A 56,711-nucleotide genomic window follows, 5' to 3' on the forward strand; every position below is an offset into this window, starting at 1 on the left:
TCCTTCCCACCTCTTAAAAGGAAAAAAAGGCGAATTCATCTGAGCTTTGATGTTGATGGATTGGACCCATCTTTCACACCAGCTACGGGCACACCAGTTGTGGGAGGTCTGTCTTACAGAGAAGGTCTCTACATTACAGAAGAAATTTACAAAACAGGTTGGTAAAAATTGGGATGAATAAAGAAGCAAGTGTACACATGGCCAGTATATATTTATACCCTCCGATCTGAAAATCAAGCCCCATCGGACACTTCTAGAATGCCCATCACATGATGCAATCACCACCTGTTCACATTCCCAGATAATATTTCAAGGCAGGGTATTGGATTAAAAACTATTTAACAAATTACATTATTTTCCATTGTTGTTACAGGGCTACTCTCAGGATTAGATATAATGGAAGTGAACCCCTCTCTGGGGAAGACACCAGAAGAAGTAACTCGAACAGTGAACACAGCAGTAGCAATAACCTTGTCTTGCTTTGGAGTTGCACGGGAGGGTAATCATAAGCCAATTGACTACCTTAACCCACCTAAGTAAATGTGGAAACATCACGTAAGAATCTCACAGCTAATGTCATAATTAGCCAATCTAATAATTTACTTAAGCTTAGAGTTATTCTCCCAAATATTTGGTATTTCTGAAAAATGTTCTGCCTTGGTAAATATTGGTATAATTAATATAAACTATCAATTCCCTCTGGGTGTGAAATTCAAGATTTGGAAATTCTAAGTTTTGTGTAATTAAAAACACACATAGAGTGGGACTCCTGATATCAGGAGATAAAGCTATCCCACCTGAAAAGGGACCATATTCCCATGTTGTTCAAAAGATGTGATTTTTATAATAAACTCTTTATATTAAGGTTCTATTATGTCTGCATGTTTCTAAACACATGGATTTACTGAGGATTTAAAAAGCCCACAGTGAAATCATCATCCCCCAAACACTGTAAAACTGGTGAGACAAAACTCTGCCTCCTGGTTTTTTTCATCTGTAAAATGGGTAATGGTACAGCCTCATGAATCGCCAAGTTCATTAATGTTAGATGACCATGTTTTACTTTTTCTAAACCTCAGACATGATATTGGTTTATAATTTAAGCAAGGCTGCTATTGAGGTAGCCTTTTTGGAGGTAAAAAGAAGAAATCAAACTATTTGCTTCTAATACCTTCTAATTCAGATAGGAATTTCACTAAATTATCTGCGGCTTCCAAACATTCCCCCCTCCCCTTCACTCATTGCAATTATAGTGTCTCATTGGCTGAAATCCTTAACCCACAAACTCATCTTGGCTCTGGAATATAGTGAGGGAAATGGAATAAAATAAATAAGACTAAACTACAGTTGATCCTTGAAGAACATGGCTTTGAACTGCATGGGTCCATTTATACATGGATTTTTTTTTGATACAGCACAGCAATGTAAATTTTCTTTCTTATGATTTTAATAACATCTTTTCTCTAGATTATAAGAATACAGTATATAATACATATTATATATGTATATTATCTACAAAATATCTGATAATCGGCTGCTAATGTTATCAGTAAGGCTTTTGGTCAACAATAGGCTATCAGTAGTTAAGCTTTTGGGGAGTCAAAGTTATAAATTTTCGACTGTGTGTGGTGGTCAGCACCCCTAACCCCTGTGTTGTTTAAGGGTCAGCTGCATGATCAAAATCAGGGAAGCAAACTCTTCCCCTCCTCCCAACTTATACAGAACTCCAGTGGACTCTGTAATGAGGCCGATCCTATTGCTGTAACAGCATGTGTTAAAGAGCCTCTATCATCTGATTTTTCACATGCACCCCAGAATCTTAAACCTAACTGTTGACACTATAGACTCTGTAAGATAAATATTTTACTGAATTACTTTTAGGTAAGAGCAATTATGATGGACCTAAAGTATAATGTTAATAATGTAGGCACATGGGGTTAAATTAATTAAAGCTTAATAATATAAAAAATTCAGTTCCACATTTCAAGTGCTCAGTAGGCATGTGTAGCTTCTGACTGTACTGGACAGCACAGACACAGAATGCTTCTACCACTGCAGAAAGTCCTACTGGACAGAGCCACTCTGAAAATTACTATTAATTTTCAGAAAGAAAAACTTTTAGGATGCAATGAATATAAAAGCATTGTTTTCCCCTCAGGTGCATTCTAAAACCAAATAAATCTATCTTCTTCTAATGCCTGATAAGCAATTCTTTTAAAAGCCTCTTTTGGGAAAATCAGATCCCCATATTTTTAGTAAGAGAGGAAAAAAGGGAATTTTTAATAAATTAACTGGAATGTATTTGTCCTTGGGAAAGCGGGACTGATTTTCACCTTCTTTATTCTGTTTGTGTAATACCAGTGTCACAATTATTCCCATTCTATGATCTCAAAGCAATATATTCTTCAAGGCAGCAAGAATATATTGAAACTATGTTAAAAATAATACCTGAATTCATTTCTCCAAAATTTCTGGAGAATTTTAAGAATATCATTAACCTAGAAAAATTACTTATACCATTATAGAAATTTTAACCTAGACTTGCATGGCAAATAAAGATTTAATGATCAGAATAATATGAACCACAAGCAAGATAGAGGTGTAAGAGGAATGCATTTGGAAATAAATTTTTGAAGTATAGTTAGTCAAACTTCTCTGATGCTTAAAAAAAAAAAAAAAAAAAAAAAAGAAGTAACTCTTAAGTCCCAGGCCAATGTCAGTCATGAACTGTAGTGTACAACCCCTAGAAACAGCCCAGTTCTCTCTTATAACCCAGTTAGCATACTGCCTGGAACACAGCAGACACTCACTCAGATTGAGTAAGTAAGTAATCAGTTTATTCATTCAACAGATTTTACTAATTACTTTTCAAGGCTTTTACCATCTTAATGCCATTTTCCCCCACCCCAAATTAACAGTTTGTCTCTCAAAATCTGATAAACCCTAAAGAACCAAAATGTATGCTGTATTTAAAAATATAAATACTTAAAATTTTTAAGATTATAAAAATTTAAAGAATCGTTATCATTGGCTAGGTGAAAGTGTCAACCTGGAAAAGCAATTAATTTATTTTTAAAAATAGAGATTGGAGAATCACCATTTAACCATGATTTTATTAAGTTTATGCATTTCTATGTTATTTTCTTACATGGCTTCCAACTCATTTCATACAGTAAGTTCAAGTCCACAGCAAAGGCAAAAACTTGCCGATCTGCCTTGACAGAAACATTAACCCACGTATTTGGAAACCTATGGTAAAAATTTTAAGCCATTTTTAAAAGAATATGAAACTGTGCTCCTGCAATGCAATGAAATCTAGAGTCCTTCACTCGACATAAATCTCTTATCCCAAAGATACACCAAGAGATTTATGTATAAAATGATTAGATAACTATTTTATATGCAGTGCCTTTAAAACAATGTATTTAAAGACTGAAGTCCTTAATAAAAATTAAAAATAAAACCAGTGACTAGAATAGGAAAGACTGAAAGTATCTAATAAAAGTCACTTGATCATAGATACCTCCATATTCCTAGGTAGCTCTAATAGATTGTTATGGACAGGAGCAACATGGAGCTTACTTGATCTCTTAGAGACATAAATATAGATAGGGAGATGGGAGTTATAAAGTATCCAGATTCATCATTTGAATCAAAATAAAACAATCTGAACATCACTGCTTCTACTACATCACTATGCAGCCCGATCATGTTCAGATTTAAGAGATTTGAGCCCACTTTCAAAGACAAATGTGTTTCCATTTCCACCACCGTACACCTGGACTTCACTGACTTACTGGTAAGGACCCCGGCACCTGACTAGACTGAGGGGCCGGAGACCCACTACTCATGGCTTGCGGAGGCACGGCAGCTGGCTCCATCTTGCTAATGTGTGTGATGAATCGAAGACGAAGTTTTAAAGCTGGTTTTAAATTACAGATAATCTTCTCTACCTAAGAAATAAACACAATAAAAATATTTTAACTAGAGAACTTCAATTCCCACCGTTAAAGAAGTGCTTTATACATATCTGGAAATAATAAACTAGGGAGTGGAGTGGGCTGGATGAGAAGTTTGTATGTTTTAACAAAAACAAATAAAATTATTTCTCTCTTACATGAGGAAAAAAATGTGTTCTCCCTCACACATATTATATATGTGCATATAATCTATATATATCTACACTTACAAAAACATACTCACTTACCTAGCTAGCCAGTCATCCCACTGTCAAAAGCTAACATAGTTTCCACTGGAAATTTATGCATCCAACCAGTTCACCATCCTTTTCTTTTTCTTTTTTTAATATATATTTTTTAAGATTTATTTATTTGAGAGAGAGAGAGAGAGAAAGAACAGGTGGGAGTAGCAGAGGGAGAGAGAAAGAGAATCTAAAGCAGACTACACGCTGAGCATGCAGCCGGACATGGGGCTCAATCTCACGACCCCAAGATCACAACCTGAGCTGAAACCAAGAATTGGACACTTAATCGACTGCACCACCCAGGCACCCAGTTCACCATCCTTTTAAAATGCCATCATCACAGAAGCATGAAGCATGATTATATTTTGAAGTTCTCTGAATAACTTACGTCTGTAACATTATCTACAAAGCTAATTTTTTGGTTTTGATTTATACTTGGAATTCGAACAAAATAATATTACGTCTACTTTTACTTAAACTACTTTAAAGAAATAAAATCATTAAGCAGTTCCACGGCTTTCTTAGCTGTATCCAAATGCTCTTTGACCTTACCAGGGAAGATCAGCCCATCAATAATTTTTCCTTTCTGTATTCCCTTGTGTCAGAACTTCTCAAGTCCAAATACAAAGGATATGCTAAATCAAACATTTCTGTATTGGTTTCCACTCAACTCTGACAATCTTGCTGAGGCAATAAAGAAGTGGACATCTTCCTCACTCTATGTCCCTAGCTCCAAGGAAAGAATCCAGTAGACTAGGATTCTTATGTTTATACTCAGTTTACCTTCTTTTCCTACCAGAGAAAGAAATAACATTAAGGTATGGAGGGGAGGTCACTTCACCTATCTGCCCTACCTCCACCCTTCTAAAAGAGCCAAGCTTCGGTTTCCTACAGACAGGAAACTCAGTTATGATTCAAGGACGTCCTTTCCACTTTCAGACGACTTTACCAGGAAGTGGCTCTTTATAAGCTGAATCAGAATGTGCTTTCCTTTAACTTTACTGGAGTTTATATATGCCTTTTGAAGTGACACACAACAAATCCAATGCCTATTCCAAATGGCAACCCTCCACATAGGGAGAACATGAACAATTCCCTAGGACTTTGAAAATTCAAGTTTAGTACCTCCAATTCCTTCAAATACCCTTTAAGAATTATTCTCTTGATCCCCCTGGCTTCAGTCTTCTAGTTACGCTGCAATCTGTCCAATGTCCCCCAAGTGTACCCTAGTCAGTGTGAGGAAAAATGGGATCTCCTTCACTCATTATACAGCACCTCTCTGGTCTTTTAAAAAGTAGCTTTTCTGTACTGTTTTTTCCTAATGAGATTACTATTAATCAACCACCTAGGTCTTTTTCAGATGCCCTGTTGCAAACAGCAAGGGGAAAAAGTGTGAGAAATTATAAGATGTATTCACTAGTACTTGAATTATATATGCAGAATAAAGTGTTCGTGTAGCCTAAAAAAGTCTAATAGTATCATCCTTTTCCCCTTAAAAGAAAAAAAAGATAACAAAAGTACTCAAACAAAACTGTATCACCATATATTCAAGTTTTCTAAACTAAATATCATTAAAAGACAAAGTTAACTTACTTGTTCTTTTACGCTGTCACCAGTAAACATATACTTCATATGATACAGGAAGTCACAGATGGGATCCATGTAATTTAGGTGGGCACTACACTGGTCTACATTCAGCAACATGTCATAAAATGCCACTCCAATCTATTTAACAAATAATATAAAATTATTTAAGTGGGCAAAAAAGGTTCAATCATTTAGAATAACGTAGCTGGACTCCATTACAAGACTAACACAGAGGGACAACACGTTTGTTGAAGAACTGTCACTGATCATACAAACTTCTATATGCATGGGGTATAGGATATGGTCTGCATTTTTTTTTAAAGATTTATTTATTTGAGAGAGAGAGAGAGAGAAAGAGTATGTGAGAGTGTGCATGTGAATGGGGGGAGGAGCAGAGGGAAAGAATCTCAGGCAGATTATCCACTGAGCAGGAAGCCTGATGTGGGGCTTGATTCCAACACCCTGAAATCATAATCTGAGCCAAAATGAAGAGCTGTATGTTTAACTGACTGAGCCACCCAGGCACCCTGATATGGTCTGCATTTACAAAGGAATCCAGAGTGCTACAAAATGTCCTTAGCCTAACAGGGTTTCAATGCAATTTCTCTTCATAACTCAGTAATTTCGCTTAATATGAAGAGATAGACGATATCCTTTCTAGAAACCATTTCTCAATGTCTGAGATAATTACAGTCTCAGGGATACTTTAGGTTGTACCTTCTTGGTTCCATTTGATTGGCTCACACTTTAAGGTTCTATACTTGTCTCATTTTCTTTTCTCTCTACTCTTCTTAGGTGACTGACTTCATCCATTCCCATGATTTTAATTAATTCCTCTGTATTACAGTGTAGGCTCTCAAATGCACTTCTCCATCCTTAACTTTCTTTTCAACTTTAAGAATGAGTATGTCCCCTGCATTTCCAATGTAATACATCCCACATCAAACTCATTACAGACACACTAAATTATGGGCACACTAAATCCTCTAAAATTGTTAGATCCCACTAAACTAATTTCACTGCTAATGGTTATGATGATATACAGTTTGGAAAACACTGGGAAAGAAACAGCAATAGATCTTTTAGAACTTAATCCTACCACAGACAACCCAGGTTATATTTTACCTCTATCATACATCGAGTTCTCTCTTGCTGAAATCTTTGTAAAAATGGTCCCACAAGATGGTACACATAAAGTAACTGGAATTCAGTCTTCACTATAGGAAGAAGGACTTCAGTGAGAAACCTAAAATATGAAGATTAGAAAGAAACACTTCTGGTGACTTCAAATCAGCTGAATTGCTTGAACTTTGTTGACACAGCCTACCTAGGCATTTTTAAAATTTGTAATTTTTTGTAAAGTCTCTTTTTCTAATTAATCCTACATTCTCACTGGCTATTATTTTCATTTGATTATCAAAATAAATTACTTCAGATTTAGGGGTCATTCTCAGCAGTAAAATTACTGAATGACAGAATGTGAATTACAGGTATCCCCTCCTGCTTTCTGAAAATCTGCATTACGCCACTTTGCTTTTACAAAAGGCCTACATTATTACAGCAATGGATTTTTTTTTTGTAAAAGCAAAAATTCTTTTTGGTTTTCTTTTGATTAGCAAAAATAGGTGCTAATGTAGTTTTCTGTAAAAGGAATTGGTGTAACATGAATTTTCAGAAAGGGTGGGATACGCTTTGCATTATGTCATTTTGGCTTATGGAAGGTTTCATAGGAATACTCTACTTTTGAATAGCAGGAAAAACCTGTATTTGAAATAAAAAGAGAATAACCAATTTAATATAAACGCCATTTTCAAGAAATTTGAATCTGGGGCGCCTGGGTGGCATAGCAGTTAAACATCTGCCTTCGGCTCAGGGCGTGATCCCTGCGTTATGGGATCGAGCCCCACATCAGGCTCCTCCGCTATGAGCCTGCTTCTTCCTCTCCCACTCCCCCTGCTTGTGTTCCCTCTCTCGCTGGCTGTCTCTATCTCTGTCGAATAAATAAATAAAATATTAAAAAAAAAAAAGAAATTTGAATCTAATTACTATCAATTTTATAGTCAAGAAAAACAATCAGAAAATAGGCTAATATGAGTTATTCAGTTCAAAATACAGCTTTTGGGATATATTCTGGAAAAAGCATGCATTTGACTAAACCTCCTGAAACTGTAATGGAAAACTAGATGCCAGACTATTTCTTGCACATACAAATAAATTTTTTCAAACAATTCTGAAATAAAGGAGCTTTCTCATTATCTAGAAACTCTACTTAATTAAAACTCACTTTGTAAGTTATTATATTGAATGAGATACATACCTCATGTGTAAATGAGATTAAAAAAAAACAAAAATGATAAAAGCCCAATTTACTTAAGAAATCATAATACCTACTTGGGAATGAGAGAAAGTTGCCCAATGCTAGAATGGTGCCACACAGCATGTGCGAGAGCTAACGTATAGCTGCAGCTCATCTCGGAGTAGGACTGATGACAAGCAGTGAAGTCAAAGAGGCGGAATGGATAGCCAACCCACTCTGACTCAGATGTCAAGCTGGGACTGCTGATAACACTCACAATTCGATCATGCAGAACAATCCAATACGGCTCCTTTAAAATCAGAGGGAAGCCTGATGAAAAATATCCCTTATCTGGTATTTCACCCCATTTCCAATATTCCACTCCAAAGCCTTTCTCATTCTTTAAAGTTTTTTACTTATATAGCTTATGTTTTTATATAATGAAGATTTTGAAGGCAAAAGGGGGTGGCTTCATAGTAAGTCAAATTAGGTCAATAGAACCTGGGGATAAGTGTCTTGAGTTAGAGGGCTCTATACATGTGTCTGCCCAGTTCATTTAGTATCTGATATTTACTATACAGTAAATTGCTTTTGCCAGTATCTATCACACAGACAACACTAGTACACAAATATAACTCAGAAATAAACACATATGTTTGGAGGTGTGTAAGGAAAAAAGTGATTGATTTGGAGAGGTGAACAATCAAGTCTGAAGAGCACAGGGTTAGACAATGTTATTGACATTAGAAGATATTGCAACAGTCAACTGTGTGGTGCTGAGCAGACACACGTGAGGTCACAGAAGAGAGACATCACATGAGGGAAGGTCAGGGAAGGGCTCACTGAAGAAGCAGGACCTAAGCTGGCAAAGAATGAACAGGATTTAGAGAAGCTGACAGAAGGAAGAGGGATTCCGCATGTCTCATTCTGCAACACAGCAGAAGTCCTTAAAACATACTTCAACAAGTGTTATTTTCATGAGCAAAGGCTCTAGATACCTAACATGTTAAGTGGTCAAAAGGAGATCAGATTTTAAGGTCAAAGTAAGGTTGGAGAGATAAGGTGGGACCAAAAGATGCAGGGACCCAGAGGTCAGGTAGGTTTTTAGATCTCAGGCAGAAGGCAAACAAAATACTCACTGTAGGTTTCTGAAGCAGTAATACTATAAAAACTTAAAAAATATGAAACACTTCCTTAATTGTGTGATGTCCTTGTACAGGGCATCTTACATGCATCTTATTCTCGTGGCCGACAGGGGACGACTGCATTCCATTACTACATACAAATCACAGTTATTAACTCACTGGTAACGCAGTGATGATCAATCCAATTGCATTCATCCATGCTGTAATATTCTCTCTTGGTACTAACGGCTGACTATAAGTGAAGAAAAAAGAATAAAAATGTGAAATTACAAAAATACTTTTTTTTTTTTTTTAAAGATTTTATTTATTTATTCAACAGAGATAGAGACAGCCAGCGAGAGAGGGAACAGAAGCAGGGGGATGGGAGAGGAAGAAGCAGGCTCATAGCGGAAGAGCCTCATGTGGGGCTCGATCCCATAACGCCAGGATCATGCCCTGAGCCGAAGGCAGACGCTTAACCGCTGTGCCACCCAGGCGCCCCAACAAAAATACTTTTATATGGTTGACAATGGATCTTATTTTGAGAATATATATAATTCAGGACTAACAACTAACCTACTCCAATAAAGCTACAATAGATTTTTATTGAGTAAAAATTTACTACACCCAAAAACTAAGGAAGGCTTTACTTAGTTGTCTTGTTTAACAATGGTTGCTGGGATGAAAAACTATTTCTACTTATTTATACTTCTCCAATCATTATCCCCTACTTTATGTTGATCTTCAAGAAGTTGTGGTCCATATATACAATGGAATATTACTCAGCTATCAGAAAGAATGAGTTCTCAACATTTGCTGCAACATGGACGGCACTGGAGGAGATAATGCTAAGTGAAATAAGTCAAGCAGAGAAAGACAATTATCATATGATTTCTCTCATCTATGGAACATAAGAACTAGGAAGATTGGTAGGGGAAGAAAGGGATAAAGAAAGGGGGGGTAATCGGAAGGGGGAATGAAGCAAGAGACTATGGACTCTGAGAAACAAACTGAGGGCTTCAGAGGGGAGGGGGTGGGGGAATGGGATAGGTTGGTGATGGGTAGTAAGGACGGCATGTATTGCATAGTACACTGGGTGTTATATGCAATTAATGAATCACTGAACTTTAATAAAAAATAAAAAAATAAAAACCTCCAGTACAGGTGAAAAAAAAAAAAAGAATGGAATCTTAAAAGACTATCTTTAGTGAGATGTTAACATTATTCCTAACTTTATTAAATGTCAAACAGCTACCAAAGAGTAGAGGTGGGAACAAACCCAGGTCTTCCGACCTGTCCAGGGCTCACTCGCTCCATTACATCTATACCACAAAGATAAAATCTGGGACCAAAAGACAGTTACCATCCCACGTGCATCAGCCTTGGGACAATAGGTTTGTCTAACAGTTCCAAATAAACTATCATTCTTTTTACAAATAAACAATGAATCTTATTGCATGAAACAGGATACACACCTTTTCAGGACGACATTTAGAAGAGCATTTCCAACATCTTCACCTGAAACGGCCAAGGCCATGAGCTCCACACAAGTAACATGCAGTGCATGCGCAGCCGGGTTGGGAAACTCATTGAATCTCCAGTCGCAGTTTGGGAATGGACCAGGAGATTTGCCAGCCATCGGTGCAGATGGTTAAAGCAATAACTGTTTATTTTGAGATTAACGGCTCACATTTGTGGTGCTTTATAGTTGTAGAAGTGTTTCACATGTAAACACTGCATTTTATTATCAATTTATCTGATTGTAAGCCCCCAAGAAGTGACTGAACAGAAATTAAGAGGCAAATAATAAGAACCAACTACACATCAGTTTGAAAAAACTGAAATGTACTAACAGGAACCATGTGATTAACCACAAGGTACAAACGGTTGCTCTTACACAGGTGTGCTTTTGTAACTGTGACAAGATAGCTAGACAGGCAACCAGAGTAACCCCAGGCTTCACCCATTTATTTCTTTTAGTAGTTCTAAGACAGTTGATTAGAACATTACTTTATAATGAGTAATTCTTTTATTCATTTACATTTTACAAATGCCTTTGTGTAGGAAAACAAATCACACCCATTTATGTAAAACTGCTCTACCTAGTGAACAGTGGCATGGTGTACAGACATAGAAACCATAATGCTAATAACTTAAAACATGAAATCTAAATAAATAAAAATACAAATACAGCAGCCTTTTCATTAAAAAAAAGAGAAAATAAGTTTTGTTATTATTAATATTTTCAAAAAGCATTTAAGAATTTATTTAAAGCAACAACATTCTATGTTCTCCAGTAGCAAACAGGTGCATTTACTACAATATAGAATACATTTTTTTAGGAATGGAATTTTTTTCTTTGAAACAACCTCATTAGGTCTATTTTTAGATATAAAAAATAATGGAGTGAATGTCTGCCTATCTGGCAGCTAACTTGATGCTGCTAATTTAAGATTTCAAAACCCTTACAAAAGTAGAAATAAAAATGATCATAAAAAAATTGAAGTTTTGGAATATATAAAAATATTACCTTGAAAGGATAATATGTGTTCTCACAAATCAACATATAGTTACTTCTGAAGGGTCTGGAAAAATCACAATGAAAAGGATATTATCTACTAGTCGGCCAATCAATCTGCAATAGTAGGAGTCATCTGGGACCCAAGGATTTTCTTCTCGTGCATTCATGCCACACTTCAGGTATGTGTCACTTAGACACCAGCCTTGCGGTCGATTATCCTTGAGTGAGCCAATGATGGCATGGACAAGCTTTCGCTTGAGATGTGGGCGTTCTCTCAGGTGCATTTCATAATAGTGCAGAGTATTATACAAATAAGTCACGGGGCGATCTGCCAAGAAGAAAACAGATCATCACACATTTATCTGGTTACCCACAATAAAAAACCCCCCGTTTTCAAGATTACCAAAAATAGCTCAGAAGCTCATGAAACTATTTCACATGCTGGGCAATTGCATATAATGAACAGTTTTATTTTAGGACAAGGCATAAGGCTTCTAATAATATATACAATATCCACTGCAGCGCTGTTTACACTAGCAAAAAGATTAAAACAGCCTAAGTAGTCAAAACAAGGTAAATCATGGCATGTGTGGCATGAATGGGTTTTTTATGTACTGATACAAAATAATCAATCCCCACACATTATAAAGGCATTAAAAACAAGGTGCAGAACAATGTGTGTATCTTATATTATTTGTGGGAAAAAAAACCCAGAATATCTAAGGAAGGGTACACAAGAAACTGGTAACAGTGGTCTCCTACAGAGAAAGAAACTGGCCAGCTGGAAGTCATGATGGGGTTAACTATTTTTCACTGCATACCCCTCTCTACCATGTGGATATGTTACTTAATTCCCCCCACACCCCCCAAAAAAGTTTTTAAAGGAATGCTTGCTTGAACTTCATACCTAGTCTGTAGTGCTAAAATGCAATTCGGACTTCTGGTTAGGAGGAAGACATCTTAGACAAAGGACAGAGCAGAACCGCCCCCCAGAGAAATACACTTAGGCCTTTCACGCTCCTGTCGCTGATTCCACCATTCTCTGGTCACCTGGTTTAAAACTTCTGAGTTGTCTTTGACGTCTTTCTTTCTGTATTCTCCCCACAGGCAGCCAATCAAGTCCTGTTCCTTCTTGACTATTCGTCCCTTCCTTCTCATTTCCAATGTCATCACAGTTGTTTAGGTACTAATCATATAACTGAATTTTTTGACAGAAGTCTTTGAAATGGCTTCCTCCTTCCAAAACATGCTGCCAACTACAACTAGATTTATCTTTCTAAAGTAATGCTTTCTATGCGACGACGTTATTCAGTAACTTCTAGCTGACTCTTGATTATCTGCAGGTTGTAAGATCAAAACTTCTCAGCCTGGCACTTAAGGAGATCTACTGTTGGATACAAAGTTTCAACTCTCAATTTAGCCAATGAGAAGACTGTTTACAAAAATGCTGTGATTTTTCCGAAGGATTCCTATTGCCTAGGATGTTCTCTTTTCCTTCCTGTTTATATAAATCACATACATCAACAGCTCAAACCCTATCATCTAGGAAGCCTGCTGAGTTAGTTCACAGTAACATGAGTCTGTTCTGAACTCCTATCAGACCCTTCTCCTTCTTTACTCATTTGGCAACTAATCACAAACCATGTAAAAGGGGGCATCTCTTGCATATCACTTTTATTTCTGCTATTTAATACATTTGCCATGGCCTACCTATTCATATTTTTATGTCATCAATTTATACTTCATGGCATCACTATATAGCACTTATTCTCAAAACAGTTTTTATTGAAAAACAATTAAAATAAAATCTTTAGAACCATGATTACCCACACAGTTATGCCCAGCCTACTTTTGTTTATTGAGTTATTAGATGGAATTAAAATTTGAAAAAGCTTACCGTGAAATTTATATAAGCCACCAAGGTGATCTAGTAGAGTCTCCAGTGATTTGGAAACTGGAAGCAACTCTAAAAATCTGTGGATTACTATATCGAATACTGGGAGAAATCGAAGACACACATTCCCAAAATAGATGGGTAGATAGGGAGACTGAATCTGCACGGGAGGATCAACCTGTTCTGCCAGGCCCTCAAAATACAGTTTCTCAGGGTATTTCTGTGGAAGTGAATAAACGGTAAATGTTCAAGGCATCTTTTTTTTTATTCTCTTAAAAAAATAAAGCTAAATAAAAAAAACTTGTCATTTTTAAAAGAATATGAAACTATGTCTGTTTCTGCAATGCAATGAAATAAATACGGAGTACTTTACTTGACAAAAATACTACCCCAAAGACTTACCAAGAGATTTATGTGTAAAAGAATTTATAATAACCCTTTCATTTTGCATGTAAGTACTCACATCTACTAAAAATGCAGTTGCAATAAATTCCTAACATAGAGATACTCTAGAACCTTGAAGCAGTTTAGAGAGCTAATTTCCTTCTACACAGATTAGAGAGAGAACAGTAGAACCACAGAGAGAACAGCCAAACCAATTAGCCAAATACCTAAGAATGGTGTAAACAAGACTCACTGTAGTGGTGATTTGCTTTAGTACCTTGTGATAATTCATGTGCTTGGTGTGCCAGTCATTCTGTAGCCAGTGTTCTGGAGAATTCTCCTTCACAAAGTCACTTACTCGATTTCTAAAATCATTTGGTTTGAGTAACAGCAACTGAATTATGAAATAACAAACCTGGGCTTCATTTCCTTCATGACTACGCATGGCCTTTGGAGAACAACAGAAAAATGGTATTAAAATGTCCGACCTGTGCAAAAGCATGGCTCTGCTACTAGTCTATATTTGAATATAGTAACATCTCACTATTATCAGAATTTCATTGTATGTCTAGTCTACCCCTAACCAACTGTTCAGAATTCCATAAACATATTTGACTTTCTTGCCCATTTTTGGTTCTCACCATTCCTTCTGTCCAAAGTGTCCCTCTTTTTTCTTTTGCTGAAATTCAATCCATCCTTCAAGATCTCTCACCTAGATAGATGTGGTCTCTCATTGTTGCTTGCCGATACTTTCCTTACACCTGTATCTTGTTTTTCTGTTTTAATGATTTATAGACTTAGCTTATTTCTCCCACTATATCATAACCATATTTTTGTTTATGTTTCACAGCTAAGAGGCTAATGTTAACCAACTAAGCCACCCCAATATCACCATTATAGTTTTTTTAAAAAGTAGCATTTTCCAGCCTGGTTCAGTGTCTTCTCTTAAAATTTTGCCTGAAATAGACATCAAGTGAAGAGGAAAAATAACTTGGGGAATATTGGGTGGCTGCGAGAAACACTGAGTTCTGACTATGGCTGCCAAAGTGTACAGAAATTATTATTAGCACTCTCCAAAGAAATACAATGACTTTTTTTTTTTTTTTACCACTTCCTGCCTGTAGTGGGAGCCTTTGGGAATCAACTCAGGGTCTAATTGCTTGTACTTTTAAAGCATCACAAGGCCAGGACCATGACTGTCTTATTTACTTCTATACTTTCTATGCATAGAACACAGCAGATATTCAAAACACACTTGCTGATTCAATGATGAAGATACTGGGAAATCTCTAGTTCCTTAGGGAAGTGATAGCAATGCTTGATTATAGTATAATTTCATTAAATCCTTAGAAGCAATATAGCTAGATCAGCACAAGATCTGTCAGTCACACACCTTGATCCGAAAGAGAATGAAGCATCTTAAAAACTTATTCTTCAATAAGTGTAATCTTACCAGGCAGAGAATTAATCGGTCCAGTGTAACAATGTTATACTTCCATACCATGTCATTAAGAATTTCAATGCATTTGTTGAGTTGCTGACCCCCAGCTGATGTAGAGAACTCATATACTAAGAAATCAGCAAATGTTCTCACGTGGGCTACCAAGGCCCTGGCTCCAATTCTTTCTAATACTCTAGAAAACCGAGAGTAAAAAATAAGTTATATTGCTATATGGCATATGGTCTGTCAAATGGAATGCAGATCGAGGTTTTTGGCTTACCTATAGCCAATCTGATTAATATGATCTGTTTCCAAGAGCATTTTCCAGAGAAGACAAAGGAAGAGAGGAGGAGAGCCTTGCATAGAGAAGTGGGTAATGATGTCATTTTCATTGGTCATTGACTTCCACTTCCTATATTCCTCCTCTACATTTTTTTTCAGATTAAAACGGCTTTCCTGAGGTACATTATTTTGCTTGAAGAATGCCTAAAAGGAAGATCAGAAGTTTACTTCAAGGGTTATACTAAAAAAAAGGGCATTGGTTATAGAATCAAAGAAACAGTTCTAGGCTTGATTGTGACACTAATAAACTCTATGTGACCTCAAGCAACTTAGTAATCCAGACCTGAATTTCTATAATGGGAAAATACACAGGCTTGATTAGATTATCTCTAAGGTTCCTTTCCTAGATTTCCTAAGCAGAAATTCCAAGTAAGCCTGAATTCAAGCTTCTTCAATCATCTGTTGATGCTTCTATTCGTCTTTGAAAAAACAAGGCAAAAAAAAAAAAAAAAAAAGAAAGAAATTTATGTACCTTTTGGTTACGTATTTTATTATCTCTATAAGGAAAATCTATTATACTATCTCAGATCAGTATCAGCATCACCTGGGACCTATAAGAAATGTAGACTCAGGTCCCATTCCAGACCTACTGAATTGGAAGTTCAGCAGTCTATCTGAACAAGCCCTCTAGGTAATTCTGGTATGTTTGAGAACTACTGCTCTAGCCCTATTGGAAGTTCTAGAAAGCAGATGTTCATTATGCCTAAACTTTTCTCTGAAAAGTAGAGGACAGATGAAGTTTTCCTTTCTGTGTGATTAAAAAAAAATTCAGTCAACTGTAACAACGTGTATCCTGTGAAGCTCTGTTAAGTTGTATTTCTCCCCATTTCAATTTTGAGAGAGAAAAATATTTTTTCAGGTAATGTGTTAATTCTCACAGATTCTAAAACTGTTAACTAATAAGATGAAACTAAAATTAAATTTTTAGGAACATATCCAATCCTGGAGTAGGACAGGGAACAACTCAAGAGACTTTGGAATAGCAAATTTTTAAAAAGGGAAGTAAAAGCTAACTGCCTTTGGATAAAACAAAAACAATCTCTCTAGAATAACACTACATGGGATAAAATGAATTAGAAAGAATGATCTCATATACATTAAATGAAAGAATGACTTTGTATATATTCAATATGTAATTCAAGACCAAATTACCTGTAGTGGGCCTGGAAAACAGCTAAGAGTGTGTGATGCCCAGTTATGCGGAGTAAAACTCATGATGGTCTGAAGTATGTCTTTACACCAAGTTCCCTGAATTGAATCAGAGCCTGTAAAAAAATCTAAACATAAACAAATAGATGTAATCCAGATACAAATGACCCACAATTCATAAATGATGTCACAGAGAACGTAACAATTATGTACACCCATCGAATTTCACTGCAATACACTCGATGCTTAACTATATTCAGTTTAAACCTACATTCTTAGTTTATAAATAATTTGAATGATTACATTAGTAAATATGAACACAATTAGTGAAAATAAGACAAAAGACATTGCAATCTTTTTTTTTTTTTTAAGTAGGCTCCACATCCAGCGTGGAGCCCAACATGGGGCTTGAACTCATGACCCTAAGATCAAGACCTGAGCTGAGATCAAGAGTCAGACGCTTAACTAACTGAGGCACCCAGGTGCCCCTGCAATCTTTTTTTTTTTAAGGTTACAGAGCACCAATGATCTAACAGTGATACAGGCCCGCCACAATTGCTCATGTAGTTCACTCTGACAATGTATCAGCACTTTACTGAGCCAAGGAAATAGAATTAAGAAAGCAGATACCTTTCCTAGTGGTTGAAATAGCTATAGACCTTAACTCTCTACATCAAGAAGGTTAATTTATGTAAAATAAGATAGTTTACATAGATGTATTTGGGGTTGCTAAGTTCAATAACTATTTCTTTAAAACAGCAGTTCTCAAAGTGTAGTCTGCGGATTCTGTGGGTCCCCAATATCCTTTCAAGGATTCAACGAGGTCAAAACTATTAAAATAGTAATACTAAGATAGCACTGACCTTTTTACTGTGTTGAAATGTGCACTGATGGAGCAAAGGTAATGGTAAGTAAAACTACTGGCCCTCAGAACAAACAGTGGCACCAGATATATTAAAAGCCATTGTAATCTTCACTATACTCCCATGGCATGGGGGGAGTAGGAGGGAAGTGCCAGTTTTACTCAAGAATATCCTTGAAGTAGTGAAAAGGACCATATCTTAGCCCTTAAGTACATCTAATTTTATGTTATGATAAAAATGGAAGCATGCATAAAGTGTCCTAGCTACACATTAAAGTATGATGGGTATCCTAAGGAAAAGTACTTGTGCAATTGTCTGAATATCAAGTTAAATCACTTCTTGGCCTTTTGGCTAAGATCAAGTGTGAAATAATTAGCTTTTTATTTTTTTATGGAATTCCATTTTTACTTGAGTGAACATCTGACAGAGAACTAGTTATCTGGACTCGGGCTTTAAGCAGAAATTTTCTTGAAAATTAAAAAAGGGAGCCTGTTACTTCAAGGAAAACAAATAACCACATCTTTTGCCAATGATAAAATCTGACTTTTCAAGTGAAAAATCAAAATTTTGGAAAACCTGTATTCACTATTATAAGCCCAATAGTTTTCTAAAACTTAACGATTTTCCTAATGAAATTTGCAGTGATACTAACAAATGTAATTTTATGATACTGCATAACGAAGTGTGCCAACATATACAAGATCTACATAATTCAGTGAACCAAAGCTTTCCAAAAACTAATTTATGAAGTTATAAAATATACATGGATTAAAAAAAAAACCATTAGGTGTGCAAAACAGACCAAAGGATTATAATAGAATACAAAAAGTTCACCGATTGAATTTTGGATGCTATACTGCAACTAATGTTTAAGAAATCATCACTTGTCCAATTTTGTGTGGCATCAAAGAATATTCACAATTATCAGAAAATGCCATTAAAATACTCCTCCCCTTTCCAACCTCTATCTGTGTGGTGCCATTTTGTTTTCAGTTCTAAAATAATGCATTGCAACAGATGAAATGTAGAAGTAAATATAAGAATCCAGCAAAGCTTCTTTTACAACAGATAATAAAGAAATGCAAAAAATGTGAAACAATGGCACCTTTTCTCATAAAGTTTTGTTCTGGAGAATATGTAGTTTATTTTTCACAAAAAAAATGCCATTTATATTAATATGTAACAAGTTTATTATTAAGTGAATCAAAAAAAAATTAAAAAGCACCCAACTAATAATACAGTATATATTAACTAAATTGAATTTAAATAAAAAAATTTTAAAAAGCACCTATCTTAATATCTAATAAAGTAAATATTGATAGATATAATCCATATAAATGGAAAATCTCTGGGAATTTATTTTATTTTTAAGAGTGTAAAGTGGTCCTGAGACCAAAAACCTCAAGAACCACTACTTAAAAATGATGTAAAATGTCTGAAAACTGAAGCTCAACTCAGTTAAAATGATAGCACACAGAAGAACCCACATTAATGATTAAAATAGTGAAGGTATTAAAACAACTATTTTTAGGGTACCAAACGAGAAAAATATGTAGCCAAGAATACTTTATCCCCCTAGGCTGTCAATGAAAATAGAAGGAGTGATAAAAGCTTCCAGGACAAATAGAAACTAAAAGAATTTGTGATCACCAAACCAGCCCTACAAGAACTATTGAAAGGGGTCCTCTAATCAAAGAGAGAGCCCCAAAGTAACATAGACCAGGAAGTAAGAAAGACAATATACAGTAACAGTCACCTTACAGGCAATACAATGGCACTACATTCATATCATTCAGTAGTTACCCTGAATGTAAATGGGCTAAATGCACAATCAAAAGACACAGGGTATCAGAGTAGATAAAAAAGCAAGACACATCGATATGCCGTTTGCAAGAGACTCATTTTAGACCCAAAGATACCCCCAGATTTAAAGTGAAGTGGTAGGAAACCACTTATCATGCTAATGGACATCAAAAGAAAGCTGGGGTGGCAATCCATATTTATATTAGACAAATTAGATTTTAAACCAAAGGCTGTAATAAGAGATGAGGAAGGATGTGTATGATAATACACTATATCATATCATACTTAAAAAGGGTCTATCCAACAAGAATTCTAACAATTGTAAATATTTATGCCCCTAACATGGGAGCAGCCAATTATATAAGTCAATTAATAACAAAATCAAAGAAACACAGCAATAATAATACAATAATAGTAGGGGACTTTAACACCCCCCTCACTGAAATGGACAGATCATCTAAGCAAAAGATCAACAAGGCAATAACGGCTTTAAATGACATTCTGGACCAGATGGACTTCACAGATATATTCAGAACATTCCATCCCGAAGCAACAGAATACACACTCTTCTTGAGTGCACAAGGAACATTCTCCAGAAAAGATCACATCCTGGGTCACAAATCATGTCTCAACCAGCACCAAACTGGGATCATTCCCTGCATATTTTCAGACCACAATGCTCTGAAACTCGAACTCAATCATAAGAGTAAAGTTGGAAAGAACTCATATACATGGAGACTAAAGGGCATCTTACTAAAGAATGACTGGGTCAACCAGGAAATTAAGGAGGAATTTAAAAAATTCATGAAAACAAATGAAAATGAAAACACAACTGTTCAAAATCTTTGGGATGCAGCAAAGGTGGTCCTAAGAGGGAAGTATATAGCAATACAAACCTTTCTCAAGAAACAAGAAAGGTCTCAAATACACAACCTAACCCTACACCTAAAGGAGCTGGAGAAAGAACAGCAAATAAAGCCTAAACCCAGCAGGAGAAGAGAAATAATAAAGATCAGAGCAGAAATCAATGAAATAGAGACCAAAAGAACAGAACAGACCAACGAAACTAGGAGCTAGTTCTTTGAAAGAATTAATAAGATTGATAAACCCCTGGCCAGACTTGTCAAAAAGAAAAGAGAAAGGACCCAAATAAAATCATGAATGAAAGAGGAGAGATCACAGTCAACACCAGAGAAATACAATTATAAGAACATACTATGAGCAACGATATGCCAACAAATTTGACAATCTGGAAGAAATGGATGCATTCCTAAAGGCGTATAAACTACGAAAACTGAACCAGGAAGAAATAGAAAACCTGAACAGACCCATACTCAGCAAGGAAATTGAAGCAGTAATCAAAAATCTCCCCCCAAAAAAGAGCATGGGGCCAGATGGCTTCCCAGGAGAATTCTACCAAACATTTAAAGAAGAATTAATATTTATTCTTCTGAAACAGTTATAAAAAATAGAAATGGGAGGAAAGCTTCCAAACTCATTTTATGATGCCAGCATTACCTTGATCCCAAAACCAGACAAAGATCCCACCAAAAAGGAGAATTACAGACCAATATCCCTGATGAACATGGATGCAAAAATTCTCACCAAAATACCAGCCAATAGGATCCAACAGTAAATTAAAAGGATTATTCACCACAACCAAGTGGGATTTATTCCTGGGCTGCAAGGTTGGTTCAACATCCACAAAGCAATCAATGTGATACACGACATTAATAAAAGAAGGACAAGAACCATATGATCCTCTCAATAGATGAAGAAAAAGCATTTGAAAAAGTACAGCATCCTTTCTTGATTAAAACTCTTCACAGTGCAAGGATAGAGGGTACATACCTCAATATCATAAAAGCCATCTATGAAAAACCCACAGTGAATTTAATTCTCAATGGAGAAAAGCTGAGAGCTTTTCCCCTAAGGTCAGGAACACGGCAGGGATGTCCACTATCACCACTGCTGTTCAACATAGTACTAGAAGTTCTAGTCTCAGCAATCAGACAACAAAAAGAAATAAAAGGCATCTGAATCGGCAAAGAAGAAGTCAAACTCTCACTCTTAGCAGATGATATGATACTTTATGTGGAAAACCCAAAAGACTCCACCCAAAACTGCTAGAACTCATACAGGAATTCAGTAAAGTGGCAGGATATAAAATCAAGCACAGAAATCAGTTGCATTTCTATACACCAACGGAACAGAAGAAAAGAGAAATTAAGCAGTCGATCCCATTTACAATTGCACCCAAAACCATAAGATACCTAGGAATAAATCTAATCAAAAAGGCAAAGGATCTGTACTCAGAAAACTATAGAAAAGTCATGAATGAAATTGACGGAGACACAAAGAAATGGAAAAAAAAATCCATGCTCATGGATTGGAAGAACAGATATTGTTAAAATGTCTATACTACCTATAACAATCTACACATTTAATGCAATCCCTATTAAAATATCATCAACTTTTTTCACAGAAATGGAACAAATAATCCTAAAATTTGTATGGAACCAGAAAAGACCCCAATTAGCCAGAGGAATGTTGAAAAAGAAAACCAAAGCTGGTGGCATCACAATTCCGGACTTCAAGCTCTACTACAAAGCTGTAATCATCAAGACAGGATGCTACTGGCACAAAAACAGACACAAAGATCAATGGAACAGAATAGAGAACTCAGAAATAGACCCTCAACTCTATGGTCAACTAATATTTGACAAAATAGGAAAGAGTATCCAATGGAAAAGACAGTTTCTTCAACAAATGGTGTTGGGAAAATTGGACAGCCATATGCAGAAGAATGAAACTGGACCGTTTCCTTACACCATACACAAAAACAGACTCAAAATGGATGAAAGACCTAAATGTGAGACAGGAATCCATCAAAATCCTTGAGGAGAACACAGGCAGAAACCCCTTAACCTCTGCAGCAGTAACTTCTTCCTAGACACATCGCCAAAGGCAAGGGAAGCAAGGGCAAAAATGAACTACTGGGACGTCATCAAGATAAAAAGCTTTTGTACAGCAAAGAAACAGTCTACAAAACCAAAAGACAACTGACAGAATGGAAGAAGATATTTGTAAATAACATATCTGACCATAATGAGATGCCACCTCACAACATTCAAAATAGCTAAAATTAACAAAGCAGGAAACGACAGATGTTGGCGAGGATGTGGAGAAAGGGGAACCCTCCTACACTGTTGGTGGGAATGCAAGCTGGTGCAGCCGCTCTGGAAAACAGTATGGAGGTTCCTCAAAAAGCTGAAAATAGAGCTACCCTACAACCCAGCAATTGCACTACTGGGTATTTACCCCAAAGATAAAAATGTAGTAATCTGAAGGAGCACCTGCACCCCAATATTTATAGCAGCAATGTCCACACTAGCCAAACTATAGAAAGAGCCCCGATGTCCATTGACAGATGAATGGATAAAGAAGATGTGGTATATATATACAAGGGAATATTATGCGGCCATCAAAACACTGAAATCTGGGGCGCCTGGGTGGCACAGCGGTTAAGCGTCTGCCTTCGGCTCAGGGCGTGATCCTGGCGTTATGGGATCGAAGCCCCACATCAGGCTCTTCTGCTGTGAGCCTGCTTCTTCCTCTCCCACTCCCCCTGCTTGTGCTCCCTCTCTCGCTGGCTGTCTCTATCTCTGTTGAATAAATAAATAAAATCTTTAAAAAAAAAAACAACACTAAAATCTTGCCATTTGCAACGAGGTGGATGGAACTAGAGGGTATTATGCTAATTGAAATAAGTCAATCAGAGAAAGACAATTATCAAGCAATCTCACTGATATGTGGAATTTGAGAAACAAGGGAGAGGATCATAGGGGAAGAGAGGAAAAAATGAAACATGATGAAACCAAAGAGTGAGACAAACCAAAGAGACTCTTAATCTCAGGAAACAAACTGAGGGCTGCTGGAGTGGAGGCGGTGGGAGGGATGGGATACCTGGGTGATGGGCACTGGGGAGGGTGTGTGTTGTGGTATGTGCCATGTATTGTGTAAGACTGATGAATCACAGACCTGTACTCCTGAAACAAATAATACGCTATATGTTAATAATTTTTAAAAATTTAAAAATAAAACAACTTTTTTTTTTTTAAACAAATGAAATAGATCTTTTCAGTACGTCATCCCCTTAATAATCGGTAGGGACACCGCATGCTCTAATTCATCTGTTTTTGTTGGCGGTAACCACCATATTCACTGTACCTGTTACGTGAGTTGCTCTAGCTAAGGTCAATATCAAGGCTCGGTTCAGCTCTTCAGATTCTGCGGATAGCACCGTTTTGGGATCACTCAGGAAGCGTGTAAACTGTGGCTGTACCTCCGAGCTCCCTAATGCTGTTATAAGCCTAAGTGCAGTGCTCTCAACACTGAAAGTGGGAGAACAAAAAGAAATGAAAAAGTGAAGTTGCATATAAAATTTCAGAATTATAGAAGTAAATCTAACTCTAGGTTAACCAAAATGGAAAAACATGCAAACTATGAATTCCTCTTTGATTAAAAAAAAATCTCCTCCTTTACATGAGAATCAGTTTCGTTTAATTTCCTTTAAAAACCTGAGGCGCCAAAACAAAAACAAAAAAACTGAGGTGCCAAATTTTATAGCAAAAAGCATCTGACATTATTTGCACATTTGAAAAAGACAGCTTGTAGCTTATAGGACTAAACAATTTCACCTGGATATACAGCATTTCAAAAATTATATTTTTCAATCTGAAATACATTTTCACTTAGAGAAAACCAAAGTGACATGATAATTTAACCATAATCTGAAGTGTATTTAAATCCAATATTCTAAAGGGCTAAATCGGAACATTTTGTCAAAGGCCTTGGAAGTACTTATTCTCGGTCAAAAATCACTAGGCGAGGACTGGGCTACCTTAATAACTTCCTATTTAAAAAGCTGTCCTCCACTTCTTCTGTATTGAAAATAAAATACTCTAGAAGCAGAGGAGACTTATGACATATGAATACAAATGCTAAAAAGGATTAAGTTCCCCATGTCCAACAAATTTGCTAAGCAATCTGAAGGCAAGACCGTCATCCAAGCGCTCACCAGAGATGGAGCTGGTTCTGGTTGGTTTGCGCAACCGCGGCGAGAGTATGCAGGTGGCTCAGGAGCTGCACTCTGTAATGAGGCTGGATGTGGTGCATGCGGTAGCTGAACATCTCAAGAAGCGTGTGTAAGATCCCCCAGGCGTGGGACTTGAAAACAGTTGGCAAAAGCTGACCTTGAGGAACAAGACAATTTAAGGCACCAATTATAAAAGCTATGAATTAAAAGACGTTGAAGAAAAGTCACATGGAGTAAAATCAACGTAAAAATTTGATCATGAACACACACACTTTCCAAATGTTCTCCATTAATTTCTCCTTTAATGGTAAGGAAAATAATCCATATCCTAATCAGAACACCACGTTTGCTTTTTTTTTTTTTTTTTTGCTGGAATATGACAAATGATATTTAAGTTCATCTGAAAAAATGAGACAACTTATGAAAAAAAATTACCCTTCCTCACCTCTCAGCTGTCTTTTAAATTACTTTTAGAATGTTACTCTTCCTAATCTTTTGAAGCATGAGGATCGTTTCTTAATATACAAATTGCATGACACCCACTCTTACTCCTTCCTCTCTCCCCAAAAAGCTGTATTCAACCCTCAATTATCTGGGAAGAGTAATTATGGTTCAAATTAAAATTATGCTGTATTAGTAAAAAGTTATAATTACCATGAATCAGAAAAACACTTCTATATTAGAAAGTATCTATTATTTAAAACTGCGTAACAACTTACAGACACTATAAGCTATCTCCTGAAATGCAGGAAAACTGCTTCCCTATTGCTAGTCAGACTTAGCCCCAGGGGCACCAGCAAAAGAAGCACCTGGGACCACACATTCTTGCATGAGAATAGGACCCTTGTCTGTCTAGCTCACTGTACCCCAAGCACTTAACACAACACCCTTTCTTATCATAACTTTACTTAAAAGTACAACTCACTCTCCTGACTCTTACACGCTTATCCCTCTCTTTTGCTTGATTTTTCTCCATAAGACTTATCATCTGACATATTTCCTACTTCATTTATTTATTTTTTTGTCTGTCTCCCTCATTAGCAGGTAATCTCTATGATGGCAGTGACATCTGCACACTATTGTATCCCCCACACCTAAAAGAATACCTGTTGAATTAATGAATGGGTTAATGGTTATAAACACCAGAAAGTTCTGTCTTACTGATAAATCCTTTGATGCCCAAGGACTCTATTTCCATATAGACCAATAAACGACTGTAAGTTTCCACTAAGGCCGGAGCCAAGGCCACACTGGATTTTGCATGAGCAAGTTTTATCACTCTGGTAGCAATGCTATGGATAAGGCTGAGGAAAAACAAAAGAAAAGAAAAATCCTTATTCCTGACACAGATAAGAAGTTACTCTACTTATAGGGAACTTGGTATAAATCTAAACTTAGGGGCACCTGGGTGGCTCAGTCGGTGAAGTGTCTGCCTTTGGCTCAGGTCATGATCCCAGGGTCCTGGGACTGAGTCCCACATCAGACTCTGCTCAGTGAGGAGCCTGCTTCTCCCTCTACCTGCCGCTCCCCCTGCTTGTGCGCTCACTCTCATGCTCTCTCTCTCTCTCTCTCTCTCATTCTCTCTGACAAATAAATAAATAAAATCTTTAGGAAAAAAATTCTAAACTTAAAATGCATGAGCTCCATTTTAACCATTTAAGTTGTGCAGGACACCTGGTAGCGATGCAATGTACAACCTGAGACTAATTCTGGTTTCCATGGTGCTTTCAATGTGCATCAGGATCCTTCTGCTCACAGAAAATCAAAATTTGGGTACGACTCATAAGAATACACTTGAATTAAAAAAAAAAAAGACTAAAACAAAAACTAAAACACACAAAAACCAAAAACAAACCCCAAAATAATTTTAAAAGAGTATGTATTAATGGTTTTAGTCTGTTTTTCCTTTTCAAATATGTAACTAAAACTTTTTGAGAAATTAAATGACTTTTATTACAGAATTACTTCAAAAAATCACTGCTAAGATCCAAATGTTGGATTCTAACAGGGTTTCCTCAACTCTGTCAGACAAGCAGGTTAAGCACAGGTATAATGTTATGACAATGTTTACCATTAGAAAAAGAGCATGGCTCTTTTAGAACTGATGCCCCACAGATATATTTTCCTTTACCTACGTAGTTTCTGAACTTTGAGCCAATACTTAAGAGCTAAAAGACTAGAAATAAAAATCTAGATTTCTAGCCCTTCTCAAAAAAATTTAGATACCTACACTAATCTACATTCTTACATTATAGAAATAAGCTACAATGGCAGGACCATGGGGTAAGCCCTGCACACTTCAGTCAGCCTCAATTCCTTCTAGATACACACACTTGCATGCGCATGAGTATCTGGTTCTCTTTCAGCAGCATGTGGCACTCACTTACATTGTCAGCTTGGCTCCTAGGGGTACTTGAGGTTCTAGAATCACAACCAACAGCCATTTCTGTCTTTTTAGAAACCATAATGTCAATTCTAAAAGCATCCCTATTTGTAATGAATATAGTAGAGGCACTATAATTTTCATATCCCTGGACTCAACAATTCTATTTCCAGCAAATTATTTAATAAAAATGTATTACAGGTAGGTGCAAAGACAGCCTTAAAGGTAGTTTTCATAGCCATCATTAGAGTACTAAGACACTGCAAATAATTTGTTGAACAATGTGGAACTGGCTAAATAATCACATATAGCCACACAAAAGACTTCTTCATAGAAATTAAAACAGATGTTTTAAAAAAACACCAGACTGAAAGAGGCATTTGATAGAATATTATGGGGAAGAGGTGGTTATAAAAGAGTATTGCAGGGCGCCTGAGTGGCTCAGTTGATTAAGCGTCTGCCTTCTGCTCAGGTCCTGGGATCAAGTCCCACATCTGGCTCCCTGCTCAGTGGGGAATTTGCTTCTCCCTCTCTCTGTGCCTCTCCTCCTGATCTCTCTCTCTCTCACAAATAAATAAAATCTTTAAAAAAAAAAAAGAGTATTGCAGTAATAATCTATTTTGTTAAAAAAAAACCTCAACCCATAAATGCATATATTTATAGATAGAAAAAAAGAACATACACCAAAAAATTTTACAATGCTTATTTCTCATGAAGAGATTATGGCAATATTTTCTTGAGGTTTATTTGTATACTCTAGAATTCCTATAATAAATATCATTTTGGGGATGCCTGGATGGCTCAGTCGGTTAAGCTCTGCCTTCAGATCAGGTCATGATCCCGGGGTCCTGAGATGGAGTCCCATGTTGGGCTCCTTGCTCAGCAGGGAGTCTGCTTCTCCCTCTGGCCCTCCCCCGCTTGTGCTCTCATTCTCTCCTTCAAATAAATAAATAAAATCATAAAAAATAAATAAATATCATTTTTGTAATAAAATAAACCTACTCATTTAAACAAAATGCACCTGACTATAAACAAACACAATGATGAAATAAAGCCTACACTACACTGGTATCAATTCCCTAACACAGGACCAAATACATAAAAAGAACATACCTCATTTTGGCATGAACCGTCAGTGAATCCAGGAGGTTCATGGGTAAGGGAGTAATAGATGCTGAAGCTAAGCAGCTCGTTCCAGGAAGAGGTACTCTCATAATTCCATTTCCATAAATAGTTTCTACCAGAGCTCCCATGGGTAATGTAAAACATTCTGAATTTGTGGAGTATGCATTACACAGCAGCGCAATCTTATAGTCATTCATTTGTAAACTTTTATTTCTAAGACTCTGCTGTAGGAACCTAAAATTTCAAGTACCAATGAACAGTAAAAAATGCAAATAATTTCCAGAAAGTTAACTCTGTGCTTTAAAAAACATTTAATTTCATGAAATGATTTACTATCTTTTATTCCTACAGGTATTACAGTTTCTGCCCAAAATGTACAGAAAAGTTTGAGTAGCATTTCAAAAAGAACTTAAGTAATCACAAGTAGTCAATTAATGGATATTTATTAAGTATGACTACATACACAGCACTAAGATTCAGGTAATAAAGAAATAACTCAAGAATTCATGAACTTGGTTTCTATTTATTATCTATCTAGTTAAGCACAACAATGTGGCTTCATTATAGATGTCACTATGAAAAGATGATTACAGAACGTCTCATAAAGGGGAAGCCAGATGAAATGTGAAGTCTTCCTACCCTACAGCCTCCTATGAAGAGATTTGGCAGTCCTTGTCAGAAGTTCTAGGTGGGGGGCGCCTGGGTGGCACAGCGGTTAAGCGTCTGCCTTCAGCTCAGAGCGTGATCCTGGCGTTATGGGATCGAGCCCCACATCAGGCTCCTCTGCTACGAGCCTGCTTCTTCCTCTCCCACTCCCCCTGCTTGTGTTCCCTCTCTCGCTGGCTGTCTCTATCTCTGTCGAATAAAAAAAAAAAATCTTTAAAAAAAAAAAAAAAAAAGAAGTTCTAGGTGGGAAGTTCAGGTGTTCCTAACACCCATGACTATCTAATGCCATGTCTATCTAACCAGGGAATCTTCTCTGAGTAATCATAGCTCTGGAAATGGTGTAAGGGAAGCATACCAGCCAGAGCAGCTCAAATAATCCTGGCTGCCCAGGGAGTGAAGACATCTGTCAGATCACTCTCAAATCCTGAGTACTTAAATTCTGAAACATTTTCACAAGCTTTTGGAAAATAAGAACTTTAATTAAGATAAAAGATGTAAAAGCAAAAATTAGACCTGGAAATTAAATATAAATACACATATAAATAAATAAATATATATATATATATATATATTTGCATACATATAAAAATTTTCTAGTTGCTTTCTGATACAGGTATTGGTCAGTTTTTCTTGGTAGGCCACTGCACATTAAATATTCACCTTTACCCCAGTGGGTGTGGGGAGATTTCCATATTTCATACAAATACTGAAACCAACATTAGCCTACAATACGCTACTTATTAATTAAAAAAATTAACTGTTAAGCTACAAATTACTTACTCATGGTGAAGCTTTAGGGAATGAGGTATTGGAATCTGCAGCTTGGAGTTGTCATTTTGGGCTTTTCTATTGAGATGAATCCAAATGCAAGTCATTGCAAAGGCATGAGTTGACTGGGGTTTATTAATATCAGGAACTGGGATATACTGGAAAATAACAATATGCATATTATAGGAAAGAGAAGAATTAACTAATTACTTGCATTCTAATAATCCATTACTGATACACCTCTTTTTAAAATATCCTTTATTAATGCAACTTCAATGGTTCTTTGACTATTCAATAATACAAATCAGAAGATCTAACAGCTATAAAATAATGAAACTATTACAAGATTGTTTTTACTTGCCAAGAAATTAGCAAAAATTCACAGATGCTTAGTTGTTTTTCTTACTGTCACAAGGCATTCACAATCATTTAAAAATTATATTCTTTAAAAACCAAACACATTATGAAATTTTACTGAATGTGATGAATATAATGAAAGCACAGAATTTCTAAAAGTCACATATAAGCTTTTCAAAGAACATATAACAATTAAGAAATACACAATCTAAATAAGTACTAATAATATACATCATCACACATTTACATATATTGTATACCGATGGGAGAAATGACATGGATGTTTGGAATTTGCTTAAAAATTGTCCAGTGTTGTCTATGACCATACCACCCCGAACGCGCCCGATCTCATCTGATCTCGGAAAAATTGTCCAGTGTTAACAAAAAAGATGAGTGGAAAGATGAAGCAAGAATATTTCTTAAAACTACAATGATATATCCCCTTACACTTATCAGAATGGCTACACTCAGAAACAAGTGTCGGTAGAGAAAAAGGAACCCTTTTGCACTATTGGTGGGAATGCAATCTGGTACAGCCACTATGGAAAACAGCATGGAGGTTCCTCAGAGAGTTAAAAATAGAACTACCCTACCATCCAGTAATGGAATGCACTACTGGGTATTAAAATACAAAAACACAAATTCAAAGGGATACATGTACCCGTATGTTTATTGCAGCATTATCTATAATAGCCAAATTATGGAAACAGCTCAGGTGTCCACTGAGAGATGAATGAAGAAGATACGGTATGAGAGTGAGTGTGTGTGTGTATGCACAATGGAAAATTACTCAGTCATAAAAAATAATGAAATCTTGCCATTTACAATAACATGGATAGAGCCAGAGAGTATAATGTTAAGTGAAATAAGTCAGTCAGAGAAAGACAAATACCATATGATTTCACTCCTATGTGGAATTTAAGAAACAAAACAACTAAGCAAAGAAAAAGAAAAAAGAGAGAGAGAGAAACAAACCAAGAAATACTCTTAAATACAGGGAACAAAAGGATGGTTACCAAAGGGGAGGTGGGTGAAAAAGGTGATGGGGATTAAAGAGTATACTCATGATGAGCACTGAGTAATGTATCGAATTGTTGAGTCATTATATTATACACCTGAAACTACTAAAAAACTTAACTATTTCTTGGTGATGAGTACATAGGAGTTCATTTTTCTATTCACTCTACCTTTTTTGTGCATTAAAAAATTTCCATAACAAAATGTGTTTTTAAAAATGGCAATCATCAATATAAACCATATTTTACTCAAATACTCATATAATAAAAAAGGGGAACATACTCAATTGGCAAGGAAACAAAAAAAAGATATTAACAGATACTGATGTTATTTGGTCACTCAATTATGTGTATAGATTAAAACAGCTTAATGCTTTTAAAAATTTTAAACCTGTTTGGAATGTAGAGAAAGAGCTTGATATACAGGATGTTCGATTATAATTTAAGATAAACTTCAGAAATAATCTAGTTCAATTTCTTCACTTTACATATGAGTAAACTAATGTCAAGAGGGACTGACGTCCATTCCAATTATAGCTAGTCACAGAATTGGGAAAGAACTCAGGTTTTCAGCTTCCAAATCCAGTGATCTTTTCACAAAATCACACTAAACACAAATTAGACATAATCCATTCATCACACTGTTAACTATTTTGTAAAACTTACTTCTTTCTCTGGGTATAGAAGGTCAAAGAGCTTCATGACAGGGAGAAAATCAGCTAGTGCATTTTTCTGAATACTTCCAGAAATGAATTGCAGGAGAACCCACATCAGATGATCTCTACCTTTAATCAGTCCTCGCCCTGCTAACTGTAAAAGACATTTAAATACACATCTACACAGCTGGTTAAAGAGATGGATATAGTAAACTTTTAAAGAAAAACAAAACAAAACAAAAAAACAGGAGAAACCCTGTTCTCTAAAAGTTAGCATCTAACTTCAGCATTTACAAAGTACTTAGTCTCAACTCAAGACACACCAAGCAAGGCCTTTTAAATTATTTTAATATTCTATATATGTTTCCTCCCTGACCCCCAAAACAGCAATGCATATCAAAAGTTAAATGTTTTAGAACATAACTAGGTTGACCATGTATGCAAGAGAATCAAGTTTAATATGCCATAATTACTTAAAATATCTCATCAAAACACAAGGAATACTTCATGATACCAAAAGGAATTTTTTTTAATTTAAAATCTTCAAGAAGTTGTTATCAAAAAACACTTCCTGTTTCTGCAGATTTTAAAAGAAATCAATGGTGGTGGAGATGGCAGTGCGGGGGTAACTGGTGGTTGGGAGGATTTTAATAATGCTTATGAAAGTTTCCCCAAAATAATCCATGTTGGAGAGATGTTACAGATATAACAACAATTATTTCCATTCGATGTGTCTAAAATTATATGATAAAACCAACTCTTCCACAAATATACTCTTTCACTTGTAGTCCCTATTTTGGATTCATTGTCCCACTTTTTCATTCACTGCCAAAGTAGAAACCAGTGAGTGATCCTAGACTCCTGTTACTCCCTCTGTTACCTATCCATGGCCAAGTCCTATTCTCAGCATATCTGTCTCTCAACACACCTGTCTCAGCACACCTGGTCTTGGGCTCCTTCCCTCTGTTCTGGTTTGGGCTGTCAGCATCTCCCACCCAGATCACTGTAAAGGCTCCCTTACCAATTTCCTTGCCTCTGATTTTGGCCCCCTCCATCTCTTTATGTCACCGTCTTCTTACATGTGGCAATTAGCAGTAATTTTTCCCACTTGTATATGATGATGTCATTCCCCTCATTTGCCTCCCAAAGAGGATCTAAACACCTTGGAACGAACACTTGGCCATATGAAGTTTTCCATGTCTGGTCTTGCTTCTTGTCTTCCTGATCTCACCAACACTTTCCTGTTTATATTTTTCTTTCCAGTTCTTGAACACATTTATCCTTTTCCAAATGATCACCTTATTGCAATGGAAATGCTTTATCTTTTCCTCTTGGCAAATTTCTACTTGTCCTTCAAGTGCTAGCTTCAAGATTTCTTTGATAAAGCCATTCCTGAAGTCTTAAATAGGGACTATTCTCCTTCATTCCTACTGCAGGAAAACATGCTTCCATTATGTGAACTAGTAAATTATCTTCCCAATAGTAAGGAGCTCCTTGAGGGTATCACAGTGCCTTTTCATTTTGCATCCCCTGGTCCTTGCACTATAAATATGTGGAATGAATGACTGAAATCAACATTTACAGTGACAAAAAAATGAAAAGTTTAGAAACCATAAAAGCACTGCACAAAAAAAATTAGGGCTCAGAACTTGTGCCGTTGCTGAAATCACTAGGCAATGTCCATACCAGTCTAAAACATACTAATCAACAGGTGAAGTAGCTCTGACAAAAGCTTTAGTACTTACCTTCTGATGAAGAGAAAGGACCATATGTGGAAAACTTGCAAACTGGAAAAGCACAAAGAAAATGAGCTGACTTGAGAGATGCTGCCACAGGAGTTGGCTTGTTCCGCCATCATCAAACTTCTCCTCAGTCTCGGACCGCTCCATGGCATAAACCACCAGATCCACCAACTGGTCCTCCAGCACAGGGCAGCGCTGCTTGTGCTGTAGGGCAGAGATTAGATACAGTATTCCAAAAGCCTCCCGGTTAGTTTTAGAAGTTACCAGTTAATGGGCATTAATTGTAACAAGAGGCTGAGAAGCATGGAATGAAGTTGAACTTAGAAAGTTAAGGTTAGATTTAGTCTATTAAAGCTGCATCATGTTACATTATCATAGACGATGAGTTCCATAAAAAATTATTTTTCAGATCTCATGGAAAACAGACTTATTAACTTTTGACTTTCACTACATACATCGTTTCAATTTGACATGGGGCACTGCACAGTAGAAAATTCTGTTATTTATCCTTTGAAAAAAAGATAATTTAAAAAGCATATGAAATGAGGATAGCAGTACTAATTTCGCATTCTAACTCAAAATATAAAAACCCCAAATCTCCAAGAATCAAATATTGTGATGACAGCAAACAAGGCAGAGAGAATCTATGTATTTTAGAACCACCACAAGTTTATACTAACTTCACATACAGAAGTATATCTAAATAGCTGCCAGATTACTCAGTATCTGTTTTTCAATGTGTGTTATTGATCCTGATACTGAAATGGAAACTTCCTGTACAAAAAAAACCAACCTTGAAGTTAATATCTGCTCTTCCTTCTTAGAAGCCAAACATAATGCAGCTTTAATTTTAAATTAGACTATTTTAAATTCTAAAACAAGAAAAAGAATTGAATTTAAACACTAAAAATGAAAATGCAACTTCCCTTTCTAGAGGCAAAAAGGTTTATGCTTTTAAAAGTGATTTAAAAAAATATACTTTTACCAAAAGAAATATGTTAAGCCATATTTTAAGCCATTTTCATATTTCTTTTATAAAATATGTTATATGACTTAATGGCCAGGCAGTTGGAAGCCTTTCTAGTGAATACAATTACTAATACAGATGCTTTCCCTCTAAACTTTAGACATGATTATTAGTCTTTTGCCATGAAAAAGGGATATGATTTCTTTAAATTTAGGGAAAAAAATGCAAAATGGGGACGGATTTGGAAAAAAACAAAACATAATGAGTAGCATCCCCTCTTCTGCATGCTCTTTGCCAGCTCCAAACTTGTAAAGCTTCAATATAGCTGCACTTTCTTAAAGCATGCAAATAGAACAAACATCTATCCAAAACAGTAAGCATCAATGGTTGTTTCAGAGTTCTTCCAAAAACACAATGCCATGATCACAGTTCAACCACGTTACAGGTTTACAAATAGCAATATTAACACCACCAGTTGAGACTACAGTACTTTCCCTCCAAATGTAATTATCATTATGAAGCAGAGCAAAGTGCAACAGACAACACTACAAACTATTTCTTAAATCAGCATGCAAAACTACTGTGTACAGGGCTTGAAATTCACTAGTTCTGCCAACCACCAACAACCTAAGAAATGTGTCAGACAACACAAATTTAGAGTGAAATCATTCAAAGTATACAAGAGTCAGAAAAATTTGTGAAAAGAAGTAAAGCCAGGATTTCCAGTAGGAATTTTTCATTAGTGATGGGAATTTGCTTCTAGCTTGGAAACTAACCAATTTGTCATCTATTCCTCCATCCATGATGGTCTTCCATTAGTCTGCTTCAGGAAAAAAGAACAAACTAAATAAAATTGGTTTTTAGCACCTGAGTCATTTTGGAATTTCCTTTTTTAGTATTAGATATATATTTTAAAAAACTAGATTTTTACCTACATATCTTTAACCATGTTGTAATGGTCATATAGTTAAGGATTTAAAGAGGAAAGCCAAAAATATTAAGATTTTGACAAAGTAAGAACTGGGAAATTTACAGTTAAAGCTGATGATCTTTCAATACATACCACAACTCAAACTTCCTCTAAATTTTCTGTTAAGGATTACATCAGTCTGGAACCTCTACAGCATCCGTTGTCTGAGTGTGGCAGAACATCCATCAGGATTAACTGTTTCCCAGGTGTTTTGGTTAATGCCAAGGATATTTGTCAAACTGAGTTTTGAGATAGCTTATTTCCTTTGTTTATTTGCCAATTTTATTAATACCAAAAAAAAAAAGAAAAAACTCCACTGAAATATAAAATGGTCTGTGTGAACTACTTTAGAATAAGCTTAGCTTTAGTTTTCATTACTAAAAAGTAAATACATTAAAATTAATATTCTCCACCATGTAGATTATTTTACAAAGTGGAACAAATGAAAATTTGTAAAGCAGTTTAATAATATGATAAAGATTAATTATCAATCACTAGGCTATGGTAATTTGGTAAGCCACTGGGTGCTTTGTCTATGGCTATTTACAATGTGCTTTCTAAAAAGCTTTTGTAAATTTCAGTCTTCAAGATATAGGCATATAAATCAAACTAGCTAGTTTATATCATATCTATATGCATATTTAGTTAAAACCTGTTTAAACAATAAGAATCTAAGGTCAATATTTTAACAATTTAATTTCTGCATTATAGCTCAAACTACACTGGAAACTTATTTAATTTTCAGCTTTGATAAAAGCTGAAAATGAGGTACAAGGCATTAATAGAAACACTAGCATTAACCTCTACTCATGCCCCTGATTCTTTCCCACCATTATTTCAAATGGCAAATGGTAATCCTTTTCAGTCTAAGTAACCATATCCTACATTAAGTGGCCCCTGACAATTTTGATTTAATAGTTCTGGTACTGCTTCTGTTGTAAAATTTTAAAATATTATAGTCAGGTGGGCTTAAGTTAAATTTCAAATCATTATTTCAGTGCTAGAAATCAATTTTAGAGCAATACCTATTCAGGACAAGTTGGGAAAAGAAATCCCTTTGTATGCCATTTATCATATTCTCTGCCAATCAGAATTGGAGCCCTATGCATTAATACCACTTTCAATGGTGCCTTTCAAAGATAACTGAGTGATTAGTCTAGTACTTCACTGTCTCAGGGTAGCCAGAGTTTACACACCACCAAAGAGCTTGAGGGGTGTTATCCGTTTTGTAATGTTCTTATTCAGCAGAAAGAACACAAAGTTGTGTAAACACACAAAACAGGATTCTTCCACTGTGAACATTCCACCTTGCTGGTCACAGAACTGGGCTATTTATGACTTTCTGAATGTGACCGACTTTAGGATAAAATATAGCCCAATTCCTACTGGAAAATGCAATATGGACAGCTCTTAAAAGGTTTCAAGCTTTATGTAAATTATTGCATTGCTAGAGAAAGGACAAGAAAGTATAGTGCAGGATATAGTTCTGTAATGATAAAAGATGTGATAAAATAACTTGTTTATTTTTAATCATATGTTTATACTTGGTATTCTCATTTTCTACTCTACTTTCCAGGTGATAAAAATAATAATATATCAAGTCAAATCAGCATGTATTTTCCATCTACGAGTCCATTTACTACAGAGTTTTCTACCAAAACAATTACTGATGAATTGTGAACTTTTGACAATGTTTACATTGGGACCAATACTAATAATGTTCTGTCAGCATTTCCATTATAAACTTTATTTTTTATGGATTTATGTCTTAGTCATAAACTTTTTTTAGGTTGAAACTTGTTATTAAAATAATCAAATCAGAAATACTCTTCTATGAATTGTTTTGTCAATTTCTACTTTGAGAAGAGCTGCATCCCAAGAGAAAAAAGCTAATGATAACTAAGGATATCTGGGGGAAGGTACTCGCAGCTCGAATGACCATCGGTACATTTATCCACCAAACTGTAAGAAAAATTGAGTAAAGTATGACTTAAAGTTCATTGCAAAAATTAGCTTTAAGACATAGCGTGAAGCATTCTTTCAAAGTTGACTGAATACTTACCTCTAACTCAAGTGAAAGTTGATCAGAATTAATGACTTGGTATATAAGATGTTAAATTGACAGGTTATATGAAGTAACTGTCAGGTACTGTAGTGTGAAGCAGTTTCAGTTTCACATGTACATAGGCTTGTCCAAACAAGGAAACTTGGTAAATTTTTCAGAAGAAAAAACTTAAAATAATAAAAGAGATACTGCTACTAGGGTGAGGTTTGGCATGCAAAGTTTCAACACTGAGCAAGTTTTATGGCCAAGCTATATGTCCTTAAAAATAGGGCTTTATAAATGGAAGCACTGGCACAACCTTCACTATAGTATTGCAAACAGTAACGCTATTTTATATAACCTAGACAAGAACGTCTTTTTAAAATCAAAAAGCTGGTCTATTTTAATATGTTGGGCTCAAAAATTTTTAACAAAAATAATTGGAACCACTATTTTGCTTAAAATCTCAAAGGTGAAAAGTCTTGGAACAGACTTGGGACTGTATAAGAGTTTGGTTTATAAAGTTTGGCCACAGTGTTTTTCTCCCACTACAGGTGAGCTTCAATTGCAAGGAGCCCACTCTAGGAGGAGGACACTTCTGGCAAAGACTGACAGAGAAGGGTGTTTGTCAAGCAGGTGTGGGGTCACCTTAAGAGTGTGACATTTCTTAGTCAATCCCCATGTTTCCAAAAAAACCTTCCCTGTATAAGGTTACCACTCCAACTTTTAAAATAATGTATCTCTATTAAAGTTTTTCCTCTTTTTTGTTTTGTTTTTAATTTGTTTTTAAGGCAAAGCAACGTAAGTATTTTTATAGATGTTATTTATTTATGTTCTAATAATCTGGAAAGATAAAGGCCACCATAAATCTTTCCATCTCTGAATTCCGCAAGGCGAGCTTTAGCCCTAAAGTATTAAAAAAAAAAAAAAAAAAAAAGTAAAATGGAGTGGGAAGGAAAAACAACCTATCAAAAAGTGACAGGCGTTATTGTGTGCCAGGTGTTGTCTCTTTGTTAAAAAAAAAAAAGAAAAAAGAAAAAAGAAAAAAAAAGAATATAAAAAAACAAACACCAAAAACCAAAACCAAAAACAATCCACCAAAAACAACTCTCAAATCCCAAGAAGAAATGCATTTTAGTGGCCTTGGTCTCAGCATGGTCCTGCCAATTTCAAGCCCCGACCATACATGTATTCTCTAAATGGAATCAGTGGCTACAAAGCGGCCAGCGTATCGTTAGTCACAATACAACAGTAAGGTTGTGAACATACCTGAGCAATGTTCAAGGTCTAGAGCATTGGAGGATGGGCAGGACAAGACAGGACAGAACAAAAATAAAGGAAGAAAAAAAGAAAAGACAAAACAGTGACTATGAGGCCAGCCTCAAGGAACCCAGAGTCAGCACAAACCCTCCCACATGTTAAACCACCAAAAACAAACATATACCAAAAAGGGGGGAAAAAAAAATCAGCAGTCAGGCCATGCTGAAGATACCAAGGGTTATAAAAATAGGCACCCAAACAATAAAAAAATCAAAAATTATGGTTAAGTCATGTGTAGGTTTCTCTGGCAAAAGGTATACTTGAAACTGGCCTTATAGAAAAAAAAGCAATGCAAAATAAACCAACTTTTAAAATACCTCCTTTTTAATTTAAACATTTTTAAAGCAATATATAAATGATAGAACAATACATTGTTTAATAAACCATATATTAAAAAAAAATCACCAAATAGTTCTTAACTGTTTTGCTCAGTTAGCTCTAGCAAAGAAAAGAGAAAAGAATAGTGCAGATTCTATGCAGAATTTACTTGGTTTCCAGCATAGTACAGTACCTGCTTATTTAAACCTAGCATATTGCAGACCATATCCCTGGAATAAGGCTGCTCCAATACATATCTCAACAAAGCAGTCTGTGGTTCAAACAGATCCTTTAAAGAAAATAAAAAAAATTATTGCTTCAAGATCAAAGTAAATGTTAATTCAAATTTGAAATTGGGATAAAAAAATCTGCTAAAGGCACTTGTTACCTTCACACAGTAGGCAGTATCTAGTGGAAAAAAATCATAGGATTTTAGTGCTTACAGTTAATCTGATCCCACCCCTCATTTGATAGGAGATACAACTGAGGTGAAGGGATTTGCCCAAGGTCAAACAGAGGCTCAATTTAGAAAGACTTCAGTTACTGTTACAAGAGAGTCTTAAGCATCACTATAAGGAAAATTTTCTGCTCAGAAATCTAACCAAAGAGGAATGGAGGTAGTTTCCAATCACTTTCATACAAGTGTAAACAAACACACACTACTTCCAGAGGTAGTAAAGGACAAATGACTTGATAGTACAGGGGTTAAGAGTGTAGATTCTGGAATCAGAATGTCTGAGTTCAAATCCTAATTCTACCATTTCATAAACATGGAGCCTTAGTCAAGTTACTACCGTGCTCTGTGTTTCATCAACTGTATAATGGAGATACTAAGACGATAGTTGAGAATAAGGGCTATTGTAAAAAACTTCTTAGAACAGTGGCTGGCATACAGTAAGTGTATAATGAACTGATCTGTTTTCAATATTACTGCTATCATGATAACTGTAAATTCCATTTAGTTTACTACTTTTTCACGTTCCCAAGTTTTGCCGACTAATATGCCAAGAGTCCAGGATTGTGGCCTTAGTGTCACTATTTCCCTCTCCTCACTTCTGGACTAGTTTCCTAATCACTCTGTACAGCATTTTTGACATAAAACATTTACATGAAAAACTTCTAGTCCAAAAAAAAAAAAAAAAAAAAACCTCTAGTCCTCCTCATACCCTGCTCTGTAACCATTTCAACACCCAAGATACTATAATGAATCTATCAAATTTCATTCTAGCTTTAGGTCTGTCTATATCTCATGCTTCATTTTATTGATACTTGTAGATTTTTTTTTTCTTTTGAGAATATTCTACTCCACTTTGCCTTCTCCAACCCCTTTTAAAAAATCTAACACAGGTAGGGGCACCTGGCTGGGTCAGTCAGAAGAGCACGTGACTCTTGATCTCGGGGTCCTGAGTTCGAGCCCCATGCTGGGCATACAGATTACTTATGTAAATTTGTTAAAAAACTTTAAAAAAATTTAAAAAAATCTAACAAAGGAGAGACTCACTCTTTAAATTTTAAGAAAAGTGCAAATTCATTTTTGGTCCTCACTTTGCAAAGGAAGAATAAAAAGGTTTCCATTATAAAGATTCGGTTTTCTTAATAGAAGTGCTTTGTCGGGGCCAACTGGAGCATAAACACCCAATATTACAAACCACAGGGTGTATTTGGATACTAGAATCACATGAGAAACCATAAAACTATTTTCATTAAATATATACTACTTCAGTCTATGAAGAAACAATTTAGCATAACGTATCATATAATCCAGGATGAAGGCTGTTAGATGGACCAAAGTTCCATTATATTTATCAACATACCTTATCATATGGCAAAAGGCCTTTCAAAGGAAAACGAAGAGTTGCAGGATCCAATTTCCATGAATTACAAATGGCTCCCGAGTTATTTACAACTGGCAGAAGGCTGCAGCGGCCTGTATGTATTACAAAAAAATGTTTTAAAGTAAATGTGAACACAAATGCCTGGTCTCTCATTCATTCTATGACTATTTAATATCTATTCTGAATCAGGCACTGATTTTAAAAAAGGGGTAATTAGATATAAATTTTAAGAATTTTCTTTGATTATTTTTAGTCCAGATGGTTGGAGACCAATTGTATAGGACTTCCAAACTCAAAAATGTTGGCATTTGTCCAAGTATATAGGATAAAGATCAGCAAACCATAATCCATGGGCCAGATGCAGCCTGCCACCTGTTTCTGTAAAGTCTTGTTGGGATACTGATGCTTTCCCACTATAATGGCAGAGTTGAATAGTTGCAACAGATTGTATAGCTCACAAAGCCTAAAATATTTAAGGTCACCATTTATAAAAAAAAAGTCTGCAGATCTTTAGTCTAGGGTCAACATGATTAACTTTATGCATGCTGTTCCTAGAGGACTTAGATGTAGCATATGACCATCAACTCATATATCCCACTGCCTAATGAATATTGTCACTTGATGTCTCCCAGGGACCTCAAGCTTAACAGATCTTAAATTAAACTCATCATCCTTCTCAAACCTGTACCACTTCCAGAATTCATTAAATGATATCAATATCCACTTGGTTACAAAAAAGCTAGAAGTCTGAGAATTATCTGTCTAGTGCCTGCTTGCTTTATTTTTGTATTTCCAATCCAGAATAGCACCCGACTTACAAGAAGTGTTCAAAATTTAGTCACTGACTAAATAATGGTCTATATAACCAGACAGTGCTGGGCACTGCACCAATTGCCAAATCACATGCTTGTTTTTAAAAGCAAATTGTGAGAACAAAACAAAACATGAAAAAATGAAAAACAAAATAAATGAAGTACAGAACAAAAGTGTGAATTGGAATGGGCTTAAAGAGCTTGATAGTCTCGTGTACTATGGCCACAGAGGGACAGTCAGTTGAGACTTCTAATGGCCTGGAGATTCCATGGTGCTGTACTAGCTCTATTAAAAGTTCCCTCTAGTCACCAGGAAATCATTCTATCTTCTAGAATGATTCTATCTGAAGCTTAGACTCAGTCCAGACAGTTGGTTTTTCCTCCCCATACTCTGCAGAGAACCTAAAAACAAGTAAATGGCTATTATTAAGCTTCTACAGAATTACCAAAATGACAAACCACCAAGACATGTGTGAGATACCATCTGCCAATTCTGTTGAATAGTTCACTAAAAACCAGGTACTATTTAGTACATTTTAAATTATAATCCTACCACAAATGGAGTTTATCCTTGCTGTGGGCCTGAAGGTATCCACAAAGTCTGATACCAGGTTTCCAAGTAACTAAAAACAAAAGAAAAAACGTAAGTATAAAAATAAAATCAAGATTGCTTTGACTATAACCATCATTTATGTAAAATGAGATAGTATGTAAAGATTTAATACAATACCTGGCATATAAAAATTACTCAAAAGTCAGTCCTCTTTTACTTCCTTTCAAACAATTACTTCCCAGTTCATCTGTCCCTGAATTAAGCCAAATCATACCACTATGTCCTTCGATATTTCACGAAGCTGGCCTATTTTCACACATGATATAGAAACTGTCTTGGTGCGCCTGGGTGGCTCTGCTGGTTAAGTGTCCAACTCTTGATTTTGGCTCAGGTCATGATCTCAGTGTTGTGAGATTAAGCCTTGTGTCAGGCTCTGTGCTCAGCAGGGAGTCTGCTTGAGATTCTCTCTCCCCCACTCCCTCTGCCCCCCCCCCACTCCAGGAACGTTCTGTCTCTCTCTAATAAAGAAATAAATCTTAAAAAAGAAAGAAAGAAAGAAACTGTCTCAACAGGATAGCAGAGAAATAAAAGAAATACATTATACTGATAAAAAAGTACATTTTAACTCAGGACATAAGTGACCATTTAAAAATAAGCACACAAAAGTAAGATTAATATAACTATTTTTGATTAAAATTTCTACCAAAAAAACTTAGAAAATATCAGATTTACCCAGTGTGGAAGTTTTCCCTCAGGATACAGTTTCCTAATCTCTGTGACTGCAAAGTAAGCTGGTAATAAACAGGCATTTCTTTCCAAGATATATGCTATAACCTAAGAAAAATAAAAAAGCAATGCTATTCCTCTTGGTTAGTTCAACAGATAAACCCTTTGAATGCAACAGTGGTAACGACAAAGATATTAAAAGCAAAGATGTTATTTTATGGATTTATTGGGCTCAATCTGTAGCATAAAGAGTTCATTTATATGTGAAGAATCTCTAAAAATGAAGATTAATGAAAAATGAAATGATGTTACTAAGTAATATTGCTTTAAATATTTGTAGACTCTAACAGGAAAGCAATAGACCAAAGTAATAATTCTTGCAACATCAGTTACAAAGCACAAAGAACTTTTAAGTGGTCCATAGGCTAAAGTCTTATAGCAGCTAAAGATACTTTAATGTCTATATTGTTGTTTTCTTACTTAAGAGCCATGACTTAATTAAAATTTAAAATTTTCTTTTGAAATATAATACAAGTAAAACAGCATCTTTAAAACTAGAAGTGATTTTTGTAGAAGTACCCAAATGGAACAGTCCACAAACTACCACATATTTTAAAGGCACGGAACTATATAAAACTATAAACTTTTTTGAGGTTATGATCAATGAACTGCGGACATGTCTAAATTACCTCTCTTGCTGCTAGAAGCTGCTGTACAACAGCTGAGCTCACTGTATTGGGAATTGTCAAGATTTTCTCCAAAATCACTTTTAAGAGATCTCGAACACCCTGATAAAAGAAAAAACCCATAGGTTAAAACTAAGTAGCGCTCCTTGTGCTAGTTAAAACACCTAAAGATTTCAACATTATATACTCAGGAAAAAAGTTACCTTCAAGATCATGTTTTCAATTTTTCTGAATCAGAACTAACATTCGAGTCCCTAACTATAGCCCAAAAGAAAAGTCATGTTCCAAAGTAGAATTTTAAAGAACGTCTAACAATATGAATGAACAAAGAAAGTTACTTACAAATAAAAACTAATCTTTCCACATTCTGTGAAGCTTTCTGGACCCTCACAACATTACAAGCGTTTCTATTGTTACAATGGTCCAAAAAGCTTAATTTGAGCTTAGGGGCAGAAACAATTTGAATAGAACTTGAAAATACTCTGAGACATGGGCCATAATGTTAAACTTTCTGGCAGGTGATTCCTTCTGCTCACTCCCTTTGTCATAGTCTAATTTTATTCCCCCTTCTCATCCATCACATACCTAATCACTCAAACTTATTCAATAAAGCTATTTTGTTAATTGGTCATCTCCTCTCATCTATTATCAGCTGCATTACTTCACAGCAGAATCTGATACATGGAGAAGAAATTTCATTCAACATGCATTTATTGAGTATAAACTGTGTGATCGATCTTGTAAAAAAGACAGACAAAACATACACATGAGAGAAATTAGCAACAGTTATAAAGCACCATACAAATAAGAAGGTAGAAACTACATGCTAACCTGCTAAGGAAACTAAAGAAAGAAAAAAAAAAACTTCTTAGATTTAATTTTGTATTGAATCATGATTCAAATCAATAATAACCAGTTAAGTCATTTCAGATTTGAGAAAATACAGACATAAAGCAGAGGGTCAGGCATTGGAAATTCTTTCAAAAAGGACAGCAACAAAGTGATCTGAGTGAAGGAGAATGGTTGTGCAGCAAGGAAGAACCTGAGTTGTATTAAGATACACAGTTACAGAGTATATGCTGTTAGTTTGACTCAAGAGAAGTGCTGAAGGACATGTCTTCAACAGAGGTCAAAGTAGAGGTAAAGCAGGACTTTCTCCCTTTATCAGTTGATGCCTCCATCCCTTCACAGTTCCACATACCCCCGCTCTGTGCTCTTTCATGTGAAAGGGGTCACAACATCATAAGATCTGTGGGATGAAGGGGCCCAGAGTTTGCCTGCTGACTTTCCTATCCATCATAAAAATATATTAGTCACCTGCATTAAAGAATACTGGGAGGAAAGCAGAAAAGCTGTGGGAAACACTGAACAATTTTAAGTCCCTTTAGGAAATACATCAAAAAATAGATTTTGTAAATGCTTCCACCTCATTTCTCCCCTCAGAAGTTAAGATATACACACTGAAAAATCAGTAATGTCTCAAAGTGATTATTTTTTATAATTAGTAAAAAATACCTTGTAATCCACTCCCCCAATTATTTTCCGAACCAGTTTAAATGTTAAGGCCCAAAGTTGTGTTCTTTCCCATTCGAGTGTGTCGGAGTTTATCAGGGATTCACAAACCATCCTAGAAAATAAGAATACCCATTCCAGTTACAAGACAGAATTTTGCCAAGTTCTCCAATAGCCAAGGTTTGTGTGCTCTGGATATTATATTGTCACAGTGTTCTTCAGAAAGGTACATTACTATTCAAGAACACTTTTAGAAAATTACATATACAATATATTATGTTTCTTACTCATGTGAAAGATAGAATACAAAATAGAACTAAATAATACTGTGTTATATTTTTACTAGAAATTTACCAAAAGCTATTGATTAAGTATTTACCATCTATCAGTTTGTGGTAGATTGTATTTTTCCAAGATGGCTGCGAAAAGATTTTCAATCCCACATGCTCTTCTGATGGGTGACACTGAAACTCCTCCCATGAAGAGGTGGGAGAAGGGCCTACATTCTCTTCCCCTAAATGTGGGCAGGCCTAAGATTATGGCAAAAGGGACACTTACGCCTCAAGGCAAGATAATGCAACTTCTGCCTAGCATTCTTTTGAATGCTTGGGTCTTGGACACCATCATGCTGTAAGAAAGTCCAGGTCTCAGGGACGGGGGCCTATGTAGGTTCCAGCGCATAGCCCCAACTAAAGTGTCAGATGACAGCCAGGCATCAACCACCAGACATATGAATGGGGAAACCTTTGTCATAGCTACAGCCATAGCCACCATCGGACGACAATCCCAAGACCCTGAGGTAAAACTGCCTACTGAGCTCAGTCAACAGCCATAACCGTAAGTGCTAATAAAATGTTAAGTGATCCTAGCCCCTGGAATGAAAGGCAAAGCCTGCCTCGTTTTGAGCCTTTAAATACACAATTCTAAGAATACTACATCCTAGAAACTAAAACCTGAGGTTTTATGAGGATTACTTGTTGAGCCTAACCTCCTTCTTCATTCCTTCATCCTTTTATGACAACAACCTCGACCAATTTCCAAACATTAATTAAAAAAAAAAACCCACAAAATTCTTAGGATTGCTCATGTTCACCATTAAACATACCTGGGTGGAAGGAGACCAGTCTCCACTGCCATTGCTAAGCAGTCATAAAGAAAAGAAATTCTTTTAGGACTATGCTGGCCATGAATAAACTTAACAATCCACTGGATGCATTGTTCATGAGATTCCTGGAAAATAAAAAAATGATTACATTTTAGATCCAAAGTGACATTTACAACTGACAAATACCTAATACTATACCTGGGAGAATATCAAGACTATGAATGAAATACTCCATTATAAACATTCACAGATGAAAACAATTTTAAAAAAATGGAAAAATTCAGATTTAGTGTTTCAGTTTTATTAAGCATTAAATCATGTAATTCTATAAACTCCCACTATTTTTATTACAGGAGACCGCCAAAAGGAGTAAGATTTTTATTAACATACTCATGGTCAATAGAAAACTCTAACAAGGATTGTATCATTGGGGGGAAAAATCCACTATGAGTACATCAGTCTCATAAGAATTGTGTGAATCTGGGGCGCCTGGGTGGCACAGCGGTTAAGTGTCTGCCTTTGGCTCAGGGCGTGATCCTGGCGTTATGGGATCGAGCCCCACATCAGGGCTCCTCTGCTAGGAGCCTGCTTCTTCCTCTCCCACTCCCCCTGCTTGTGTTCCCTCTCTCACTGGCTGTCTCTATCTCTGTCAAATAAATAAATAAAATCTTTAAAAAAAAAAAAAGAATTGTGTGAATCTAATCCCTAAGAGCCCAATTGTGAATCCAATGACATATTAAATATTGTAGACTTGTATAATTTTAAATCTGATACCAAAGTGTAGTCTCCATATCAGTTTGTCTTCTAGGATACCCTCAGGAAGAACCTACATGTCCTCTCCCTCTGCACTACCATTGTCCCTCATACACACTTCTATTGTTGAATGTATACTGCTGATTCGGAAATATCTATTTTCTTCCTGGCTCCCCCATTAGGATATAAGCTTCTTGAAAACAAGGGCCATCCTTAATTCATAAAATGTTTAATGGATTAAAAAATTAAAATATGTTGAAAAGATGTTCAACACCAAAGAAATGCAAAATAAACCATGAGATATAATTTCTCGTGTTTTAGATTGGCAAATATCAAAAAAATTCATTAACACCCTACCGAGAGGCCCTGGGGAACAGATACTCTGACACATTGCTAGAGGGGTATAAATTGGTATGACCCTTACGGAAAGCTATTAGGCAATTTCTATAAAAATTATAAATAGACATACCCTCTAACCTAGCAATACTACTCCCAGAAATTTATTCAGTGTCCTGTGCATAATACTGTTCATTACAGTACTGTTTAAAGTGGAGAAGTTAAGAGATAACCTAAGTGTCAGTTAGTAGGGGGCTAGTTAAATAAAGGAAGGTGCAGCCACATAATAGATTGTGCTGCTGTAAGAAAGAAAGGCAGAGAGAACTTTCAATGGATTGACGTAGAATTACTTTCAGAAGTGAACAGGAGGAGGAAAAAAGGTGCTAATAAACAGTGAACACATTATATAAACGTTCTATAAAAATGGGATCCTATACGTGTAAAATACTTCCAGAAAACAACAAACTAGGGATACTGGCTGCTGATATGAAAAAGAGTGGGTGATTAAGCTAAAGGAGATGGAAGGCAGACTATTCGTTGGGTTTCCCTTTTGGTACCTTTTGTATTTGGAGCCATATGAAAAGATTACCTATTAGAAGATAATTAAAACAAGATTTTAAAAAAACGAATGTATGCCATTATGTAACCCATGTTTGAGTAGCAAGTCTTACCACCAGTGGCTCAAATGCAAACAGTTCTCATTTTCCTACCAAGAATACACCATGAGAGATAATACACTATTGTAACACCAGTTCTTTAAGGATCATGCATTTTGTCTTTTTCATGGATACATTTTCTGGTGACCGTACTTTGTACAAAGTTTTACTGCTCCTTTCCTCGTTTTTATTACAATACGTTTCTAGGGACACCTGGGTGGCTCAGTTGGTTAAGTGTCTGTCTTTGGCTCAGGGCATGATCTCAAGGTCCTGGGATGGAGCCCCACATCGGGCCCCTTGCTCAGCAGGGAGCCTGCTTCTTCCTCTGCCTGCCTCTCCCCCTGCTTGTGCTCTCTCTCTCTGACAAATAAAACCTTAAAAAAAAAAAAAAAGAATACCCTTGTATCTTCATTATAGTATCCTTATTGTGGCATCTTTGTTTCTTTACTATGGTATCTTTAACCGAAGTACCTTTGTATCAGTGCTTTGCTAGCTCCTTTGTTGAATAAATAAATGAAATCTCTATCTTTTACAATCCCTACCAGAGCTGTTTTCCCATGCACCAAATAAATCAGAATAGGATGAAAATGGTTTTATATAATGTAACATGAGGGAAGACTTTTAAAAACATCTTACACTGTGCTGTCATCAGTTTGACTTCTTACTATGGGTTCTTAACTAGAAGAACGCAAATTGAAACAAATGGAAACCAGAATATACAAATAACAAATAACTACATTTTTGCTTCTCCCTTTCCAGAAAGACCTCAAAAGCAACATCAAAGTGATGTAAAAAAGAAGACATCAAAAATCATCAACTGAACGTAGTAAAAATGCAGTGCTCACCTGAGACAGACCACCCCAAAACTGTCTGAAGGCCCCCAGGCAGCTAATTAGTTTTGTTTTTTCATCTTCAGGGGTGTCCATAAACATTCTAAAAAACAAAATTCACATTATTTGCTACTAGTTCTAAAAGGCTAATTCAACATAACCAGCATCTTATGGATCTTAAGATACCTCCAAGACAAACCTAAGTAAAATCTTACAAAGAAACACTCACGTAAAACCACAAAAATCTGCCATGCATAGATACTCACCCAGGAAAAGCCTCTTCTATAATTTCCGTTTTCTGTAAGAAACAAAAAGTAAGCGATGTAAAAGACAAAAAGAAAACAAAAGGAAAATGAAAAAAAAAAAAAAAAAGAGGGCCCTCCCTGAGGAAAATATTACAATGTAATAGAGAACAAGTCACCTTAATCAGCGACCCGCACAAAATATCATTTCCGGCCTGGCCTGTCACCAAGGGTGCTGTGGACTTCAAAGGGGGCTTCGAATTTGACAGCATTCTGACACTCGCTAAACCCTCGCAGGCACACAAGTTGTCACAACAAAGGAAAGGTGGGGAAAGGTGGTCCGGGCCGGGCTCCCGGGCTCTCCCCTGCCGCCCAGCCAACCGCCCTGGGTCCCCGGCGCCTCCACTCACCACCACATCCTCAAAAATGCTCTGCAGTTGCGTCTCCATCTGTACCATCGCCCCCGCCTTCCCTCGACGCCCGGCGCGCCGCCCGGGTGAGGCCCGAGCTCCGGGAATTGACGGGCAGAGGGGCGGAGACGCCCGCAGGAAACCTCAGCTCGCGGGGGTTGCTTTCTCTCTCTAGCGCTCAGTCGGGAGGATTCCCCCTCTCCTGCCCAGCGAAGCGCCGGCGTCCACACGGAAGCCGGGAAGCGCCGGGTGCGTGCGGATAATGAAACCTGCAGAAACCAGGGACCCAACCTGTTGGTTCCGGCCGTGGAGAAGGGCGGCCCGCCGAGCCAGACGAGAGCGCCCCCACGTGGAGCCTTGAGCCTACGTCACCCTGAGGGGTCGTCGGCTGCAGGCCGCCACCTCCCGGCCGGAGCGGGAGTTGCTTCCTGCTCCGAGCTAATGCTTTTGCCTCTCCCGAAGGAGAAAAGCTTGAAGCCCAGGGAACGGCAGGCAGGAAGAAGAGCTCCTCCTGGAACCTAGGTCAACCTGATGTCCGTGAGCTGCTGACCTTTTGGAGTCAGGAGTTGAAACCATAGATTTCTTGACGACAGAGACCATGTCTTCTCAATTATGGTAACCTCAGTGCCTTGCACAGTGCCTGACGCATAGCAGGCTTTTAATAAAAATTTTAAAAAATGAATGCATTAATACTATTTTTAATTAATCAAACAATGTCTACCGTTCTAAAATTTTTTTAAAAAATAATAATAGATGATTAGTTATAATGATCTAAAATGAAATAATAAATACATAATATTTGTCAATTACTGAACACCTAAAGCATCTTTGGTGAAGGTAGGGGTGGAGAATGGTTGGCAGATTGGAAGGCTGACCCATTGACAGGGGCAGAGCAATGGCTAAGTGCATTGCGGGGAGTGACCCCTACTGCTGTATTCTTCCAAGCATCCGTTTGACATATTCCCGGAAGCCTGCCCTCCTCGTTCAAGCAGATTTAGGGTCTCTTCCTTATCCTCATATAACACCTTAGTGCATTAGTAGTAGAGTACTTCATGTATGCAGTATTTGTTCACCCTTTGCTCCATGCTAGTCACAATGTTAGGTACTTAATGAACTCTGTTGCAGGAATCAATTTTGTAGAATGTCCAAGCTAGAAGGATGACAGAGTCAGAATTATTAAAATCTAAGTAGCCCAACAATCTATTGTTCTTTTTTGTATGCTAAACACATTATCTTAGTTTGGGGGCGCCTGGGTGGCTCAGTCGTTAAGCGTCTGCCTTCAGCTCAGGGTGTGATTCCAGGGTCCTAGGATCGAGCCCTGCATCAGGCTTCTCCACTGGGAGCCGCTTCTTCCTCTCCCGCTCCCCCTGCTTGGTTCCCTCTCTCGCTGGCTGTCTCTTTCTGTCAAATAAATAAATAAATAATCTTTTTAAAAAATAAAAATAAACATATTTTATTTTGGACTATCTTCCAAGATTTTTCAGTTACTGTCAGGCAGATTTCCATACCTTCACTCTGTTTCCAAATCAGTATGTTCTCAGCAAATGCTAGCAAATCTTAATATTAGCCAGGGCTTGTATAGTTAAAAAGGTAGAATGGTCAGGAAAGAATTACATCTTTTTTTCACAACCAAATACATTTTAATTTTTATATCATGCTTGCTGATGCTTCATCCATTGAATAAAAGTTGACCATGTAGTCCTAGACCTTGATGTGTTTTCCCCCAATATTCATTTTTTCAATTGATGTATAATCTATAAACAATGAAGCACCTAAATTTTACATGTGCAGATCCATGAACCTTGCCCAATATTTACACTGGTTCAACTACGACTTCAGTCAAGATATGGAGTATTTTCATCACACCAGGAAGTTCCTGGTGTTCCTTTGCAGCCAATCCCCCTTCCCAGAAGCAAAGATTGTTTTGATTTCTGTAACCACTAATTAATCTGGATGTTCTTAAAGTTTATATAATTGGAATCATACAGTATGTACTCTTTTGTGTCTAGCTCCTTTCACACAACTGCATGTTTTGAGATCCATCCATGTGTATCATTCCATTGTACGAGTATACTAGAGAATGTTATCAGTTCACCTGTTGGTGGACATTTAGATTATTATCAGTTTTTGAATAATGTGAATAAAGTTGCTATGAACACTCTTGAACAAGTTGCAGACACATNTTAATCTGGATGTTCTTAAAGTTTATATAATTGGAATCATACAGTATGTACTCTTTTGTGTCTAGCTCCTTTCACACAACTGCATGTTTTGAGATCCATCCATGTGTATCATTCCATTGTACGAGTATACTAGAGAATGTTATCAGTTCACCTGTTGGTGGACATTTAGATTATTATCAGTTTTTGAATAATGTGAATAAAGTTGCTATGAACACTCTTGAACAAGTCGCAGACACGTTATCTTTTCTATTGTTTAAATGCCTAGGAGTAGAATTTTGGGGTCATGTGGTAAGTATATGTTTAACCTTATAAAAAATTGCCAAACAGTTCCCCAGACTGGTGTTTACCATTTTTATACTCTAATACTACAAATGTATGAGAGTTCCAGTTGTTATGACAATATTGTAGTGTCTCAATTGCTGTAGCTTATTAGGAAGTCTTGAAGTAGGGTAGCCTGCGTTCTCCAATTTTATTATTTTTTTCAAGCTTATTTTGGTTATTCTAAGTCCTTTGCATTTCCATATAATTTTAGAATCAGCTTGTCTATTTGACCAAAAAGAATACTGGGATTTTGGGGGGATTAAAATTGAATGTATAGAGTAATTTGGGGATAACTGATACAAAAACAATATTGAGTCTTTTAGTCCACAAACATGGTAGCTTNTGTTATCTTTTCTATTGTTTAAATGCCTAGGAGTAGAATTTTGGGGTCATGTGGTAAGTATATGTTTAACCTTATAAAAAATTGCCAAACAGTTCCCCAGACTGGTGTTTACCATTTTTATACTCTAATACTACAAATGTATGAGAGTTCCAGTTGTTATGACAATATTGTAGTGTCTCAATTGCTGTAGCTTATTAGGAAGTCTTGAAGTAGGGTAGCCTGCGTTCTCCAATTTTATTATTTTTTTCAAGCTTATTTTGGTTATTCTAAGTCCTTTGCATTTCCATATAATTTTAGAATCAGCTTGTCTATTTGACCAAAAAGAATACTGGGATTTTGGGGGGATTAAAATTGAATGTATAGAGTAATTTGGGGATAACTGATACAGAAACAATATTGAGTCTTTTAGTCCACAAACATGGTAGCTCTCTCCATTTATGTAGGTCTTCTTTTATTTCTTTGGCAATATTTGATGATAATCAGTGACAGAGTGGTTCCACAATTCTGTACGCCATAATCAAGAATCAGTCCATTCAGTTAAAATATTCTTCTAAATCCTTACCTTGAAATTTCTATAAAATGGAATATAATTTCCTCAGCAGAAAATGTCAAACCACTGTGTTCACTAGAAGGNTATTTGATGATAATCAGTGACAGAGTGGTTCCACAATTCTGTACGCCATAATCAAGAATCAGTCCATTCAGTCCATTCAGTCCATTCAGTTAAAATATTCTTCTAAATCCTTACCTTGAAATTTCTATAAAATGGAATATAATTTCTAAATCCTTACCTTGAAATTTCTATAAAATGGAATATAATTTCTATAAATTTCTATAAATTTCTATAAATTTCTATAAATTTCTATAAATTTCTATAAAATGGAATATAATTTCCTCAGCAGAAAATGTCAAACCACTGTGTTCACTAGAAAGGAGAAAAAAAAAACCATATTAAGGAAAGGACTGTTGGAGATATGCTTGAATGTGTAACGTATCAGCCTTCTTAGCTTTCCTCAAAAATGACCAAGCCTTCACAGCAGGAAGAATAATTACCTGGAGCAGCTCAAAGCGGACTGAGCAAAAGGGGGAACATAAAACTGCACCCAAGGAAGTGTGCTAACGGTCGAACCAGGGCAACCGAACTGGATCCAGGTGGAGGCTTTGTGCTGGGAACAGGAACTAAGTCAGGAGTTCAGAAAATAAGTAAAGGCAGACATGGAGGTGGAAGTGACCAGCAAGACTGGAATAAACTGAGAACACCTAGGACAACTCTGTGAAAAAGCCTGATACATTTAGATCATTGCTAGTTCTGGACTCAAGACAAATACTTAAATCAGCCTGGTGACGGAGGCCAGGCTAGGCATCATTCAGAATTGGAGGGCCCTGAAAGCCTGGGTGAGTAGTCTGAGTCAGCAGCTAATGAGATGATTGCTTTGGGTTTGTAAATAATGGAGTGAACTATAAGAAAGACAAAAGGAAAAAAAGGAAAGAAAAAGAAAAAAAGAGAAAAAAGAAAAAAAATTTGAAAACCAGCATGGGGTTTAGAAGAACCCAGGGGTATACCTACCTCCCTAAGGAATAGGATATAGCAAATGTAATGGGCAGCTGGAAACTCTAGATTTTGAGGGTGGAAATGAAGCAGCTTAGGGTCTTTGGAGGATGGGAGTAGAGAAGAGGCACACCCCATCAACATGTGAGCAACGTAAGAGTATCATCTGTATCTTCATGTTTTATATTCCAAATTCTAGTATAATGTCATAATGAATGAGTGAATGATGAATGAAAGAATATTGAGATTGTAAAGGAAGATATGGAGAGTAAGCTGGGTTTCAGGTTCCAAGTAGATAAATTAACTCATGGACTCATCAATGAAATGAAAATCTGGTCTTTGCCCTTGACTTCTGAAGGATAATGTTGAAACCCTTGGAATGTTGTGCTGTGTTTTGGTTTGCCTGGGGCCCTTGAGATACCCTAGGCAGTCTGACAATGTGATTTGGGGTGAGGAAGTTTGGCTTATGAGGTCACTCTGGAGGGGCTGGAGGTAGAATTCAGCTACAGGGGCATCAACCACGTCTACATTGTGAAGCCCCAGTAAGCTCCGGACACGAGACTCAAGTGCGCTTTACCAGTTAGCAACATTTCGTGTATGTGTCAGGTACTGATGCCAGCAAAGTAATGCCGTCCACAACTCCATGGGTAGAGGACAACTGGAAACTCCATTTGGAACTTCCCTGGACTCTGTCTTATGTGCCTTTTCCCCTTGGCTGATTTCCATATGTATCTTTTAACTATAATAAACCATAACCATGGGTATAATATGAGTCTTTCTAGAAAATCATCAAACCTAAGCGTTGTTTTAGAGACTCCCAAACTTGGAATGGGTGTCAGGAGTGAGGATAATCTTGAGGAGTACTCCTTTTTTTATTTTATTTATTTATTTTTAAAGATTTTATTTATTTATTTGACAGAGATAGAGACAGCCAGAGAGAGAGGGAACACAAGCAGGGGGAGTGGGAGAGGAAGAAGCAGGCTCCCAGTGGAAGAGCCTGATGTGGGGCTCGATCCCATAACGCCAGGATCACGCCCTGAGCGGAAGGCAGACGCTTAACGACTGAGCCACCCAGGTGCCCTGAGGAGTGCTCCTTTTAACTACACACACCACACTTCCACTTTTGTTAGGAAGGAAAGAAAAGAAGAGAGAAGGGAGAAAGCCTGGGAGGGGAGAAGAGAAGAAGGGAAGGATGGAGGAAAAGAAGAAAGAAAATGTCAACCACTATCTCTCTTTACAGGTATGTGCTTGCATGCATCAGGAGAAAGTATAGAAGTAGTTTTGCCTCTGGTGGGCAAAATAATAGCCCCCCAAGGATGTCCATATCCTCATCTCCAGAACCTGAAAAGATGTTAGATTTCATGGCAAAGGGTAATTAAAGTTTCAAATGGAGTTAAGATTCCTAATCAGCTGACGTTAAACTAGGACTACCCTGGATTATTTGGATAGACCCGATGTAATCAAAATGGTCCTTAAAAGTAGAAGAGGGAGTTGGAAGAGAAGAGCCAGAAGATGTGACTAAAGAAGAATAGTCAAAAAGATGCAAGGTGGAAAGGGAACCATCAGCCAAGGAATGTGGGTGGCTTCTAGAAGCTGGAAAAGGTAACGGACCAGATTTTCCCCCTAGAGCCTCCAGAAAGGAACCCAGCCATGTGGACACCTTGATTTCAGCCCAACGAGACCTGTAGCCTACTTGTAAGAAACAGAACTATAAAATAAATTTATGTTGTATTAAGCCACTAAGTTTGTGGCAAGTTGCTACGGCAGCCACAGAAAACTAATCCATCTTTTTTTTTTTTAAGTAGTTGCCATGCCCAACATGGGGCCCAACTTGTGGTTTAACCTCACAACCCCAAGATGAAGACCTGAGCTGAAATTGAGTGGATGCTTAACTTACTGAGCCACCCACGCACTGCCACAGAAAACTAATCTAAATGCCTAAGTATCTGGATTGGCTACCTGAGAAAGATGGGAAAGATTGCCTATTTATTATAAAGTAATACTTTTTTAAAAAATGGAGTGGAGACTTCTTTCCTAGAAGATACTCTCTTTACTTTAGATGCTGAAGATTTCAACATATATGTTCCCCAAATAACTCAACCTTACTAGGTCCAAAACCTAACTTGTCATCTTTTTAGAAAACTAGACTCTCCTCCTGGTGCCCCTCTCTCTGCTAAGGGCCCTGCCCACCCTTCTCCTAGTCACCTGAGTTTAGAATCAGTCTCCAAGCTCAGAGGTGCTGCTGTCCTATTTCTAAAGGCCAGCACTTAACCTGTTTCCATGGGCTTCATGGAGCGTGTCACCTCTCTCTAGGACTGTGACACTCACACCTACCTGGCCTCTCTGTCTTCATCTCTCCCCACTCCGGTCCACTCTATTCTCCAGAACCGGGTAAATATTCTGAGAGCACACCTTCCATTACTTTACTCTCTGACGTTAGATCCTTCCTTGGCTTTTCCTTTCCCATAGGCTCACATTTAAATTTTTTCAACCCAAGCTACTTCGTTTCTTTTTTCTTTCTTTCTCTTGAAAGAATGGCTTTCTAACTCCAAATTTATTGTTTTAAAATTCTTACCGCATAGATTTCACAGCTTAAAGAATTCTGATTCTTATAATTCATTCTGCCTTGTAAAAATCTCATTTTTCCTGGATTGTTTTATTTGTATAGAGATGTTTTGATTCAGACAGTACTTTAACTCATACCAGTAGTGTTCATTGTGTAGTCCAGAATTAAAAACTTTTTTTAAAGATTTTTTTTTTTATTTGACAGAGAGAGCACAAGCAGGGGGAGCAGCAGAGAAAGGGAGAAGCAGGCTCCCCG

The 56,711-nt window shown here is 36.6% G+C and overlaps 2 protein-coding genes across 3 annotated transcripts in view; one reads left to right on the forward strand and one right to left on the reverse strand.

The window, feature by feature from the left end:
- The window catches only part of LOC117804220 (zinc finger protein 658-like), a 46,197-nt gene extending 45,657 nt beyond the window's left edge, over positions 1–540 (forward strand). The window contains 2 exon segments of the mRNA XM_034670780.1: positions 21–157; positions 374–540. Coding sequence (XP_034526671.1) covers positions 21–157; positions 374–540 — 304 coding nt within the window.
- A 2,280-nt stretch (positions 541–2,820) lies between these two features.
- Positions 2,821–49,765, reverse strand: MED23 (mediator complex subunit 23). 2 transcript variants are annotated; one of them, XM_019803561.2, is made up of 30 exons: positions 49,495–49,765; positions 49,109–49,140; positions 48,858–48,945; positions 46,268–46,392; positions 45,166–45,277; positions 43,654–43,752; positions 42,971–43,072; positions 42,239–42,308; positions 40,853–40,965; positions 39,232–39,327; positions 38,670–38,687; positions 33,423–33,623; positions 31,688–31,831; positions 29,661–29,806; positions 28,203–28,448; positions 25,868–26,010; positions 24,689–24,863; positions 23,839–24,002; positions 16,946–17,070; positions 15,732–15,937; positions 15,464–15,644; positions 14,288–14,458; positions 13,630–13,846; positions 11,824–12,060; positions 10,687–10,852; positions 9,392–9,464; positions 8,183–8,397; positions 6,917–7,037; positions 5,798–5,929; positions 2,821–3,953 (listed from the first exon to the last, which is right to left on the reverse strand). In XM_019803561.2, the coding sequence occupies exons 1-30, from the start codon at positions 49,540–49,542 to the stop codon at positions 3,786–3,788; spliced, it is 4,134 nt and encodes a 1,377-aa protein (XP_019659120.1). In that variant the 5' UTR covers positions 49,543–49,765; the 3' UTR covers positions 2,821–3,785. The 2 variants fall into 2 exon arrangements, with proteins under 2 accessions (XP_019659120.1, XP_011227941.1); XM_011229639.3 differs by lacking the exon at positions 38,670–38,687.
- Between the last annotated feature and the right edge of the window lie 6,946 nt (positions 49,766–56,711).

Source organism: Ailuropoda melanoleuca, chromosome 10, assembly GCF_002007445.2.
Source record: "Ailuropoda melanoleuca isolate Jingjing chromosome 10, ASM200744v2, whole genome shotgun sequence".
NCBI lineage: Eukaryota > Metazoa > Chordata > Mammalia > Carnivora > Ursidae > Ailuropoda > Ailuropoda melanoleuca.

Excerpts from the sequence above, each read along its gene's own strand:
- MED23 (XM_019803561.2), bottom strand. The coding sequence starts at position 49,542 with ATGGTACAGATGGAGACGCAACTGCAGAGCATTTTTGAGGATGTGGTG. Across the intron at positions 42,309-42,970 it reads AGGGAAAACTTCCACACTGG|TTACTTGGAAACCTGGTATC; the intron begins GTAAATCTGATA and ends TTTTGTTTTTAG. Across the intron at positions 15,938-16,945 it reads GTTTTCCAGGCCCACTACAG|GCATTCTTCAAGCAAAATAA; the intron begins GTAATTTGGTCT and ends TCTTCCTTTTAG.